A 71,059-nucleotide genomic window follows, 5' to 3' on the forward strand; every position below is an offset into this window, starting at 1 on the left:
CTACCTGCCATTTTGGCCGCGATCCCGATATTATTATTTCTCCATATTCACAGGAGCAGCTTGCTTGGCTGCAGCACAGACATGATGACTGGACAGTCCTGCTGTCTATTTATCAGGGAACATTTGATACTCATTTACCAGGAGATAAATTATTACAGTTCCTCCATGTTACCCCCTTTGTCTTCCCAAAGGTTACACATCTGAAACCTATACCCAATACCTTAACTGTTTTCATAGATGGATCTAAGAATGGAAAGGCCTCCTTTGTTGTTAAAGATCAAGCTTTTTCTGTCAATACCCCATATGCTTCTGCCCAATTAGTAGAACTTTATAGTGCTTTAGAAATATTTAAATTAATAAATCAATCATTTAACCTTTTCTCTGACAGCCATTATCTAGTCAGAGCTCTCCAAGTCTTGGAGACTGTCTCTACTATACAACCCTCAACACCTACCTTTAAACTATTTTCAGAAATACAAAAACACCTAAGAGCCCAGCCAAACCCATTCTTTGTGGGCCATATCAGGGCTCACTCGAATCTTCCCGGTCCTTTAACCAAAGGTAATGATTTGGCTGACAAAGCCACTAGGCTGACAATGACTGCTTCTCTTAGTGATTCCTTACAAGAAGCACAGATGGCACATTCACCCCATCACCTTAATGCTCAAACATTGCGGCCTAAGTACAAAATTACTAGAGAACAAGCCAGACAAATTGTCAAAAATTGTAAAAACTGCCTGACCCTACTTCCTGAGCCACACATTGTGGTTAATCCCAGGGTCCTTATCCCAGGAGAAATATGGCAAATGGATGTCACCCATGACCCATCTTTTGGAAAACTAAAATTTGTACATGTTACCATTGATACCTTTAGTGGGTTCATATGTGCCTCTGCACACACAGGAGAGGCCACAAAAGATGTTATTGCTCATATGCTCTACACATTTTCTGTTATGGGACAGCCCAAAATGCTAAAAACAGATAATGGGCCTGACTATGTTAGTCATAAATTTAAACAATTTTGCTCCCAATTTCAAATAAAACATATTACAGGCATACCTTATAACCCTCAGGGACAAGGAATTGTGGAAAGAGCACATCAAACCCTTAAGAATACACAGTTAAAGCTTACTGCCCAAGAAACTCTTTATTCCCTTAAAGGCAGCGCAAAATTTTTATTATCCCATGCCCTTTTTGTTTTAAATTTCTTAACTTTGGATAATCAAGGGCGTTCAGCCGCCGATCGCTTATGGTACCCCTCAACCAAGATGGATCATGCTCATGTTCTCTGGAAGGACCCCCTAACTGGACAGTGGCAGGGTCCTGACCCTGTGATAGTCTGGGGAAAAGGGTCCGCCTGTATTTATAATTCTAAAGAGGGGGGAGCCAGATGGCTCCCTGAAAGATTAATAAAGCTTTACAATAAATTCCAAACAAATTCCAAGATTGATAAAGCCTTCTAACAAATTCCAGGGTGGTGCCTGAGAAAAATGCATGTTTTCTTTTTCAGAGCAATGAAGCTCTACTGGATTCTACTGAAACTTCTCTTTCTAACTGTGCTGACATCCGGAACGTCAAGCCCCTATCAGATTTGGAATTACACCTGGGTAATTATAAATGAGGCCGGAGATACTGCCTTTACCACCTCCCACACTGGCCCTAACCCCACCTGGCCACAATTAACTCCAGATTTATGTAAACTAGCTGCAGGAGGAAATTCTTACTGGGGCCTCGAAGACAAATACTTACCCCTAATTGAAGCCCCTCATGGGTCTAGTTTTAATGAAAGATATGTCGGTTGTGACACTGTCCATCGACGCACCAACATTAGGGAAACTGACTTTTATGTCTGCCCCGGATTCCACAGAGATCGCTCCCTAAACTATAAGTGTGGATACAGGGATCAATTCTACTGTGCCTCCTGGGGGTGTGAAACCACAGGAGATGCATACTGGAAACCCACCTCCTCTTGGGATTATATCACAGTAAAAAAGGGGTGGCACAATTCTAACAGAAACAGTACCCTAACCCAGGAATGCCGGAACACTGAGCCTTCCAAGGGCTGGTGCAACCCTCTTACAATAACCTTTACTGATGCTGGGAAAAAGATCAACCCAGAAAACTGGCATAGGGGGTTTGAGTGGGGTCTCCGGATGTATGTTGCCAATAGAGACCCCGGAGTAACCTTCAAAATCAGATTATTTAAAACCATCCCCAACTTACATAAGGCCTCCATTGGGCCTAACCCTCAATTGCATAGCCAGGGTTCCTCGACACCCAGGGTGGTGACTCAGCCCCCCTTTAATACCTCTAGTCCTCCAACTACCCTTTTTCAGCCCACCATACCTGTTGGGCCTATGTCCCCCACGAGCCTGATTTTATCTGTTCTTAACGCCTCAGCTCTTGCCTTGGTATATCATGAACAGGAGACAAATACCTCTATTTATGAGGAATGCTGGATGTGTTTTTCAGCTAACCCTCCTTTCTATGAGGGTATAGCCACTTTTGGCAATATCACATATACTAATGACACTGGTAGTCTCTCTTGGAACAACATAGAACTCACTATCACAGAAGTCTCAGGGATAGGAAGCTGCCTCCTCGGGAAGAACAGGCTCCCCCCTAAACAATTATTAAAATATGTAATCATACCATAATCGTTGACAATAAAAATACATATTTACAAGCCCCCAAGTATACTTATCTAGCATGTTCCACTGGTCTAACCACATATGTTATAACATCTCAATTTTTACAGACTAAAGATTACTGTGTGCTGGTTCAATTATTTCCCAGACTCAGCATACATGAGCCAGAGACTTTTCTTAAATCCTGGGAAAAGGGCTCGGATATGCCTCACAAGGTAAAAAGAGAACCAGTAACTGCCATCACTCTCTCGGTTCTCCTAGGACTAGGGGCCGCGGGTGCAGGCACTGGCATCGCTTCCCTCATTACTTCCCATCAATACTATAACCAGCTTAGTGAAGCCATAGATAAGGATATTGCTGAATTAAGAGATGGATTAGCTAACTTAAAAGACTCAGTTGCCTCGTTGTCGGAAGTAGTCTTACAGAATAGAAGAGGCCTAGACTTAATCTTCCTACAACAAGGACGACTTTGTGCAGCCTTAAAAGAGGAATGCTGTGTTTATGTAGGTAAGACTGGACTTGTAGAAGACAGTCTAAAAAAGGTGAGAGATAGCCTAGAAAAACGAAGGAGAGAGAGAGAGCAACAAGAGTCTTGGTATAAAAACTGGTTTTCTACATCCCCATGGCTCTCTACCCTGTTGCCTTCAATTTTGGGACCCCTTGTGGGCCTACTTTTGTTGATTTCCTTTGGTCCTTGGGCCTTTCATCGACTTACACACTTTATTAAATCACAAATAGATTCTGCTTTGCCTAGAAATTCTGTTTCAGTACATTATCATTGCTTGGAGACTGGAGCAGCTGAGGAGAACCAGAGAGACAACGAACAAGATGAGGTGCCCACTACTTATTGGGAGAGGCTCAACTTCCACAATCTCTTAAATTAATGCCATCTGGCCCCTACTCTTTCGCCCCTGGGCTCAAATAAGAGGAATGAGAAGATGACCCAATGTAGCTATCCTCAGCGACGGGCAACTTCCTCTGACCCTTGACCAATCTAAGACATGGTGCCTTGGGGGCGACAAGGTGATCCTATGACAGATAAGGCTGGGGTTCGAGAGGTCGATCCTAAGACAGAGGTGGCTACACCCCGTTTAAACGTACGGGCTGGTCAAATGCTCCTCTGCCCAGTTTCTCCCCCAATAAACACACACGTATAGCCCAGAGCGCTGTGTTACAGCATAAGTTCATTCCTAGCCATTGGGGTGCAGTCCTAACTGCAAGAGTGGCTTGCCATGGCTGAGCTGGGCACTCTGTGAGGCATGTCTGATCTCTCTCAGACCACTACTTCCACCTAATGGTCTTTTTTAAAAGAATAACGGGGGAGATATAGAGAGCCGTATTGGATTTGGGCCTAGCCGCTTTTTGACTGCATGGCTCAAAGTGGCTAGGTGACTCTGGGCTGTTTGGCCACAGATATTCACCCCTAAAATGACTGCCATAAGTCTTAAGATTGTTGGACAGAGGCCTCTCCCATGAATTTATGGCACAGGAAGATAACATTCAAGGGATGCCTCAGCTCGAGCAAATACCAGTTATCTCCTGAGTCAACACCCGGTGTCTACCGCCTGACCTCATCATCTACCGCCTGACCTCTTTCCCTCCAGCTATCACTGCCTATATCCTCATTTCCCCCTCCTCTGTGTTTCACAAAGGACACTCCCCCTACCTGAAAGCCTTAAAAGCTGTAACGTTCATCCCAATAAACGAGACCTTGACAACAGAACTTTTGCTTGGTCTCCTTCTTTTCACCCTCATTTGGCCCACAGGTAGAAAGCCTCTTCGGGACCCTGAATAACTGGGTCCCCGCTGGCGGGGACACTGCAGCCTGGGAGCCCACTGCCTTCTTTGTTGCCTAAGGAATGGCCTATTATAGTGATTGACTTAAAAGATTGTTTTTTCACGATTCCTCTACATGAAGGCACTAAGCAAAGGTTTGCCTTTTCAGTACCTGCCTTAAATAGAGGTTGCCCAATAAAAAGATATCAATGGAAAGTCCTGCCTCAAGGAATGTTAAATAGCCCTACCTTGTGTCAATATTTTGTATAGCAGCCATTGGAGATGATTTGCAAACAATTTCCCCAATCTATTATTTATCATTACATGGATGACATTCTATTGTCTGATTCAGATATAAATATCCTGGAAAGAATGTTTGATGAAGTGAAAAAAACCTTACCTTGCTGGGGATTACAAATCGCCCCTGAGAAAATGCAAAGAAGGGATTCTATTAATTATCTAGAGTATAAAATAAGTCTACAAAGGATTAGGCCACAAATGATGCAAATCAAAAGAAACCAATTAAGGACACTTAATGATTTTCAGAAACTACTGGGAGATATTAACTGGTTGAGGCTTATGATTGACTTGACCACTCAAGAGCTGAGCAATTTACTTCAAACCTTACAAGGTGATAAAGATTTAAATAGACTAAGGAAACTATCAGCTGAGGCTGAGAAAGAGCTAGCTTTGGTAGAAAGGAAATTGCAGGACACACATCTAGATCATATTGATCCAAAGATGGCCTGCATATTAGTCATCTTACCCTCTACTCATTCCCCTACAGGAATCCTCATGCAGAGGGAAGATTATATCTTAGAATGGATATTTTTAGCACATAAACAGAGTAAGAAACTGAAAACCTACATTGAGAAGGTCTCTGAATTGATACTAAAAGGTAAAATGAGACTTCGACAATTAGTTGGAATGGATCCGGCTGAAATTGTGGTACCTTTTACTAATGCAGAAATTGCCTCTTTATGGGTACAAGATGACCATTGGCAAAGAGCATGCAGTAACTTCTTGTGAGAGATTAACAACAGAAACCCTAAAAGCAAGCGACTTCAGTTCATAAAATGAACTAACTGGATCCTCCCTCATATAATAAAGGAAACTCCAATATCTGGAGCCCCTACATTTTACACTGATGCCAGTAAGTCAGGAAAAGCAGGATATAAATCAGAAGATGTAAGTAAGGTGACTGAGAGTCCCAATAAGTCAGTTCAAAAATCTGAATTCCATGTGATACTCATGGTGCTATCAGATTGTCAAGAGTCTCTTAATATAGTAACTGACTCTCAATATGCAGAAATGGTTGTTTTACACATAGAGACTGCTGAACTTATTCAGGATTATTCTGATTTGACTTCACTATTTATTCAGCTACAACAAAAGATCAGAAATAGGAGCTATCCACTATATATAACACACATAAGATCCCATACAGGTCTGCCAGGCCCTCTGGCGCAAGGTAATAATGAAATTGACCAGCTACTGATAGGAAGCGTACTAGAGGCTTCAGAATTCCATAGAAACCACTGTGTTAACAGTAAAGGTTTAAAGAAAGAATTCTCTATCACTGGCAACAAGCCAAGGAGATTGTGAGGCAATGTCCTACTTGCTCGTTATATAGCCAAACTCCACTGCCTACAGGAACTAACCCTAAGGGCACCCAAAGAAATGAAATTTGGCAGATGGATGTTTTCCATTTTACAGAGTTTGGTAAACTGAAATATGTACACCATACTATAGATACATATTCAGGATTTCAATGGGCAACTGCCTTAGCTTCAGAAAAGGCCGATTCTTTAATTACACATTTGTTAGAAGTTATGGCCATAATGGGAATACCCATACAAATTAAAATGGACAATGGTCCAGCATATATCTCTAACAAGATGAAGCGCTTCTTTGAATATTAAAATATAACACATGTTACAGGCATACCACACAATCCTACAGGACAAGTGATTGTGGAGAGATCTAATCAAAGTCTAAAGGAGATGCTTACCAGGCAAAAGGGGGCAACAAAATACCCCCAAAGATAGGTTACATAGTGCTTTATTAACCTTAAATTTCTTAAATGCTAATGAACAGAACAGCACAGCTGCTGAAAGACATTGGATCGTGGAAAAGACTACTGAACTAAAACAGCCTGTTTATATTAAGGATATTCTGATGTCAGAATGGAAAATGGGAAATGTGTTACGCTGGGGAAGGGGTTATGTCTACGTTTCTACAGGAGGAGAAAAGCTGTGGGTTCCTTCCAAGCTGATAAAGATCAGACATGACACAGGGAGACCTCCTGAAGTCCTTGGCAACACAGAAGAAAAGGGAGACTAAGACAATCAACAAATAGGTGATGTATATGTGGGGATGTTTATGTCTCGGTGTATGCACTGGCTGAGACTAAAATGTCTATAAACAGCCAGTAACAGTTTGAGTATGAATTTCTCATAACTTGTTATTACATGCATCCTGTAAAATGGCATGTATAGAAAATTATATTAGTTTGATTATATGATCAAACTAACCTGAAGAAAGGCAGTCACCTTCCTTTGTTGATCTTTATTAACTAAGCTGTGCACCCAGCTCACTCCATGTGAAGGCTTTTACAGAACTATATGATGCTTGTAAGTTGTGTGTGCTGCAGGATGAAAGAAGAGAAAGACAGCCCTGAAATGATCCACACTCTGGGATGCTGAGACTCTGAGACCTTCCATTCCAGCTTCGTGTTTGATTCTCCCTCAGCTACATTGAAACTGCTTCTTTTAAAGTCTTGCTTCCAGAACTTTTCCAGAATGGCCAGCTTACTTATCCAGCCCTTCAGACTGTCATAGTCAAGAGGTCAGCTAAGTGATGAACTTTCTCAGCACAGAGTGACTGGCAGGCAAATGCCGGCTAGCTCTACTTTGACAGAGCCAACTTTTCCTAATTCCCCTTGGGCCCCAGAAGGGAATTCTTCACCCCAATTCAGCTGGAAGTAGACAAGGAAGATCATCGTCCCCGTTCCTTATGTTGGGGTGGATGGTTCTGGTTATTCTAAGAGCTGTGGATATGTTTTCTTTAAGGGATACTATACAAATGTAGCTTTGGGCAGGGGGAACTAGAGAATTTAAACTCAGGGATTGCTACCTTTCCTTTCCTCTTCTCTAGCCTTTCTTCTTAGGTAAAGAGAAAAAAAAAGGAGGGGGGGATACAGTAATACATAGAAGTTAGAGAAATAGACAAATAGGGATAGGTTAGCAAACTTACTCTTAAATAAAATTTTACAGCTATATCTTACATTGATAGAAATGTTTGTAATTAATACAAAGTTGAAGTTGCAATCTTTTCATTGGTTTAGAATGCATTTTATACAAATGCGAGGTTTTCATTGGTATACTTTCTTATTGATTAATAATTGAGATTAATATTGCTACTTTAACATAAGCATTGTGCCTCCACTATACATCTAATAATACAAGTCTTAGACCCAGTCCTATAACTGCTATTAGACATTATTTTTAGTTGATTAACCAGTATGAGCTAAAGGCCAGATAGTGAAGTCATGGTTCTGAGTCAGTTTAGATGGGTTTTGGAGCTACTTCAATTAGAGAGGGCCAACGGTAGTCTATGCTCAACAGTTCAGAAATGCCTATGCAGATAAGAAATCTTCAAAGGCGTCAGAAGTCCACAGAATAACCCGTTTATGGACATTTCTTCATTTAGATCATTTGACTAGAGACCTGTCTGCCCCTGACAGGACCCCTTAGACTCTAAGAAGAAATTGAGCATCAATGGAGTTGCTCAAATCGTGGTGACACAGCCACTGAGTGAAATTGCTTCAATTCATCTACAGATAAAATACTGTCCAGAAAATGACAAATTATGCAGAATAGTGGACTGATAATCTCTGCCAAGACAGGGTGATCAGCCCTTCAAAAATCTGCATTACAAAGGTCTGTCAGATGATCCTGGGCCAGGAGGCTGAAGACTGATACTCCAACATATAAGGAATAGGGGGACTGTCCAGGTAATCAGCAGTCTCTATAAATTGACTAAGCTTGGAAGCCATGTTTTGTGCTTCTCATATTTTCAGGTAATATTAATCGTTCTTGGATTTCTGATGTGGTTGAAGACTGGTGGTCTCATAGACAACCCAAGCTGTTTAGCATTGAGAAAGATAATAAATCTGTTAGGGTGGTTTTTCAGGTGGCATAGGATCTAAAATCAGGATATAGTCAGGTATAGTCTTTTAGGATAGATGACATGGTTAATGAACAAAATTGATGGACTGGGTGATGAGTGTATTGTTGGTTTTATAAATCGTAGAATGGTAATAAAATAAATAATAATAATAATAATAATAATAATAATAATAATAATTATATATATATATATATATATATGTGGAAAAGGCTTTTTAACTGGACAAAAAAGGGGAAATGTTGTGGTTTGCCCTGGAGTTCTATTTTGATGCTAATTCCACTGCCCCAAGGAAGGTTGCCCAGTCAGTACTCAGGATTCAGGTGACCTTATCAGAAACTCTCATTTAATTTGTAAAATAAAGGCAAGAGTGCGTGATTTGGGCAGGAGGAAGGGAAGTTGGAAGGGAGGAAGAGGAGAGGAGGAGCTGGAGACCTGGCAGAGAAAAGGTGCAAGTGATGAGGGAGTTGAGAGCTGGGAATAGGACAGTGTCGTGGTGGAGCTGCCCAATCCAGGCGCCAGCTTGTATTCATATTAATTGAGTTGCATTTTCTTTGTGCAGGTCCATTCGAGTTGGAGAGGTTACTGCAACACTCCATTCCACTTCTTACACACAGAGGTTAAATCTCCAATGAAAGTATCAGTTTCTCCTATTTCTACCTTTATTTTTTCATAATTTTCCCCAAAATATTGCTACATTGTGTCCTTTCGATACAGGTAAAAGCTTATGCATGCTTTCTTCCTTTAGTAATGGCCCTTGGGTCAGTATAACATAACTCCCTTCTCTTGTTTACAGATCCATAGTTAACATTGATTCGGTTATTAACTTATTTGCAAACATAACACTTCTGTGAACCATGTCCCCTTTATTTTATCCATGAAATAGTTCCATGGACAGCACGCTGCTTCTGATGACTGTCTGTCCCAGATGTCATATTTTAGCGTTGTAGGCAGTGGCACCATTTTGGGTCCTGAAGTTATTTAGAAATCCTGAGGTCCCATCACTTCAGTCTCCCCTGGAGAGAAGAAAACAGGATTAGACAGAAGCTCCTAGGAAGTGGGGACAATCTGGATTTAGGCCTGGCTTAAACCATGCCCTCACAGTTCCTTTTCTTACTAAATGTCTTCTGAACTGTGGGTATTTCAATCCACATCATTCAATACAGATAAACGTATCTGCGTGCTTTCTTCCTTCCTGATATCCCATGACATCAGAAGTGTAATGAAGTTGAAGGAGAATGGGGTGTGCATATTCATTTGAGTCTCCCTGAATTCCAAATAGAGGGCTATCTAGCTCCAAGAGAAAGCATAGTTAGAGAATTCTTAGGGTTAAATTGTTTTAAGAAGTGACTGATGCATATGTTTTGTTAGGGATCTAGTGTACTGGCATTCAGTGCCCAGGTTGGATTTTCCAGGTTCTCAGCCAGTTATTCAGGGAGTTGAAATAAAGGCACACAGAGATTGCAAAAGTAGCAGAAAGATGTTGAAAACGAAACCAAAGAATAGGCTAGAAAGCATTGCAAGTGAGTTAAGGGCCACAGAGTCAAGTTCCTTGAGGGCTTGGACTACTGCTTGGCACTTGCTTTTAATAAGATTTTGTGAGAAGATGGTATATGGTTACTTAGTTTTGCAATTGCTAGTGGCTAAGGCAGAAACTCATAACTGGACAAAGTACCACATCTGGGTGACTGTGAAATCTCATTGGGATCATTTATAATCGATTCCCTCTATCCAAGGAACAAGAAACATTGTGGACGGGGTACAGAAAGAATGTCAGAGGCGTTGGATGCTGTGAATGCCAACTTCTGAGTACATTAACTCATAGATGCTATGGTTCCTATGCAGATCTTTACAAGATCAAGTCAGTAAAAATTCCAACATGGATATGTGAAGGGCCTCTTTGGCCCCACCATTAGTGGATGAGTTATTGGCTCTTGGTGGCTATAGAAGGACAAAAGAAGGGAAGGAGGGAGGGAGGGAGGGAGGGAGGGAGGGAGGGAGGGAGGGAGGGAGGGAGGGAGGGAGGGAGGGAGGACTGCTCTCCTGTGGGGTCATGGCTGCTGGTAGATTGCCCATGCCACAGTGAATGACCTTTCTACTCTTGGCTATGGATAGAATTAACTAACATACTTCTAATGCCTGTCTTGACTGCCTTACAATGATGGACTGTAACTGATTTGGCAAATAAATTCTTTCTTGCTCAGCTGCTTTTTGTTGGTATATTTTATCACAGCAACAGAATATAATTAGGGCAGAAATTGGTGTTAAGGTACAGAGAGCCATTACTGTGATAAACCTGACCATGTTGTTTTTCCCAGTAATGTGGAAGAGATTCAAACATCAGGCTAGAGAAACCACCGAATGTTGAACATTTGGCAAAACAGGCCATTCCCATGGGAGCTTGGAGGATAAGAACTCTGACAGAAATGTGGACAGTGGAAGCCCAGCTCGTGATATTTCAGACGCAACAAAGACTTCATGGTGAATTAACACAGGGGCCAGTTGTGTGGTGTTTTATCCAAAAATGTGGCTTATTTTCTACCTGTGTTTTGAGATGCTAAATGAGGTTGAATTAAGAGAAATGTTCATGTCAAGAGTGCATTCCGACTGGGCTGAGAAGTGCTGTCAGGTCTGGCATGACCTTGGTAAGGGTGTAATGACATAGCTCCTGCCCCTGGGACAAGACCAACAGGGCATGTATCTCCACAAGTGTCAATGGCTGCTGTGGGCATAGACTTGTCTGCATAATACTGTACATAGTTTTATATTCCTCCTTCAAGGAATGTCCTTCCTGTTAGTACTAATGGTTCCATGATAATCAGGGAAAGCACAAGTCTGGGAGGCGAAGGTGTGGCTACTGTCTCGGTAAAGCAATAAACTCTGGGTAAGGACTGAAGGACAGTCCTCGAGGAAAAGAACTCTAAAAACATGAGTTTGAAAATGTATAATTTCTCAACTATGCAAAATATAAGGATATATGTTGAAGCCATTTAAGACTGCTATCCTATTATATACTCACTCAACCTGTTTGTATAACCTGCCTTTAAGAGAACAGGGTAATAATCAACTTTACTTGCCTAAGATGTCCTATGTGACCAACTTTTGCAACCTAAGCTAAGACATAGCTGCAATCTTAACCCTTCCATGCTCTGACCCAGGACAATGCATGTGTATCATTTACTTAAAGCAGCAAACACAGAGGTTGGAAGGAACCCTCTAAAATCTATCTCAGAGGTTGAAAGCATCCATTTGTGGCTATCAATTGATAAACAGTGGTGTTCATTGTCTGGGTCAGTTGGGATCAGTTGAAGCCAGTGACTTAATTACATGTGAAACTCAGTTAAAGTTTCTGTAAAGTATCCTTTTTCCTTCCCCCCTGTGATGCTTTCTATACTGTTTAATCAATACAGAGAAAAGTCCTTTATTACAAATAGACACTCAGTCATACAACAGACAGACTGGTTCACACAGACATATCAGAGACAGACACAAGGGCAGATTAACATGACAGCCTTCAGGCAGGCACAGAGAGAAAACAGAAGACACAGGGCATGAAGTAGAAAATTCAAATCTGGGCTCATTTTGGGTTAATGACTCCAAGGAAGGGAAGTGCTTTAATTCCTTCCCTTACAGCTACAGCAATGCATTATCAGTGACTGAGAGTTAATCACTAATATTTTTAATCCATGAACCAGGACCATAGAACATATGCTATAGAAAGCTAGCAATATGAAGTGAGCCTAGGTCTAGAAGAGATGCTGTTGTGCTGCAGGGAGCAGAGCTGGAGGGAGCCTTAGCTAGTGACTGCGGGTTTTGAGGACTTGGTGTTGGCCCTGATGATTTTGGCTTGATCTGATTGTTCCTTGTGATGCTCCAATTCTCCCCTGTTGCAGTAGGAATTTTTGCTCTGTGCCATTGTATATTTCTGGAAGTATGAAACTTGATTTTTATTTTATAGGAGCTCACGGTTGATAGACTTTGAACTTTTTAAATAGTTGTAAAGTTTATAAACTCTGGGGCTTTAAAAGTTAGACTGTATTTTATCAGATCATAACAGGAGACTTAAAGATGAGGGGTAGAAGGTTATGGCTTAAAGTGATGGGTTTATGTGTCAGGTTGATAGGCGTGAGGGTTAGTTTTAACTATCAACAATACAACCTAGAATCACCCAAGGGATTACCTAGATTAGGTTTGTCTGGTGCCATTTATGTAGGAAATTAATTGTCTTGATTACATTAATTTTGTGTGCTAAGAGTCATCATAACAGTGACTGGTACCATATCATTCCCCGGGTTTAGATCCTGACCTGTATAAGAGACAAACACATAGGTACACATCCTCTCTGCTCTTGACTATATGATGTTGGTTGTGAATGACTACTTCAATTGTGCGGCAGAAGTGACTGTATTCCTGGCCAGGACAGCCAGCCCTGTGCTCCTTTGTCTTGATAGACTTGCTAGATAGATAGATAGATTCTTGATAGAATGTCCTGGAAGATCCAAATGGCAGCCCTTCCACAGGTCAGCCTCTGCCTATGCACACCAGGTTATTATCTGGGAGAGAGGAAGTAGTGTGAGGGTCTGAGTTTCCCAACATGAGAATGGGGTGAGGTTTAATCTTACCCTCTGCTTTCTCCATCCCGAAATGGCTATTTGGTAAAACATCCATTCTTGACCAATGACAACTTGCACTGTCCTGGGATAGTTTTCAAACAGATCTGATTATTATTTGCACTTTCAATTTCATCTCTACATTAAACCAATGTTAGTCATGTAAACCTAAATCCACGAGCACAAGCCTACATTTCTTGAGGCCTTTCAGAGTGACAGGCGCACTCAAATCGGCAAGGCCACTTATTTGCCCCTCCTCACCAACTCCAGACAACCATCAAATCTCCAGTTATGACCAGATTGCTGAGCTTTCCAAACAAACCAAGATGAACAAGTGGGGAGCTGAGTCCTGATTCACCCTAACAAGACTGGATTTTGTCCTGCCCCGTCTTTTCGGGCAGCACCTCCAGTGCGGCTGCGCTTTCCGGTGCTTCCTGAGTGAAGGCCTCAAGGTTATCCAGGGCTTGAGCCTCTTCCACTTCATGATTTCCAGTCTTTGTCTCCAGCTCTGATTTCCCTGGTACCTGAGGAAACAGTGAATGAGATTTGTGACCAGTTCTAGGTCTCTTCGTTTATCAGGGAAGAGCTAGGCCATCATCCTGACAGTTGGCTGTAAAATCTTTAGGGCAGTGGTGCCACTCATATCTCTGGGATGTTTTTCAGGGATGTCCAGAGAGAGAGAAGAGGTCATTGAGGGAATGGATACAGTGTTGCTCCAGGAGCGTGCTGGCTGTGTCACCTTTATTCCCGTGGACACCAGGTCAGTCTGTTTGGGAAGCACAGCTCTGACATTGCTGTGTGTGATACTGCAGGTGTGGCAGGTGACCCCTCCCATGGAGGAGAATTGATGCAGGAGGACTGACAGAGCACAGCTGGCTTTGCAGGGAACAAGGTGAACAGGGTGCTCAGAGAAAAGTCTGGAAAAGAGGAAGAGCCAGGAATAGAGATTAGGTGGGATAATGGGGGAAAGTGTGGATCAGAGGGGGAAGAAACAGAAAGGACGGATTGGGCTGGGGAGAAGGCTGAAATCTAAAGCTGACAGGATTCGGGTAACAGGTGGAAGGAGCACAGGGAGAAAGAGTGAGAGTGGGAAATTAGGTCTCATAAGGAAAATGCTGGGAAGCTATTTTGTCATCTTTTCAGAACACACTCCAAAGCTTTCTCTTCAGTAAAAGCAGAGAGGGGAGACCTGCTGTGCTAGTCACTTCCCAGGTACCTCCTGTCCCATCGTGACTAAGACACTAAAACACCACGCTGCCTGCCTCTTGGTCCAGTGTATCAGCCTCACTAACCTGGAAAGAGTCCCCCATGTCGAGTCTAAGGGTGATCAAAGGAGGTGGCAGGTAAATAAAAGAAATGGAGTTGTAACATTAGCCTATGTTTATGTGATAACCATGGATGTCTCCCTTCAGATAGCAGAAGCAACTTATTGGGTCCTGGGGAAGCTTTCCTGAAGCAGGAACTAGGAAAAGAGTCAGTGCCTTGTGAGCTTATCTTCCAAAGGCCTCTCAGCTCATTTACAGCCCCAGTGACATGTGTCAACCACAGAAGAGATATCAACAGGAAGAATGCACAGACCTGGACAAGAGAGCAGTTTCCTCCATAGGCACACCAGCCTGTGATTTTAAACATAAACACATCTTTATTCAAAGCAGTTTTCACAAAGACAACGAATGAGTGTGTCTTACTGTTTTGTCCCCAGAGACCACTTCAGTCTTGTAGCTTGTGAATTTGATTAAATATGCTGTATAATTTTCGGTCATCATCCGTTGTATCTGTGCTGTTGACTGCTGCTTGTTCCTATGATGTGTTGCTGTTGTCTCAACACAGCTTGTTTCCCAGATGTGTTTCACAGGAAACATATTTTCTTTCTTATCAATTACGACTTCACTGTAAACTTTTTGCTGACTGCCTTGGATTTATAATCCAGATATAACCTCACATAGCACTATACTCCTCTTGAGAAAAAAACAATACATTGCAACTATAAAATGTCCATTCTACTTGAAAGTTATTGTATAATTAACTCATGAGACAGTAATACTTCTCTCTCTCCCTCTCTCTCTCTCTCTCTCTCTCTCTCTCTCTCTCTCTCTCTCTCTCTGTGTGTGTGTGTGTGTGTGTGTGTGTGTGTAGTGCTCTAATTGAATACAGACTCCTTCGTTGCCTGTCTTTTCCTTTTCTCTCTTGTGACATATTCTAAGCATCTACTGATGTCCTCACAGTTGCCAACACTTGTCATGACATCCCTGACCACTGTGCAAAGATATACTCCACAGTTATCTCCCTTTCATGCCAAGAAAACTGAGTCATAAAGTGGCTTAAGAATAGACTCCTAAATGAGACTTTTCCTAAGCTGAATTCAGAATCCTGATTCTGGCCAGGCTGGTTCCTGGTCCACTTAGCTGTCACCTGTAGTGTTGCTGAGCTTCCTGGTGCCAAGCCCCACTCACCAAGGATGTGAGGTCCCATCTGCTTTCTCTAATTTCAGGCTCTGAGTCTAGAGAATTCTTGCTCATTCCCCAAAGGATATGCTGAAACATATTCAGAAAAGGCTTTCTGGTGACTGTAGAAGCAGCTACTCAGGGCTCCCACATAGCTAAAACCTCTAGACTGTTTCTCAGTTGCAGCCAGATTCAGGGAAGAGAGAAATCAGGAGAGATGAGATCCAGGCTATCAGCTGGCTCCATCATCCCCTTCCACTGTGTTCACCATGCTGGACTGCTGAGAAAACAGCTTTGGCATTCCTCAAGGATTTCTTGTTTGAGGTTTTTTACTTACCCAGTCTGGCTGAAGGTAGCTAGCTTCTGGATGGGAAAGAGGATCTAGGCAACTATCCAGTGGTGCTCTTGTAGAAGAGGTAGTCATGAGGGTAGACAGGTAGGAAGGGGTAGTGAAATAAGCGGAGTGCTTAGAGGAAAGTTTGTTTACACAGGAGGAGCTGGGCATAGCAATCATTAAGGTGGGGAAGTAGGAAGTGTTCTTCAGAGCAGGGAAAGAGGTAGGGTAGAAAACAGAAAGAGGATTGAAACGAGTGACAGGCTGAGGTAGGGGAGTCTGAGATGGGAAGAAATGAACGCTGTTTGATTGGACAGAGGGCGGGGAAGAAGCCTGAGGGAGAACAGGGTTCCGAAGACTTCCCAAAATCCTTGGACGCTTCCTTCTCATCATCTCAGACCCTGCAGAGCCCTTTACTAATGGCAGTTAGTGACTGAGCTTGTACAGACCGAATGTGGCAGTTATGTCGCAGGTCAGCTCTCACCTCATTCCATGACAGAATGCCCATTGTGAAGTGCACACACCCTCTCTCTGCTCCATGACCCCAGCCTCCCCCCCACCAAGAGAAATGGAATCTAGGTGTAACAGTGACCATGGCAAATGGCACTGAGCACCTGAGCTGTCACATGAGTCTCTGCCATTGGATAAAGCTTTCATTGCATTGGTGGAGAGAGGTCAGACACATGAGCTATGTCCATGTGCCTGGGTCCTGGGGCAACAGCCCTAAAACAGGAAGTGGGGAGTGTGTACAAGTCAGGTTAGAAGCCTTTTTAAAGGATTTTCCTATCATGTAGTTGGACAAATAGAATGATTAGAGTTTGCTTTTTGTTTGTTTGTTTGGGGTTGTCTGTTTGTTTGTTTGTTTGTTTGTTTTGGGGGCCTTTTTGTTTTGCCCCTTTTTAAAGCATACCTCTCTGCCTCATGTCTGTGGATCAGGTGGAAGCTTTTAGTCACTGCTCTTAGCACTGCTGCTCCATCATGCCCGCCTGCCTACCGCCATGCTACCCACCATGATGGTCATGGTCTCCATCTCTGGAACGGTAAGCCCATTAAACTCTTTCTCTGTAAATTGCCTTAGTTATGGTGTCTCTCCCTAGTAACTAAAACAAAGGTAGTATCAGGAAGTCCTGGCATTGCAGAGACAGGCTTGACCATGATGGTTTTGAGAACAATGGGAAGGCTTTGGAAGTTTACACTAGGAAAGAGGTTACACACTGTCATTAGGGTTTCATAGACCATCCTATGAAGCTCTCAGAAGATACTATTGCTGAGAGCACCACAGACTGTGGAGCCCCAACTCAAGAGCTTTCAGGGGGACACAACATTCCCAACTGGGCTAGAGACCATTCTTGGGATATTTTATCAAGGAATGTGGCTGCTATCAGCCCTTGTCCTGAGATTCTGCCTGAGAATGAACTGAAAGGCTTTGGACTCAATTCTTTGGTAGAGGAGATTCCAAGACATTCTAATAGTGACTGTGGCACAAGGTTATTAGTGATTACTCTTATACAGATCTTCAGTGAGAAACAATGGGACAAGAAAAAAGTACAACATATATAGTGTGAGGAGAAGAGCACCAGCAAATTATTTTTTTATTCTTCTCTCTTATACGACATCACCCCTACAATTTCTCCTCCCTCCTCCCCTCTCAGTCCTTCCCCCGCAACTCCCTCCTCCATCCAGTCCTCCTCTTTTTCCCTTCAGAGCATGGCAGGCCTCTCAGGGATAGCAACCATGTATCAAGTTGTAATAATACTAGGATACCTACCTTCATATTAAGGATGGATGAGGCAACTCAGTAAAAGAAACTGGTCCCAAAAGCAGGAAAGAGAGTAAGAGACAGCCCCAGTCCCATTGTTAGAAGTCCTACAGGAAGACCAAGTTACACAATTGTAACATGTGTGAAGGGTCTAGCACCCTGTCAGTCCATGTCAGCTCCCTGGTTCGCAGTTCAGACTCCGTGAGGCCCTATGGACCAGGCTAGTTGATTTTGTGGAGAGTTTTTTTGGTTGTTTTTTTTTCATTTGTTTGTTTTGGTATTCTTGACACATCTATCTCCTCCAATCCTTCCTCCCCCTCTTCTGCAGGATCCCCCAAGTTCCACTCAATATTTGGCTGTAAATCTCTGCCTTTGTTTCTATCAGTGGCTGAATGAACTCCTCTGATGACAATTGGCTAGGCACCAATCTATGAGTATAGCAGAATATCATTTTTTAATTTTTATTGTATATTTCTTTACTTACATTTCAAAGGTTATTCCCCTTCCCAGTTTCCTGTCCATAAGCCCCCATTTCCTCTCCTCCCTCTCCCCCATACGGGTATTCCCACTATACATCCTCCTTATTGCCCTCCCACATATTCCCCTGAACTGGGGATCCAACCTTGGCAAGACCAAGGGCTTTCCCTTCCACTGGTGCCCCAACAAGGCTATTCTCTGCTACATATGCAGTTGGAGCCCTGGGTCAGTCCATGTATAGTCTTTCAGTAGTTGTTTAGTCCCTGGAAGCTCTGGTTGGTTGGCATTGTTGTTTTTATGGGGTTTCAAGCTCCTTCAACTCTTTCAATACTTCCTCTAATTCCCCTTAAGGGAGTTCTATTCTCAATTTGGTGGTTTGCTGCTAGCATTGACCTCTGTATTGGACACGCTCTAGATGTGTCTCTCAGGAGAGATCTATATCCAGTTGCTTTCCCCATGCATTTTTTAGCTTCATCAATCTTAGCTAGTTTTGGTGGCTGTATATATATATATATATATATATATATATATATATATATATATATATATATATATATATATATATGGGCCACATGTGTGTCAGGCTCTGAATGGCCATTCCTTGAATCGCTACTCTAAACTTTGCTTCCATATCCCCTCCTAGGAATATTTCCCCCCTTTTAAGAAGGAATGGAAACATCTGCATTTTGGTCATCCTTCTTGAGCTTCCTGTGGTCTGTAGATTGCATCTTGGGTAATTTGAGCTTTTTGGCTAATATCTGCTTATCAATGAGTGCATACCAAGTGTGTTTTTCAGTGATTGAGTAACCTCACACAGGATGATATTTTCTAGTTCATTCCGTTTACCTATGAATTTCATGAAGTCATTGTTTTTGAGAGCTGAGTAGTACTCCATTGTGTAGATATACCACATTTTTTGAATCCATTCCTCTGTTGAAGGGCATCTGGGTTCTTTCCAGCTTATGGCTATTATAAATAAGGCTGCTATGAACATAGTGGAGCATGTGTCTTTGTTATATGTTGGAGAGGGGTTGGGGATTTAGCTCAGTGGTAGAGCGCTTGCCTAGGAAGCGCAAGGCCCTGGGTTCAGTCCCCAGCTCTGAAAAAAAAAAAAAGAACCAAAAAATGTTATATGTTGGAGGATCTTTTGGGTATATGCCCAAGAGAGGTATAGCTGGGTCCTCAGGTAGTGTAATGTCCAATTTTCTGAGGAACCTCCAGACTCATTACCAGAATGGTTGTATCAGTTTGCAATCCCACCAACAATGGAGGAGTGTTCCTCTTTCTCCATATCCTCACCAGCATCTGCTGTCACCTGAGTTTTTATCTTAGCCATTCTGACTGGTGTGAGGTGGAATCTCAGAGTTGTTTTGATTTGCATTTCCCTGATGACTAAGGATGTTGAACATTTCTTTAGCTGCTTTTTGGCCATTCGATAATCCTCAGCTGAGAATGTTTTGTTTTGCTCTGTACCCCATTTTTAATAGGGTTATTTGGTTTTCTGGAGTCTAACTTCTTGAGTTCTTTGTATATTTTGGATATTAGCCCTCTACCAGATATAGGATTGGTAAAGATCTTTTCCCAATCTGTTGGTTGCCGTTTTGTCCTAATGACAGTGTCTTTTGCTTTACAAAAGCTTTGCAGTTTTATGAGATCCCATTTGTCGATTCTTTTTTTTCCCCATCTTTACTAACTTGGGTATTTCTTATTTACATTTCTTTTTTTTTTTCAATTTGCCAAGCTGTGACTGTTTATTAACCGACCAGATTATAAACATACCACGTGCAATACCTTAGTCCATCCGTCTAATAAGCCTGTTTATCTGGTCTCCCTGTTGCCAGCATCTCCACCTTCTACAAAGTGAGTTGTCTTTTTCTTCATTCCACCTCGTGGAGAAGATAGTTTTAAGGGCCACAGGAAGTTATTTGCTTCCTTGAAGTGTTTCCCAACTGTATAGATCTCATGAATTAGATCCTCCATGCAGATGATGCCAAATTTACCAAGAGATCGAGCCATCAAGGAGTTATCTGTCAAGGCAATGCGCTTTTTACGGATTTTGCCATAGCCTCGCTTGTAGATGAGCTCATTGACTGACTTCAGGTTGGGGTACCCCCATGCAATGTACGGCTCCACGATCCTCAGCATTTTCACTGAAGCCTTGCTGAGCTTCACAAAGGTGCCATTGAGGATCTGCCGGAGACGAAGCAGCTGCAACACCTCGCGCACCTTTGGGCTTACTCCACTGATACCTCGGATTCTGATGACAAAGGCCAATGTTGGTTCTGCGGACACATAGACGTTCCCAGCTTTCCTCGCCATCCTAGCCATGCGAATCTCAGTCAGGTACATCTGCCTGCACTCCTTGTGATAGTGCTTTGCCTTCTCACAGATGAGCTTCCTCCTGGCCTTTCGCAGTGTCTTCAGGGCAAACTTCTTCCTCAGGCGCCTCACCTTCAACTCTGAGAAATTCCTTCGCTTTTTCTTAAGGGTTTCTGGCACAGCAGGAACCTTTTTCTTCTTAAGGGTTCCTGGCACAGCAGCAACCTTCTTTTCCTTCTCTGGTACAGCCTCCATGGTTCCAGTCAGAAAAAGAGAGGCTCTTGTTTACATTTCCATTGTTATTCCCTTTCCCGGTTTCCAGGCCAACATCCCTCTAACCCCTCCCCCTCCCCTTCTATATGGGTGTTCCCCTCCCCACCCTCCCCCCATTACTGCCCTCCCCCCAACAATCACATTCACTCGGGGTTCAGTCTTGACAGGACCAAGGGCTTTCCCTTCCACTGGTGCCCTTACTAGGCTATTCATTGCTACCTATGAGGTTGGAGCCCGGGATCAGTCCATGAATAGTCTTTGGGTAGTGGCTTAGACCCTGGAAGCTCTGGTTGGTTGGCATTGTTGTTCATATGGGATCTCGAGCCCCTTCAAGCTCTTCCAGTCCTTTCTCTAATTCCTTCAACAGGAGTCCTGTTCTCAGTTCAGTGGTTTAACCCCATTTTTTAATAGGGTTATTTGTATCCCTGCAGCCTAACTTCTTGAGGTCTTTGTATATTTTGGATATGAGCCCTCTATCAGTTGTAGGATTGGTAAAGATCTTTTCCCAATCTGTTGGTTGCCGTTTTGTCCTAACAACAGTGTCTTTGCCTTACAGAAGCTTTGCAGTTTTATGAGATCCCATTTGTCCATTCTTGATTTTAGAGCATAGGCCATTGGTGTTATGTTCAGGAAGTTTTCTCCAGTGCCCATGTGTTCGAGATTCTTCCCCACTTTTTCTTCTATTAGTTTGAGTGTATCTGGTTTGATGTGGAGGTCCTTGATCCACTTGGACTTAAGCTTTGTACAGGGTGATAAGCATGGATCGATCTGCATTCCTCTACATGCTGACCTCCAGTTGAACCAGCACCATTTGTTGAAAATGCTATCTTTCTTCCATTAGATGGTTTTAGCTCCTTTGTCAAAGATCAAGTGGCTATAGGTGTGTGGGTTCATTTCTGGGTCTTCAGTTCTGTTCCACTGATCTATCTGCCTGTCTCTGTACCAATACCATACAGTTTTTATGAATATTGATCTGTAATACTGCTTGAAGTCAGGGATGGTGATTCCCCCAGAAGTTCTTTTATTGTTGAGTATAGTTTTCGCTATCCTGGGTTTTTTTTTTTTTTTTTTTTTGTTATTCCAAATGAGTTTGAAAATTACTCTTTCTATCTCTATAAAGAATTGAGTAGGAATTTTGATGGGGATTGCATTCAATCTGTAGATTGCTTTTGGCAAAATGGCCACCTTGACTATATTAGTCCTGCCAATCCATGAGCATGGAAGATCTTTCCATCTTCTGAGATCTTTCTCAATTTCTTTCTTCAGAGATTTGAAGTTCTTGTCATACAGATCTTTCACTTGCTTGGTTAAAGTCACACCAAGATATTTTATGTTATTTGGGACTACTGTGAAGGGTGTCATTTCCTTAATTTCTTTCTCAGCCTGTGTATTCTTTGAGTGGAGGAAGGCTACTGATTTGTTTGAGTTAATTTTATACCAGCCACTTTGCTGAAGTTGTTTATCAGGTTAATTAGTTCTCTGGTGGAACTTTTGAGACCGCTTAAGTACACTATCATATCATCTGCAAATAGTGATATTTTGATTTCTTCCCTTCCAATTTGTATCCCTTTGACATCCTTTCACTGTCTGATTGCTCTGGCTAGGACTATATTGAATAAGTAGGGAGAGAGTGGGCAACCTTGTCTAGTCTCTGATTTTAGTGGGATTGCTTCAAGTTTCCCTCCATTTAGTTTGATGTTAGCTACTGGTTTGCTGTATATTGTTTTTACTATGTTTAGGTATGGGCCTTGAATTCCTGATCTTTCCAGGACTTTTATCATGAAGGGGTGTTGAATTTTGTCAAATGCTTTCTCAGCATCTAATGAAATGATCATGTGGTTTTGTTCTTTCAGTTTGTTTATATAATGGATCACGTTGATGGTTTTCCGTATATTAAACCATCCCTGCATGCCTGGGATGAAGCCTATTTGATCATGGTGGATGATTGTTTTGTTGTGCTCTTGGATTTGGTTTGCAAGTATTTTATTGAGTATTTTTGCGACAATATTCATAAGGGAAATTGGTCTGAAGTTCTCTTTCTTTGTTGGATCTTTGTGTGGTTTTGGTATAAGAGTAATTGTGGCTTCATAGAAGGAATTTGGTAGTGCTCTGTTTGTTTCAATTTTGTGGAATAGTTTGGACAGTATTGGTAAGAGATCTTCTATGAAGGTCTGATTGAATTCTGCACTGAACCCATCTGGACCTGGGCTCTTTTTGGTTGGGAGACTTTTAATAACTGCTTCTATTTCTTTAGGAGTTACGGGGTTGTTTAATTGGTTTATCTGTTCCTGATTTAACTTCAGTACCTGGTATCTGTCTAGGAAGTTGTCCATTTCCTGTTGAAATCTCCTACTATTATCGTGTGAGGTGCAATGTGTGCTTTGAGCTTTAGTAAGGCTTCTTTTATGTATGTAGGTGCCCTTGCATTTGGAGAATAGATATTTAGGATTGAGAGTTCATCTTGGTGGATTTTTCCTTTGATGAATGAAGTCTCCTTTCTTAACTTTTTAAATGACTCTTGGTTGAAAGTCAATTTAATTTGATATTAGAATGGCTACTCCAGCTTGTTTCTTTGGGTCATTTGCTTAGAAAATTGTTTTCTAGCAATTTACTCTGAGGTAGTGTCTGTCTTTGTCTCTGAGGTGTGTTTCCTGCATGCAGCAAAATGCTGGGTCCTCTTTACGTTTCCAGTCTGTTAGTCTATGTCTTTTTATTGGGGAATTGAGTCTGTTGATGTTGAGAGATATTAAGGAATAGTGATTGTCGCTTCCTGTCATTTTCATTGTTAGAGGTGGAATTATGTTTGTTTGTATCTCCTTTAGTTTCATTGCAAGGAAATTATATTCTTGCTTTCTGTATGGTGTAGTTTCTCTCCTTGTGTTGGAGTTTTCCATCTATTATCCTTTGTAGGGCTGGATATGTAGAAAGATATTGTGTAAATTTGGTTTTGTCATGGAATATCTTGGTTTCTCCATCTATGTTAATTGAGAGTTTTGCAGGATACAGTAACCTGGGTTGGCATTTGTGTTCTCTTAGGGTCTGTATGACATCTGTCCACGATCTTCTGGCTTTCATAGTCTCTGGTGAGAAGTCTGGTGTAATTCTTATAGGTCTGCCTTTATATGTCACTTGACCTTTTCCCCTTATTGCTTTTAATATTCTTTCTTTGTTTTGTACATTTGCTGTTTTAACTGTTATGTGATGGGAGGAATTTCTCTTCTGGTTCAATCTATTTGAAGTTCTGTAGGCTTCTTGTATGTTTATGGGCACCTCTTTCTTTAGGTTAGGGAAGTTTTCTTGTATGATTTTGTTGAAGATATTTACTGGTCCTTTGAGCTGGGAGTCTTCACTCTCTTCTATACCTATTATCCTTAGGTTTGATCTTCTCATTGAGTCATGGATTTCCTGTATGTTTTGGACCAGTAGCTTTTTCCATTTAACATTATCTTTGACAGTTGTGTCGATGATTTCTATGGAATCTTCTGCTCCTGAGATTCTCTCTTATATCTCTTGTATTCTGTTGGTGATGCTTGTATCTACAGCTCCTTGTCTCTTCCTTTGGTTTTCTATCTCCAGGGTTGTCTCCCTTTGTGCTTTCTTTATTGTTTCTATTTTCATTTTCAATTCCTTCACCTGTTTCCTTGTAATTCTTTCAATGATTTTTGTGTTTCCTTTCTATAGGCTTCTACTTGCTTACTTGTGCTTTCCTGCATTTCTCTAAGGGAGTTCTTTATGTCGTTCTTAAAGTACTCCATCAGTATCAAAATATGTGATTTCAAATCTAAGTCTTGCTTTTCTGGTGTGTTTAGTTATCCAGTATTTTCTTTGGTGGGAGAACTGGGCTCTAATGATGCCAAGTCGTCTTGGTTTCTGTTGATTAGGTTCAAGCTCTTGCCTCTAGCCATTGGATTGTCTCTAGTGTTTGCTTGTCTTGCTGTTTCTGGGAGTGACTTGGCCCTGCTACAGGCCTCTGTGTCAGCACTCCTGTAGAACTGTTTTCCTGTTTTCTTTCCTGAGAACAGGTGCTCTGCTCTCAGCTGTGGTGGTGCTCCTGGAGACTGTCTTCCAGTTCTAGGCGTGGGCAGGAATCAAAGGGTCCTGTCCCTGATTGCTTGTGTAGGTCTTTGCACCCAGCAGGCACAGTTGGCACTATACGATTCCCTCTTGGGTCTGGACTGTGGACAAAGGGTATTCTCCTCTGACTTCTCAGGAGTATCCACACTTCTGAGGTTCTAGCTCTCTCTCCCCCATGGGATTTGGGTGCAGGGAGCTATTTGGATAAGTTTGGTCCTGGGCGCAGACCAGAACCTCGGGTACCAGCAGCTGTCTGTTCCTATATCCCTCTGTCCAGAGGCACTGTGCAGTTTCCCCTCAGACCAAGAATGTGGGCCGAGGTGTGCAGAGTTGGCAGTCTGTCCTGTGGCCTCGGGATATCTGCACTCCTGGGTGGTCCACTCTCTTCCCCACAGGATTTGGGTGCAGGGAACTGAGAGATGGTATCAGTTAACTTCTGGGCACAGAATATCATTAGAAATAATTTTATTCTCTTTTTTATTGTTGTTCTATTCCAGGTCTCTGGCCTATCCACCCTGATTTGTGAGCTTCCAGGCAATGTCATTGGTTGGCCACTCCCAGAATTTCTACACCATCTTCACCCCAGCACATTTTATAGGCAGGATGAATTGTATATCAAAGGTTTTGTGGCTAGTTGGTGTCCCAGTCCCTCTACCAAAGACTTGCCTGGTTATAGGAGATGGCTGGATCACATTCTGTATCCCCCATTACTAGGAGTCTTAGCTAGAGTCATCCTTTTAGATTTCTGGGAGTTTCCACTGCACTAGATTCCTCAACCCCTAAATGGCCCAATTCTGTTGTGTCTCCCAGTACTCTTCCAACACCCAACCCTATCTATACTCAGTTTATCCATGATATCGATTCTGTGGTCCCTTAGCGTCTACAAGACACCTGTCCAGGCCTTTCTGGCTTTTAGTCCATGTTGAGAATTCAGATGTTATTCTAATAGGTCTGCCTTTATATGTTACTTGGCCTTTTCTTTCTTGCAGATTTTAACATTCTTTCTTTGCTTTGATATATATATATATATATATATATATATATATATATATATATATATATATATTCTGGTCCAATATATTTGGTGTTCTGTAAATTTGTACTTTTGTAGGCATCTCCTTTAGATTAGGAAATTTTTCCCCTATGATTTTTTTCTTTGAAAACATTTTCTGGCCCTTTGAGCTGGAGCCTACTTCTATCCCTACTATTAATAGTTTTGGTCTTTTCATAATGCCTCAGATTTCCTGAATGCTTTGTGTCCTGGAACTTTTTAGATTTAACACTTTCTTTGACCAATGTATCCATTTCTTCTATCGTATCCTCTACACTAAGACTCTCCCTCCTCCCTTGTATTCTGTTGGTGGTGCTTGCAGCTTTAGTTCTTGTTCACACATCTAGGTTTCCCATCTTTAGGATTCCCTCAGTTTGTGTTCTCTTTATTGCTCATATTTGAATTTTCAGGGTTTTACTCATTTCCTTCATCTGTTTGGTTTTTTTCCCTTGGCTATCTCTAAGGCATCTGTTCATTTCTCCCCATGGCTTCTTTGTGTTTTCTTGAATTTCTTTAAGAGATTTATTCATTTCCTCTTTAAGGACTGCTACCATCTCTTTAAAGTTGGCTTTAAGTTTGTGTGTTTCAACTCTCTGGGACTATTCCAGGGTTGCTGTATTAGGATAGTGGGCTCTGGTGGTGTCATAGTGCCCTGGCGTATAGGCATCTGGGTTTAGGATGGATATAGGTCTAGGTGCCAATTTCTGTGTTTGATTTTCTGATAGGTGTTTTGTTCCTTACTTTCTGTGTCTCCTTTGATCTTCTGGTCTCTGTGGTCTGTATCTCTGGCAGCCAGTGTGACCTCTAATCTAGCAAGGAGTTTCAACCAGTATTGGGGGGGGCAGCACTTCTAATAGCTAGCATGGGCTTTGGACCAGCAGGTGATCTCTGTTCCTCTGAATGGTGTGGCCTGTACCTGATAAGCAAATGTCTACCTGTAGAAGCATGACAGCAGGGGTGGGCAGGCAGTAGGTGGGGGTTGGGTTAGTAGCTTAGACCTTTCACCTCTGAACCATGGGTGTGGGAGTATTCCAAGGGCTCTTACCTCTTCTGACTGATGTGCTCTGCACCAGAGTAGCAAGTATTTGCCTAAGGTGGTGGTAGGGGTGCGGTGATGCGGGGATGGCAGAGAGGTAAGGGATGTCTGTGGGGTAGGTCTGTGGGATCTGAACCAAAGGCATAAGAAGGTTCTGAGGACAGGTGGGGCTCTTACCTGATCTCGCTGGGGTGGTCTGCAGCTGCACCAGGAAATTGAGTGTTAAAGCCTTTGCTGAAAGAAATGAGGAGAAATGAAATAGTGCTGTGTTCAGGGTCGGTTTTCATCCAGTTGATCCTGCAACTTGTGAAATGAAAAGGTCTAAGGAATTATCTGTTCCTAGGAAGCAAGAACAAATCAAAGCTTTTGCAATGTGATTGAAGGGGACCAGGTTCCTACCAAGTAGAGAAGAGAAGTTGACAGAACTGGCAACTTGGTTATCTCTTTAGAGTCATGAAACGTACAGAAATAAAGAGGTGGTAGAAACTTCCATTTTTAAGGATAGCCACTGAGTCCTACCATGTGGCAGGGGAGTCCTTGCATTGAGACCCTGAGGGACCATTTTGTGAAACCATGACCATGGGGCTTGGACTGGGTTGGAGAACCTAAGAAGTTGGAGATGCCAGAGCTGAGAGATAATCTGCCAAAGAGCACTGCCCACGGGGAGTGGAGTCTGCACGAGGGAGTCATGTGTTGCAATCATCAAACCTGGGAGCACGGAGCCATCCAAGCCCTTTCACCTCAGGCATGGAGTTACAGGATTTGAAATGCTGGTTTTCAGCCTTGATTTGGCCCAGTGTTTCCTCACTATATGCCTTTTCCTCCCTTTTAAATAGTAATCTATATTCTGTACCATTGTGTGCTGGAAGTTGCTCTTTGATTTTATATGGGGTTATAGTTAAGATAATGTCTTGAGTCTCAGAACAGACTTTGGACTTCACTGTTGACACGGGATGAATATGGGAACTTTAGAAGTTGGTGTAAATACATTTTGCATTAAGATATGGTCACATGCCTATAGGGGGACAGGGATGAAATGTGATGGTCTGAATGAGAATGGCCTCCATCACTTCATATGTTTGAGTATTATTTCCCAGGTGGTGTAACTGGGGAGGATTAGGAGTTCTGTCATTTTTGGAGGTAGTGTGTGGCTGGGAAGCAGGCTTTGAAGTTTCAAAAGTCCCGTGCCATTCCATAGCTCGCTCACTCTGCCTGGTGCTTGTGGATCAGGTGGGAGCTCTCAGCTTGTACTCCAGTGTCATGCCTTTGCCACACTCTCTGCCATGATGTTCATAGACTCTAATCCTCTGGAACTGTGAGCCCCGTTAAACCACTTATATTAAATATGTAGATACATAAGGACCATACTTTATTTTACATCTTAGAATATAATTCAGATATTAACCCTGTAATAAAATGATTTGATAGAGTTTTAACAATTAAAGGGGGATTGTCTGGTGAGAAAGCACCTCCTCATAGAACAACATGTTTTTAAACAGTCACTTTTTTTTCTAAATGGGTTAATGCAGCACATTTATTCATGGCTAGCATGTCTACTTCCTATTGTACTAATGACCAATGGAATTAAAAAAAATGTTCAGGCGGTGGTGACTCACGCCTTTTAATTCCTGTACTTGAGAGGCAGAGGAAGGTGGAACTCTGAGTTCAAGACCAAGCTGGTCTACCAAGTAAGTTCCAGGACAGCAAGGACCACACAGAGAAACCCTGTCTCAGAAAGGAAAAAGAAAAGGAAAAGAAAGGTCACCTTCCACAATCACTGCCTCATAAGGGAGGACATAACTAAGTCATCAAAGAGGGTATTGTGTCCACTTTAACAAGCAAGAGCACTGCCCTCCCAGAATGGAATTACCATAGGCAGGCTTTATATTTAGACTGGGATCTCCTAGACAACATGTAGGTGGGAGCTGGTGTTCAACTTTGGCTATCTGTCTTTTCATTGGTGATTTTAAGGATTGCCATATAAGGTAATCATTGGCACTAGTTGGAACAGTATCCAATACCCCTTACTCCTTCCTGATTGTTGCTCTTTGTTACTGTCTTATCAATCATTCCTAACACCTTGGTCTTAATTGGATATTTTATGTCAATTGACTTTTCTCCATTACTAGCTTGTGCTTATTATTTCCTGTTTGTAAAACTTCTTACAATGGCTTTCTTAGATTGTATAGAATCCATAAAACTAGCATATGTTCAAGTTCACTCAATACTGTTTGGCCTGTCACTCAACACTATCATTTGTGATGATTTGTGATAATGACAGCTACTACTAAATGAAGATTCCACTTCAATACTGTATTTTCTAGATTGGTGAATTTAGTCACTGAATCTTTATTTGCAGAGTTGCTAGAGTTTTAATATTTCTAATATATTGTTATTTTATATTTGCCTAATTTCCTTTTCCTTCTCCTCCCTCTATCCTTCCCTCTCTTCCTCTCTCTCTCTCTCTCTCTCTCTCTCTCTCTCTCACACACACACACACACACACACACACACACACACACAGAGAGAGAGAGAGAGAGAGAGAGAGAGTATTGAGTGCATGTAGATGTCAGAAGACAATTTGCCTCTCTGTTCTCACTTTCTACCATGTGAATTCTAGAGATCAAACTCAAGTCATCATAAACTAAGTACATTATTTCTATATCTACAGCATTAACTTACACTGATAAGCCACTGTTAGTGAGTGGGACTTTTTTTCCCAAATTTTTCTCTCTATCATGAGAAGGCAGGGCAAGACAAGCTGGCAGCCATTTGCAAGTCAAGTGAGAGCCCTCTGCAGACACTTTACCTGCTTGAACTTTGAGTTTTGTATGCTGTGTATTTACCCTGGTATTATTTCAAATGCTGATTTCTCTATCCCACTATCTAGTTTCTATCCTTGCATGGCTTTGTTATGTTTTGTCTTAGAAACTCCTGTCTCAAGTTTGTATGGATAAAAAAAGGGGGAAGTGGCCCCTGATGTGAAAGCTCTACCACAAGGGTGGGACCCAGTGAAGGACGCTGCTGGAAGTGGAACACTCAGGAAAAGTGAAAATGTTGGCAGAGTGAGTAACTTTCAGGGGGAAAAGACATAGGAAAATGTAGATAAGGGAGTTTGGGAAAATGTAAGGCAGCTCAGGAAATGTGAGGGATCTCAGAAACACAAAAGTAAAAATAGAGAAAAAGAGAAAAGAAAAAAATAGAAAATGAAAGTGGCCATGTGATTTTTGTACTACTGCTTGAGTAGGGCAACAGCGATTACATAGTTTTTTAGATTTTTCTAGAGAAGGCTTGTCCTTGGTTTCCTGAGGAAGCTACAATAAATTCAGCAACCTGGAAGAAGGTTGGGGAAAGACTTCAAAATCATTATGATGTACATGGACTAGGTAAAGTGCCTGTAAGAAGTGAGTTTTAGGGAAGCAACCCTAGACACTTAAACTAAGAAGAGAAAAAAATGAAACTAAGCCAAGGTGGAAGTGCACCTGGCTGATTAGGGGGCTGGGGGGGGAGGGCTCTGCGGTAGGCTGGGGGGGGCATGCCCTCTGCAGGGATGCTGCGAGGAGAATGACACTTGCACCTGGAGGAGCCAGGACTGAGCAGGATGCCACTTCCTCAGCAGCTGGTGACCAGAGCTCACTCTCGCCCCTCCCTTCTCCGGTGGCTGCACAACACAGAGGACCACTGCAGACATAGGTGAGTTATGATCCAACCCAGCAGGTTAGGGTCTAAGAAAAAGTATTGGAGATTGATAAATGCAAGTGATAAAGGCTAGAGAATGTAAACGAACTTGGATGATGATGATTTAGAAATAAGAAATGCTACAGATGAAGGATGTTTAAGGTTGGTAAGTGCAGTTTATACATGCTGGCACTGTCTAAGAAGATGTTTTAAGAATATAAATGCAAGTTATAGAGATGTAAGAAATAATTGAAACTGGGACATGTTTCATAGTCCTCCAACATGCTAATCTTATTTCAAAGTTCAAATTTTTAACATTGATCAATGGAGTTCTGATACCTTAATGGGACATTGACAATTGATAATTCAGTCACAAGCTTAAGATGTTAATGTCCCTTTGGTTGTCTTCTGAATATAGACTTAAATGTGCTTCTCATCATGCTAAAAACACCTCTGTTCAATCTGTGTACTGAGCCCTCCGGATTGAAGAAATTGTGCCTTTTAACCTAAACCTATATCTTTCACTAGATCTCAAAGGCATGTGTCTTCTTCTGTTGTCTAACAAACACCTGTCAACTACTTTTTCTCATATTAATGCACATTCTTTTGTAAACTGAAGTTCACATAAGCTTCAAGAAATCAAGAGTCCTAAGACATGGACCTGTCTGTCACAGATCAAATGGACTTCAGATAAGTACACTGCCTGTTCTGATCTAATCCAGCAGGTGGCCCCAAATAGAAAGTATATACATTGAATGTGATTTATATATGTTAATATTTACATGTTGTATACCTAATACATATCATATGCATTAAATATTAACTATATACTTTAAATGAAAATTATATACATTAAATATAAACCATATATGTTAAAATATGAGTTAAATCTATAACATATAATTTAAAATCTATATAAAATACATAATAAATAATAATACATAATAAAAAATACATAATAAATAAATAATACATAAATAAATAATACATAATAAAATACAAAATAAATAAATAAATAATAAAAATCTATATAAAATAAATTTTTCATGTTGACAAGGACAGGAAATTGAATTATGGAGATCTAAAAAATTCAGTTACGTAAAAAACTAATAATGGGAGGGGTAGTTATGTACTACTTCACCACAAAATTTAATTTTGAATTTTTTGACCTTGTATGCCAAGGGACACTTTGCTGCTAAGTATCTATGGCACCCATACTTATGCCCAGATGAAATAGAAGGATCTCTTACTGGCATATGGCATGGTCCCAATCAGGTATTAATATGAGGAAGAGGGGATGTTTGTGTTTTTCCACAGGATGCTGAAGGAGCATGGTGGCTGCAAGAGCAATTGGTGAGACACCCTGATGCTGGGACAGAGAATGAAGCTGATTGTGATCTTACTGAGTGCCCTGACAATGGTGATGGGGAAGCTGTCTTGGGCATATGTTCCTGACCCGCCTTTGCTATACATATTCTTCTGTATGGCCAAAGTCAGAAGAATTTGTGACCTTGAATAATACTCGGCTGTTAGGATTTCCTTGGTCTAAGAGTAAAATCTATTTCAAATTATTGAATTACACCGCTGTAGGTCAGGGTCTGCCTATTTGTTTTACTGGAAATAGTACCAATGCTAGATGCTTTCCTGTGGACCCTCAGACTTGGAAGAAGACTATCTTTAAGACTATAGTACAAAGCACTGTAATGGGGGTGCCTGTATCTCAGACTGGACAGGCTGCCTTGCCTTAGGCTTTAGATCTTACAGGACAGAAAACACAGAGACTGTGGAACCTGCCTTCAAAGAATCAATCAAATGGGAAGTTGTTATAATGACTCTCCCCTTTCTTTTAATGTGACTGGTTATCCCTACTCAATAATGGACTGGTCTGGACATTAATCCAATATAGGACAAGGAAATGACAGTGGGCATTTGGAGGCCTGGTTCTGGACATTTTCAGACTCATATTTGGAAATTGGAATTGTTTTGTCTTTTGTCCAATTGTGTTTCTGCACTGTATGATGGTCAGTCTGTAATGGTAGTACATAACCAGCTTTTATTATGATTCCTGTCAATTTATCTGAACCCTGGTATTCTGAAAAATGCCTACAAATATTGGAAGAATTAGATCACACTCTGGCAAGGAGCAAACATATGGTTGGGCCGATCATTGTTGGTGTTGTTGCTCTCATGACTCTTATAGCCAGTGCTACTACTTCTGCATTGGCTTTATCCCAAGAGGTACAAACAGCTAGTTTTGTTAATCATCCTGCAGACAATGTAACCAATGCTGTGGGCAAACAAGAGGATTTAGATAAGATAGCTAGAACAAAAGATAAACGCATTATATGATATAGTGCAGATCATGGGAGGTGAAGTAAAATGAATGAAAGTCAGAAGCCATTTGGCATGGCATGCTTGATATCTCTGGATTTGTAGAACTCCAAAAATGTATAACAAGAGTCAGCATAACTGGACCAGAGTTAAAAGGCACCTTCAGGGTACTTGGCATAATACTAATACTTCTCTAGGTTTATTTGCCCTGCATAAGGAGGTTGTAAGTTTAAGAAGTGTAAAGCCTTTCTCTTTCAATGCTGTAGAATTGCAAATGATATTCTGAAAAAGTTATAGGAAGTTTTTCCTTCATGGTCCTCATTTATATCTCTTTTATTAGGCACAGCAGGACTTGGCTTTGTGATCTTTTTTTATAGCATGCCTATTGTCTGTTCTTTGGAGAAGAGTCATCAGAACTTTTATAGATATCAAAACAGTTACATAAATTTAAGCTCCAACATCTTCCCTAGCAGTAGTTGGTAGTTGATTATGGGTAAAATCATCTTGAAAACCTTCTCAACCTAAGACAGGCCATGAATACAAGATTATTCGAGTGCCAATGATGGGTAGGAGCTGTGTTTTCAGGTGGTAACCTAAGACAGACGCAACTTTCTGCTCCATAACTGACAAAGTGCTTCTTATAGATAAATAAGTCTGCTGACATGTCTGGGTTTAGTTAAGACATGTGTTATATCCTGCCAAGCTCCTCTGCTTATGCAAGCATTATTGAGAGACTGTCCAAACCTGAAGGAAATGGCCTTAAACTAACATACTGTGTACCATAAACTCACCATGTAAGCATTCATGCCCATTGTTTAACTTCCTAGAATTGATCATGCTTTCTATCCATTGTCTTTAAAGGATACTAAGAAAATACACTCATTGCTGCCATGGTGTTGACCAGCATTACTCCCATATCTGTCTTTTGCATCTTCTTTCTGCCTTTTCTATAATCATCCTTACTCCCCTAGTTGTGACTCCCTTGTTGACTGACTGGCTCTCTCCAGCATGTAAACATTGCTCTTCATTCATTCTCTGCCTTGCCAATAAAAGCCAAGAAGCCAATAAAAACCTTTAGAAAGAATAAGGTAGGACTTCTAATTCTACTCCACTCCGGTGGGTGGGCTAGAGGTTGAAGTGTTAAACATCCATAATTAATGTAGGTTTTGAAAAATCTAAGCCTACAGGGGACTAGCAAAGGCAGAGAAACAGACAAGAAGGAAGGAAGGAAGGAAGGAAGGAAGGAAGGAAGGAAGGAAGGAAGGAGGGAAGGAAGGAAGGAAGGAAGGGAGGAAGGAAAACAGGAGCCAGAAGGAAAAGTCAAGAAAGCATCAGGAGAAGAGCTGGAACAAAAATGTGCAAAAACATGCAAGTATTGTGAGGATATTGTCTGGGAGGAAGCCTGACTAGCTTGGAGGTTTAGAATGGATTAATAACTGTTCAGTATTTGGTTCAAGGCAATTTTAATAAATCTTAATCTCTCTTGTGGTTATTGGACACTGAAATAGAAATTTCTAGTTTTGTCTCAGTTGTGCCTTGTGATATTTTTTTCTGGAAGCTGTATTATGAAAGGATATGTTGCTGAGAACAGACATTTTACTGGAAGCTGTCTGGTGAACGGGCATGTGATGTTTTGCTGAAGCAGACACTTGGGTGGATGTGTGATATTTGGAATGAGTATAAATATAACCCAACAGACCTTGGAGGGTGCTCTTGCATTGGCTCACTTTGCAACTTTTTTAAAGATTTATTTATTTTATGTATGCCAGTACATTGTTACTGTCTTCAGACACACCAAAAGAGGAAATGCCATTACAGATTTTGAGCCACCATGTTGTTGTTAGGATTTGAACTCAGAACTTCTGGAAGCCCAGGCAGTGACTTTTAACTACTGAGCCATCACTCCAGCCCCACAACTCTTCAATGATCTTTGCTTGTTGTGACTTTGTAGAAAGAAACATAGCAAAAAAAACTTCTGGAGGTACTCCAGGTGCTTCTTGCTGCTTCTGCAGACTTGAGCCAATTAGTGAAGTCTTGTGGTTTCTTCTGGATCAAGCTGCTGCCACTGATTGTATCTGGTGTTTTACTGGTGGACTGGAGTCTTGTGGTTTCTTCTGGATCAAGCTGCTGCTACTGATTGTATCTGGTGTTTTACTGGTGGACTGGACTGTTGACAATGAAGATTGGAATCACCACAAAGATCTACTTCTAAACAGGTCCACAATCCCTGTTTCCTATTAAACTTTAATTTACCCTACCTCTGGTGGGTGGTGGGCTAGAGGTTGAATTGTTAAAGATCCACAATTAAAGTAGGTTTTGAAAAATCTAAGCCTATGGGGGACTAGCAAAGGTGAAGAAATACAGCTGCTGGATTAATTTACTACATACATTTATAATAAAAAATCATTTTGCAGGAAGACAATGGTGAGGTTATACCTAAGATATGTAGGCCTTAGCACATGGAAATACCTTGCAATCTTAGAGCTATAGTACCACCAGACAAGATGCAGTATGGCTGAAAGGCCTCTTCCAGCTTCTTCTAAGGCAGCGATTCTCCATTTGTGGGTCATGACATTAGAAAACACATATTTTCAATCTTAGGAACTGAGACACTGCTCAATAACAAAATTAGCTATGAAGTAGCAACAAAAATAAATTTATGTTTGGGAATTCCTAAGATTATTGGAAATATGTGTTTTCCAATAGTCATTCCCCACAGACATTGAAACTGTTGGGCTGCTTGTAGACTTTGAGAGTAGATGTGGATGGTCACACATATCTGGAGATTTCAAAAGGCTCCCTCCACTCTATTGAGAATACCTCTTACAAATGGAGAAAGTCAGGAAAATGTGCCAGGAATAGCGTCTGGTAAAAAGTTATGGAGAGAGGCAAGGAGGAGAGACTGAGAAGAGAGTAGGGAAAGGAGAGAAAGGAAAACTCAGGAGAGTGAGTGATTTGAAAAGAGCAGTTGAAGGTTAGACAAAAGTAAAGAAGCATTCAGATACATTTTGAAGAAGGAAATGGTGGTTTTCAAATACAGAAGGAGAAAAACCTACAATCAGGTAAGTACAGGATAGCATTTCTCAGGGAGGGATGGCTGGTTTCAAGGTCTCTGTCATTTTTTAGGTGACTCTAAGATACAGACTGTCTAGAATCCTATTCCCATTCAGTAAAGACTGAGATATTCCGAATTGTAAGTGGGCTTTTGAAATCTCAAAGCACACCCCTAATGACAAACCTCCTCTGACAAGGCCATGCCTCTTAATCTTTTCACTAATTGAGAAACCTAATATTCAAATATTGGTTTACTGAGTCTGTGAGGGCCATTCTCATTCATACTACTACAGTATTACTGGGTCTAATTCTAGAGAACTATGATTAAAACAGGAACGTGTTTAAAACTAATTACAGTAATTAAAACTAGTTACAGTAATTAAAACTAATTAGAGTAAGGTGTTTATAATTGCATAACATGAGCAAAATTGACAGCATCCATTTAGGCAAAACACTTAATAAACAAAACTCAGTGCAAAATGGTTTTTATTGATTCTGAGTAACACAAATGTGATTCAAAGACTCGTTTGAACCAGGGCCTGAGTTGTGGCAGATCTTGTACACCAGGGTGATGGTGGATGGCAACCTTGGTTACTAGGAACTTGTTTGGCAGGGCTGCTGTTCTGAGTTGTGATGAAGAGAAGAGATCTCTGATGACTGCTTAGTAATATTGGGTTGTATGTTTTCTTTCATACGGCTAGTGGTAGATTTTAAGTGATCTTACTACACAGCAAAAAAGGATAGGTATATAAAATACTTATGTTGGCTAAGGCAATTGAGTTGTCTTTTTAAACCTCTATTTTCATATTATGTGTACGGATGTTCTGGCTGCATATATATCTATGACTGAGCAGGTCAGAAGAGGGTATTGGATGTCCCAGGACTGAAATTACAGGTGGTTATGAGCCACCCAGTGAATACTGGGTTGAACCTGGGTCTTCTGGAAGAACAACAAATGCTCTCAATAACTGAGCCTTCTTTCTAGCCCATTGAGCTATTTCTTGAGACATACACATTTCAAAATATTGTATGTAACAAAATATTCGATTTTTGTCAAATAAGATTTAAGTATTGTGTAGAGCATTTGTCACATAGGATAAAGAGTCTTGGTTCCAATCCCCAGGCCCCATGTTAAAATCAGGCAAAGCTGTCCTCATCTATATAAGCTCAGGGCTGGGAATAGGGTAGAGGTCAAGACAGAAGGATTCCTAGATCGTCGTGGCAAGGCAGTGTAGATAAGTTGGTGAGTTCCAGGTTCAATGAAAGATTTTATCTCAAAAAATAAGAACAATTTCGTAAGACATCAGACATTAACACTTGTCCTCTATACACATGTGCACACATGTAGGCACATGCAAACTCATACATTACCCACAGAAGCTAATACACAATAGGTGAGCACCCATACGGAAAATGACAAGATGTTCCAGAAACACCAGAACAGTGCACACCAAGCTGCTGTAGGGCTTCTAGAGAAATAAAAGAATTTACTTCTTATTTTACTTGAGAACATTACAGGACATGGAGAGTACGATTTGGACATTCTTCAGTTTTCAGTACAACAAACCCCTTGATTTTCATCCCAATGGCTATGTAAATACCTTTGTCAGCTTGTGGACATGGAGTTGTAGAAACAATAGTATATGCCATCTTAATAATTATCGTGATGCTCGTCACCAATAAACAACTTTAAGACCTATGTCAATGCACTGAAAACCTTGTGTGCTGCCAGTTGCTGACATATTAGCAAACCTGACCGATCTTTAGTACACTGCAGCATAAATGTTCAACTTTCATATGATAAAAGGGTTTCATTCTTTCGGGGAATTTGGTAGTGCAGCCTTTGCCTCTGTCCATTAGAACACTTGGTGGTGCTGTTTGAAAACCGTTTGGAAACCTTAACAGGTGAATCCTACATGAAAAGGGGGAATCTGGAGGGGGTCCTTGAAACTTTATGGTTCTGTGCCTCTAGCTGTTTACTCTCTGCTCTCCACGTGAGTGTGCTAGGCCTGCTGCAGAGCCTCAGATCATGCTAACACTCCCTTCCTGCTAGATGTGTCTTAACCTGCTGCCAGGTCTTGCATACAATGACCCCCTTAAATAAATGAGACCCTAAAAGGGACAGAGAATAAATGCTCTTCCTTAAAGTGCTTAAGATGTCAAGGACAAGGAGGGGGAAAATCACAGATGCAGGGTACCCAGATTCTAGCAGGCACAGCCTTTGGTCAGCTCATCCTAGGTTAGGGAAGTTGTTGGTTTCTAGGAATGAGAGACTCAGATGTTAGTTACCAGGGAAAATGTCATGGGGAAATATTGGTTGTCAAGGATTGGGTAGGGGAAGGTGCCAGAGATTCACTGTGGGTACATATTGGTGGCCATATATTACACAGCTTGAAGTAAATAAACTTATTTCATTCATGTTAACATAGTGTTTCTCATGCACTTATTTGGAATAAGCTATTGCTTTTCCAGACCATGCATCTTTTGGATAGTCCATAAAAGGTCTCTACCCCGATGCTGCTTAAGACAGCCATCTTCCATCTCCATATTTCAGCTTCATGGTTGGGGATTTAATGGAGTTTCTCACCTACAGACAGCTGCCAAATGGAGTACGAGAGTCACGTGGGGACTTCTGACTTTAAGAATTGCTTTAAAAAAACTAAAGTTTTAATTTAAGTTTTCTTCATAGTTTCAATATATATACATATCTCTCCACCTTTTTATCACTAACAAGCAGTTTTGGTAAGCTTAGTTTTCTTTTGTGTGTGTCTGGTGTGTGGTATATGTCTGTAGTTAGCTAGATATGAGGCTGCAGTCACCTTTGTACAAAGTTATGAAGGCCAGAGGTCCACATCAGGTATCTTTAATCACCCAGCCCCTTTTATGAGAGACAGTAGCTCACTGAACCTGGAGTTCACCACTGCTACTAAAATGATGAGCCAGTGAACTCCTGGGTCCCCCTGCCTGCCCTAGTGCGGGGGTTACAGATTTACAGATGCATGCCTAGGTACCTGGCCTTTCCCATGGGAGCAGGAACAGTGCTCTCTCCTCACTCATAAACGGCAAGCGCAGCACCCACTGTTACATATTTATATAACTACTTACTACTTTGCCTTACATTGCATTGTTGAGTTTGCTCGTGCTGATATCTTAGAGAGAGAAACATGCCAAAGAACTTCTTGTAGCTTCCATGACCTTGTGCCAGTAGGTAAGCCTCATAGTTTCTTCTGGATTGAACTGCCCTTGCTGGTTCATGTGTGGTGCCTGCTAAGAGGACTGGACTGTAGCTGCTGATTCATAATTGGTGTTTGCCACTGGACTCAACTGCTGATATCCTGACAATGAAGATGGGACTCACCCCCAGATAACTACTTCTAAACAGGTCTACTTCCCCTGTATCCTATTAACTTTTCCACTACCTCTGGTATGTGGTGGGCTAGAGGGGGTGTTTGATGCTTATTAAAGTAGGTCAAGAAAATTTTATGACTATACTCATCTGCTTCCATTTTCGTCTTTTTCATAATTTCCCCTCAAAAAGTCTGTCACTTTTTTCATGCAGATAACACATGTATATTCCTTTCCCTCAGTGAGTACTAACCCCTTTGTCAGGATAAAATACATCCTTTCTTCCTCCTAACTTCCCTTGTTTGGGAATCAGTTCTGTCTGAAATCAATAAATCTGTAGTCATTGGTTTATTTGCAAGTGAATCATTTATTTCTGTGAATGGTGACCGCTTTGTTTATATTTAATACATAAGATGGCTGCATGGAAGTATGCTGCATCTCTAATAATCATCTTGTCCTGGGTGTCATATTTTAGTTTTGTAGACAGAGATGGCACTTTGGGTCTTGGAGTTACTTGAGAATCTTGTAGTCTTAGCATTTCAGGTTCCTCTAGTGAGGGGGAAAAAAGAAACATATGATTAGACCATTGCCTATCTGGACCTGGAAAGGTCTGGATTTGAATTATTTGGACTAGGACTTAAATAGTGCTCTGGCATGTCTTTTCCTTGCTAAATATTGTTTCTGAGTTGAAGATATTGTCACATGAGCTCAAAAGTGTAATAAGAGAATGTGCTGTGAAAACCCCAGGCTCCTGCCTTCTGCTACTCCAGTAGAAAGCTGGGTGCAAAGAGAAGCTTACTCACAGAACTCAAGGGGAAAGTCATTTTCAGAGGTTAGTGGTGACTGGTACCTTTGTCCTAGTGAGGTCCTGGTTGGTTACTGTTGGTTCAGGTCTAGGCCAGGAATTTCTAGCGATTAAAGTAAAGGTTCACTCAGTTTACAGAAGTATCTGGGAAACTTTATTTAAACAAAGCTATACAATAAATCAGAATAGAGGGCCAAGGACCACAAAGTGAATATACAGTCTTGGTTACTGTCTAACGCGTGTGTTTATGGAGCTGAAGAGAAAAAGCTGTTTGGCTATTCAGAGGTCTAGTGAGTGTGGCTCTTATTTCGATTGACAGATTGATATAATTGTTTTTCTACTATGTATTTTTCTTCCTAGAACATGTTATTAATTTTCAATTGTCACTATGACAATTGAAAACAAATGGAAGGACAGACATATATTCATCAAAAGTTACAAGTTGACATGAAGCAAATGTCCCTCTTGAAAGTGGCCTCCAGTTTCCCTATATTGAAGAGTGTAAGGTCCTCCCAGGCAGTGAAACCCACATGGGGTCAATCAGGTCTCATCTGGCCACAAGCACATATTTCTGAAATCGTAGCTTAATTAATGCCTGAGTCCAGGTCTCCTGATACTTGCTAAAAGTACCAAGTGTCATTGTCCCCAGTTTCATAATGACGGACAAGCATGTGGAATTAGTTGACAATTGGCAACTTGAACAAGTGCAGACTCAAATTCCCAGAAGAGTGCTGAGCCACCCACTGCATGGCTTCCCAGCCAAACCAAGGGAACCAAAAGGGAAACTGAGTCCAGATTCATACCCTAGTAAGACTGGATCCCTGCCCTGTCTGTTTAGGCAACACCTCCATTGTGGCTGTGCTTGTCAATACTTACTGAATAAAGGCACAAAGCTTAAACAGGTCTTGGCTCCCTTTAACTTTATGACTCCCAGTCTTTGTTTCTGGCTCTGATTTCCCTGGTACCTGAGGAAACAGTGAATGAGATTTGTGACCAGTTGTAGGTCTCTTTGTTTATCAGGGAAGAGCTAGGTCATCATCCTGACAGTTGGCTGTAAAAATCTTTAGGATAATGGTGCCACTCATATCTCTGGGATGTTTTTCAGGTATGTCCAGAAAGAGAGAGAGAGAGAGAGAGAGAGAGAGAGAGAGAGAGAGAGAGAGAAGAGGTCATTGAGGAAATGGATACAGTGTTGCTCCAGGAGCGTGCTGGCTGTGTCACCCTTATTCCCGTGGACACCAGGTCAGTCTGTTTGGGAAGCACAACTCTGACATTGCTGTGTGTGATACTGCAGGTGTGGCAAGTGACCCCTCCCATGGAGGAGAATTGATGCATCAGGACCAACAGAGCACAGCTGGTTTTGCTCTGGGGATGAGAGAGTAGGGAACTATTGAACTAAAATGCTAAGACAAGTGGGGTCTAATAGTGAAGGGGAAAAGGTAAACAGGGTGCTCAGAGAAAAGTCTGGAAAGAGGAAGAGCCAGGAATAGAGATTAGGTGGGATAATGGGGGAAAGTGTGGATCAGAGTGAGAGGAAAAGAAAGGACAGATTGGGCTGGGGAGAAGGCTGAAGGTTAGAGCTGACAGGATTCAGGTAACACAGGTAGAAGGAGCACAGGGCAAAAGAATGGGAGTGGGAAATTAGGTCTCATAAGGAAAATGTTGGGAAACCACTTTGTCATCTTTTCAGAACACACTCCAAACCTTTCTCTTCAGTAAAGGAAGAGAGGAACTTTGTTTGCAGAGACCTGCTGTGGCAGTCACCTCCCAGGTACCTCATGTCCCATTAGGACTAAGACACTAAAACACCATGCTGCTTGCCTCTTGGTCCAGTGCATCAACCTCAGCAAACAGGCAAGAGGTGATTGACATGTCGAGTCTAAGGGTGATTGGGGAGGTGGCAAATAAAATAAGTGGAGCTGTGACATTAGCATGTGTTTGTGTGACAGCATGGACCGTCTCCTTTCAGATAATGAACACAAGACAAGGGACAGAGGCAACTTATATTGCAACCTAGGGGAGCTTTCCTGAATCAGGAGTTAGGAAGAGTCAGTGCCTCATGATCATATTTTCCATAGCACATTTACATCATTTACAGCACTGTGACTACATCTATAAGGACCCCAGAAGAATTTTCTACCAGGTAACAGATCCCACATTCTCCTAAGGACCAAAGAGGAAACAGAAAGCAAGCAATACATCACCCAACAAGACAGGACCAGATACAATCTTCCCAAAGCCTGACACCAACATAAAAACCCAACAACAGCTAGGACAGTATATCTCCACTAGAGTCAGAAGCCCTACTACAGTAGACTCTGAATATTGCAACATATCTGAAGCATAAGACAAAGCCTTTAAAATAGCTTTTATGAATGTGATAAGAAGCAAATGAATCCTTTAAAGACATCTATGAAACCACAAACAATGAGGGGAAATGAATGAAATATCCAAGACCTAATCACTGAAATAGAATCAATAAAGAAAACCCAAACAGGGAAATCTAGAATTAGAAAAAAATTCAAAACTCAGAAAGAAACCTTAGAGGCAAGACTTAACAACAGACTATAAAAGATGGAAGATAGAATCTCAGGCATTGAAGAGATGATAGAAGAAATGGATGCCTCATTAAAAGAAAAGTTTAAATCTAAAGCAATTCTGACACGAAACATTCAGGAAATTCTAAACACTATGGAAAGAGCAAATCTAAGAATAATAGTAGTAAGGGGAGTATAAGTAACACAGGTTAAAAGCATCAAAACTATTTTCAGCAAAACCATAAAAGGAAAGTTCCCCAAAGTAGGAGGAGCCCATCAAGGTACAAGAAACATACAGAATACCAAACACTGAACCCAAAAGCAAAGTTTCCTCACACATAATAATGAAAACACTGAATGTATAGAACAAACAAATATCAAAGGCTGTATAGGAAAAAAAACCAAGCAACATACAAAGACAGACCTATTCAATATCACCTAACTTCTCTATTGAGAGTGAAAAAGCCAGAAGATCCAAGAACGGTGTTCCAAAGACTCTAAGAGATCACCTATGTCAGACCAGACTACCATACATAGCAAAATTTTCAATCACCGTAGAGAGAAAAATTAAGACATCCCATAATAAAACAAAATTTAAGCAATATTTATCAACAAAGCCAGCCTAACAGAAGGTGTTGGAAGGAAAACGTTAACATAAAGAAGACACAGTAATAAATAATCCCATGCCAGCAAATCAAAGACACACAATACACAACAACAAAATAACAGGAACTAACAATGCTGGTCACTGCTATCTCTCAACATAATTAGTCTCAATTACACAATTAAAAGAATCAGGATTCATCCTTCTGCTGCATCCAAGAAACACACCTTAACATCAAAGATAGACATCACCTCAGGATAATAGGATAGAAAAAGATAGTCCAAACAAATAGACCTAAGAAGCAACCTGGTGCAGACATTTCTATCTAACAAAATAAAATTCAAAACAAAACTAATCAGAAGAGATAGGGAAGGACACTATATACACATCAAAGGAAAATTTCATCATGAGGGCATTTCAATTCTTAACATCTATGCAGCAAACACAAGGGCATCCAGTTTTGTAGACAAAACGCTACTACAGCTTAAGTCACATATTGATACTCATATACTGAGAGTGGGAGACTTCAGTAACCTACTGGTCATCCAGACAAAAACTAAACAAAAAATGCTAGCACTAAATGACATTACAAATCAAATGGGCTTAACAGATATTTACAGAACATTTTAACCAAACACAAAAGAATATATACCTACTTCTCAACACCTCATGTAATTTTCAACATATAAAACAAACTTAAAATAACTCTCGGCATTCTATCAGACCACCATGATTTAAAACTGGATATAAACATCAACAGAAATAACACAAAGCTTCAAACTCATGGAAACTAAAAAACTGACTACTGAATAAAAGCCAGGCCAGGTCAGAAATGAAAGACTTTTCCTAATTGAATGAAAATAAATATGCACATATCCTAACTTATGGGACACAGTGAAACTAGTTCTAAGAGGCAAGTTCATAGCACTAAGTGCCTACATTTAAAAACATGGAGAGATCTCATACTAATAACATAGCAGCATAAAACAAAAAGAAGAAATCATACTGAAAAGAAGTAGACTAGGAAATAAACTCAGGGCTGAAATAAATAAAAAAGAAGCAAACAGCAAAAGGTTTTATGAAACAGGGTTGGTTCTTTGAGAAAATAAGACTGATAAACCCTTATTCAAATTAACTAAAAGGATAATATTCAACAACAAACAAGGAGGAAATATAGAGAATCACAAGTACATACTTTAAAAACCTGCAATCCACCAAATTGGAGTATCTAAAAGAAATGTATATATACTGCTTGCCAAAATTAAATCAAGATCAGATAAGCAACTTAAACAAACCTATTAAAAGTCTTCCAAACCAAATAAATAAATAAATAAATAAATAAATAAATAAATAAATAAATACAAAAAAAAGGGGATCAGATGGTTTTAGCACAGAGTTCTACCATACTTTCAAAAAGACTCAATGGAGACTCTAAAAGCCAGAGAAGCCATGAGATGTAAACAGACGGAACATTGCCCAATTTTTATGAGGTCACGGTCACATTCAACCAAACTACCTAAAGACCCAACAAAGAAATTACAGACCAATTTCTTTTATGAACATAGATACAAAAATTCTCAATAAAATACTTGCAAACTGGATCCAAGAACACATAAAAAAGATCATCACGATCAAGTAAGTAGGTGCTAGCCCAGGCATGCTGGAATGGTCTCAACATGCATAAACTGAGAAATTAATCCATCGTACAAACTCACTGAATGCCAAAAATTGCTTTATCATCTTATTAGATGCAGAAAAGGCCTTTGATAAAATCCAACATCTCTTCATAATAAAAGTCCTCAAGAGATTAGAGATAGAAAGGACACACCTCAACAAAGAAAAGGGGGTTGGCAGCTTTCCCATAGCCAACACCAACTAAAAGCTATTCCACTAAAATCATGAACAAGACAAGATTGTCTACTCTCTCTATACATACTCGATACAGTCCTTAAAGTCTTAGCTAGAGCAGTGAGATAGTTGAAGAAAGGAAGAAGTCAAAGTTTCTTTATTTGAAGATATGATGGTATACAAAAAAGGTCCATGAAGACACTATTACAGCTGATAAATACTTTAAGTGAAGTAGCAGGATACAAAATTAACTAAAAAAACAAACAAACAAACAAAAAAACCAAACAGTACCCATCCTATATACAGATGATAAATGGACTGAGAAAGAAGTCTGGGAAACAATACCTTTTACAACAGCCACAAAAAAATACAAAATGTTTTGGGGTATCTCTAACTAAGCTAGTGAAAGACTTATGTGGTAAGAAAAAGTTTAAGACATTGAGGAAGCCACAAAAAATACAAAATATGTTGGGGTGTCTGTAACCAAGCTAGTGAAAGATTTATATGATTTAAAAAAAAATTTTAAGACAGCGAGAAAAGAAATTGAAGACAGTATTAGATGCTTCATGCTCATGGAGTGGTAGGATTAGCATAGTAAAAATGCCCATCCTACCAAAAGCAATGTGTAGACCCAGTGAAATCACTATCAGAATTCCAACAAAATTATTCACATGCCTTCAAAGGACAATTTTCAGCTTCAAGTGGAAACACAGAAAAGCAGGAGAGTTAAAACTATCCCAGATAAAAAAGAACTACTAGAGGTATCACCGTCCCAGTTTAAAGCTCTACTACAGAGCAAATGTAATAAAAAAGGTATTGGCACAAAAACAGACTTATTAGTAAATAAAATTGAATTAAAGAACCATATATAAATCCATGAAGAAGCTAGAAATATACATTATAAAAATACAGCATCTTCAATAAATGGTTCTGGTCAAACTGAAGTTACACGCATGTAGAAGAATCCAAATAGATCCATACTTATCAACCCACACAGAACTTAAGAGCAAATGGATCAAAGACCTCAACGTAAATCTAGATACACCTGAACCTGATCGAAATCAGAGAGTAGCCTTGAACTCATTGGCACAGGAAACAGCTATCTGAAAGAATGGGAGAAAGGAAGAAATATGGGGAGAGACAGCAAGAAACAAGGGTGATTTGAAAGATAGTATGGCAACCTAAAACAATAGAAGCTCCCAAAATACATACAGCTATGAAGGAGATCTAAATGAAATCACCAAATTATGGGGGATATGGAGCCCCAATTGACCATCTCTTGTCACCAAATGAAGCTTCCAGTCCCAGGATTGGATTACATCTAATTGAGTTGCTGGCTAGAAGGGTCCTACTGAATTCCCTCCAAAAACTCCCAGCCTATTTCAAAGGTTATAGGTTGCTCTCCATAAATTGATACCAAGTCCCCATTGCTGAAGACAACACTGTACAACTCATTGAACATGGAGAAGTCAACTGGCGCTACATATTCTTTACTCCTATGTGCTAGTGTCTTTGGTACAGTTAGGTACTCTGCACACTCCCTTGCGCAGGGGCCATGCTAATCTTCTCTGTATCGTTCCAATTTTAGTATATGTGCTGCCGAAGCGAGCACACTCTGCACACTCCCAAAGGAGAAACAGAAGCACTAACCCAGCCACAAACTCTTCAATCTACAGTGGTGTCCTGCCTTCAAGACATGCTAACGCAATGGTGCCACAAAGTTTGTGGGAGTAGCCAACCAGCATCTGATTTGACTGAAGATCCACTCCATGAATCCATGTCTGACACTGCTTGGGGAACAAAGAACTTGAGCATTGATAGTCCAGAAACATGAGGGGAAGTTAAGCACTACACTTCCTTAAAAAGTTAAAAAAAATAGTAATAAAATGACTTCTAATGACATTCTGCTATACTTATAACTCAGTGTCTTGCTCAGCCATCATCAGAGAAACTTCCTCCTGCAGTAGGTGGGAACAGATACAGAGACCAGCAGCCAGACATTATACGGAGAGGGAGAACACGCATTTTCCTAGAATACTCAACCCTAAGTGGGATGTCTCCACCAATGCACTTTCAGGACTCTGAGAACCTCATGAAAGAAGAGGCAAAAGAAGTAGTATAAGAGCCAGAGGAGGAGGAAGACAAAAAAAAAAAAAAAAAAAAAAAAAAAAAAAAAAAAAAAAAACCAAACAAACCCTAGTCCTTCTAAATCAATATGATTGATAGGCACATGAACTCATAGACTGAGGCAGCACTCACAAGCCTATCCTAGTCTGGAGGTGATGGGGCTCTAGAGATAAAAAGAAGTGGATGAGTTCCCCTATCTCCAACCCAGAAGCAATCTCCAGTTGATAACCACTTGAAAATAAAATTTTAATATCCTCCAAGGGTCTCCCTGGGCAAGCAAACTTTTAAGGGTAGGCCAGATAGCCAGTAGTAGATGTTCAACAGAAAATGAATTCAAAGGTATCTTTGGAGGATCCTTGTCTCGTCAAGTCTGGGCTCTTCCTATTTAAAAATGGCATCTTGTTTTTGTTTCTATTTAATTTTTACCCTACAGGTTTTCCCTCTCCCCTCTCCCCTCTCTCCCCTCTCTCCCCTCTCTCCCCTCTCTCCCCTCTCTCCCCTCTCTCCCCTCTCTCCCCTCTCTCCCCTCTCCCCCCTCTCCCCCCTCTCTCCCCTCTCCCCTCTCTGTGTCTTTCAGTTTAGTGTTTTTATGGGATTCCTGAGTTAAAGCTAGAGTCAGTCAGAGACAAGGTCAATGCAGAAACCGTGAGAGAAGAGAACCATCTGCAAGGATTTTTTTCATTGTGGTTTTAAACTTACCCTGACTGGCTGAAGGCCTCTACCTTTCAGATAGGAAACCAAAAGGAGGCCACTATCCTTTGGCACTCTTTCAGGAGAGGTAGTCATGAGGGTAGACAAATAGGAAGGGGAAGCAGAGAGAACAGGGTAGTTGGGGGGAGCTTTGGCAAGAGAGGAGGAGCTGGGCATAGCCATCATTAAGGTGGGGAAGTTGGAAGTGTTCCTCAGAGCAGGGAATGTGGTAGGGTAGAAGACAGAAAGAGGGTTGACATGAACAGCAAGATGAAGGTTGGCCGGCTGAGAAGGGATGAGAGGAACACTGGCAGGCAAAGTATACAGTGTGGAACCCTGTTGGGGAACAGGGTTGCGAAGACTTCCCAAAGCCCTTGGACGCTTCCTTCTCATCTTCTTAGACCCTGCAGAGCCCTTTACTAATGGCAGTTAGTGACTGAGCTTGGCCAGAACTGATGTGGCAGTTATGTCGCAGGTCAGCTCTCACCTCATTCCATGACAGAATGCTCATTGTGAGGTGCACACACCCTCTCTCTGCTCCATGACCCCAGCCTCCCCCTCTCTCTCCCCCAGAGAAACAGGCTCTAGGTGTAAGGGTGACTATAGTAAATGGCACTGAGCACCTGAGCTGTCACATGAGTCTCTGCCATTGGATAAAGCTTTCATTGCATTGGTGGAGAGAGGTCAGACACATGAGCTATGTCCATGTGCCTGGGTCCTGGGGCAGCAGCCCTAAAACAGGAATGGGGGAAATGTGTGGAAGTCAGGTTAGAAGCCTTTTTAAAGGATCTTCTTATCATGTAGTTGGACAAATAGAATGATTAAAGGGATTTGTATCCTTTCTAAAAGCCTCATGTCTGTGGATTAGATGGAAGCTCTTAGCCACTGCTCTTGGCTATTGCTCCAACATCATGCCTGCCTGCCTACTGCCATGCTACCCACCATGAAGTCATGGACTCAACCTCTGCAACTGTAAGCTCATTAAACTCTTTCTCTGTAAGTGGCCTTAGTCATGATGTCTCTCCCCAGAAACTAAGATAGGCACAGTATCAGGGAGTACAGGTATTACTGTGACAGGCCTGACCAGGATGGTTTTTGAACAATGGGAAGACTTTGAGACTTTAGATTAGAAAAAGAAAAGGTTAAACATTGTAGTTAGAACTTAATGGGACATCCTAGAGGGATATTGAAAAACACTATTACTGAGAGCACTATGAACTCTGGAGGCCCAGATCAAGAGTTTTCAGGGGGGAAACAACATTTGCAACTGGGCCAGTGACCATTCTTGGGATATTTTGACAAGGAATGTGATTGCTATTGGCCCTTGTCTTGAGATTCTGCCTGGGACTGAACTCTGAAGAGTTTTGAACTCATTCCTTTGGTAAAGGAGATTCTAAGACAGACTAATATTGACTGTGGCACATGGTTATTCGTGATTACTCTTAAGCAAGTCTACAGTGAAGAAACAAATGGGGCAAGAAAAAATACAAAACATATAGTTTGAGGAAAAAAGGAGCACCTGTAAGTTTAGTATTGGAGCTGAGACTTGTACCAAAGAGGTAAGGAGAAATGGAATAGAATATTGCCTTCAGGTTCATCCTCAAGGTAGGTCCCCATCCAGTTAATCCTGCAACTTGTGAAATGGCCTAAGGAGTTCTCTATTCCTAGCAAGCAACCATAAATCAAAGCTTTTGCAATGTGATTGAAGGGGGCCAGGAAATTCAAAGGGAACAACAGAAGTCGACAGCATTGGCAACCTGGTTCTGGCTTTAGAGTCATGAGAGATACAGAAATAAAGAGGTGGTAGAAACTTCCATTTTTAAGGATAGCCACTGAGGCCCACCATGTGGCTGGGTAATCCCTGCATTGAGGCCCTGAAGGGACCATTTTGTGAAACCATGACCATGGAGCTTGGACTGGGTTGGAGAACCTAAGAAGTCGGAGATGCCAGAGCTGAGAGATAATCTGCCAAAGAGCACTGCCCACAGGGAGTGGAGTCGGCACGAGGGAGTCGTGTGTTGCAATCATCAAACCTGGGAGCATAGAGCCATCCAAGCCCTTTCACCTCAGGCATAGAGTTACAGGATTTGGAGCTTTCCCTGCTGGTTTTTTACAGTAATTTTCAATGTATCTATTTTATAGCTAAAAATTCCTGAAGATTCTGGCATGGTTGCTCATGTCTTTTATCCTAGCACTTGGGAGGCACAGGCAGGCATATTTCTGTGTGCTCCAGGCCAGCCTGGTCTACGGGGTGAGAAATCTAGTCCCAAAATAATAAAACACCTGGACAAATATTAGTGACATAGAAACCAAGTAGAATATGTAGGTACAAATAAAATATAAATTAAGGAAAGGTCAAGTTGCAGTAATGGCTCAGTGGTTAGGAACACCAACTGCTTTTGCATAGGACCTGAGTTCAGTTAAAGCACCTACATCAAGTGACTCTCAACCACTTGTAACTTTAGTTCCAGGGAATCTGATGTCCTCTTTTAGTCTCTTCAGACACTAGACATTTACATGTATATGTGTATGCATGTGTGTACGAACGCGTGCATTTGGGTGCCTGAGGAGGCCAGAAGAAGGTGTGGGATATCCTGGAGCTGGAGTTACAGTTGATTGTAAGTTTCCTAATGTGTGTGGGTGCTGGGAGCTGGACTCTTGTCATCTGCAAGTACAGCACATGCTCTTTACCTGTGAGCCATCACCTCTCCATTCCCTAAACTTCTTACTAAGAAAAACTGGATCTGTGATGATGTTTTATGTTTATATCTAATGCAAAACGTGTGAATTGGAGATTATTCGTTTTATATGAGATTTCATATAAATTCTGGGTTTAATTTTTAAGGGAACTGTTTATAAGACAGAATTTACAGAGGATGTAAGGTTAGTGTGGATCTGATTTGCCTTTTCTGTCCGTTTTCAGATTTTTGACTACAGTGAAGAAGTTGGCCAAGATAATTGATTATGGTTTAAATGGTCCCTGATAGACTTCCTGTCTGAATACTTGTTTCCATACTGATAACACTGATTGGGAAGGTCATGGAACTTTTAAGGCAGTGAAGGCTCTCTGGAGGAAGTGAGTCACTGGGGCTGGCCTTTGGGCTCTAACCTCCTGTTCAGCCTCTGCTTCCCGGACACGCCTGTAAGCTCAAAGACTATACCTCCCATCTCCTACTCCAACCACCACTACCACTGCTCTGTCTTGTCACTAGCTGCTGGTTCCTCTGCCAGCCACCATGTGGTCTCAGCCATGAGGGAATAAGCCCCTAGAAAGATAATCCAGAATCAAGGTTATTTTCTGTAGGTCAGGCTTTTCACTACAGCAAAGAGAAAAGGATGTAATAAACTTTTCAACTAAGTACTTGCAAATCTATCAAACATACTTCAACGAAAAACAAAGTATTACTCAACAGGAAATACTTGAAAATGTCTCAGAAAAGTCAGGGGAGGTATTTTCAACTAGTCTGGGGTCATACTGGCTGAACTGATTTTTAAAATCCTTCTGGTTTACTTTCAGTAGATTTGTGGTACCATGTGGTAGCTGAACAGAAAAAAAAAAAACAGATGACAAAGCATCCCTAGTGAGTTAACTACTCTAATTATTACTAAGGTGAGCAATCCATTATACAAGAGCTTTGAACACATATGGTCCCATTTTTCATGTCCATTTCCAATTCTTTCTAGGGAAATGTCATTGATTCTATCTGTGTCAGAAGTTACCTAGAACTCATTTCTATGAAAATGAAAACTTAACCTAGTGAGTGTGAAATAATAAAAGGCTTTAGACATTTGTGATAGCTTTGTAATGGAGCTGTGATGTGATGGGCCTGTGATGTGATGGGCCTGTGATGTGATGGGCCTGTGATTGATGGGCCTGTGATGTGATAGGGTTGTAATGTGATGGAGCTGTGATGTGATGGGCCTGTGATGTGATGGGCCTGTGATGTGATGGGCCTGTGATGTGATGGAGCTGTGATGTGATGGACCTGTGATGTGATAGGGTTGTGATGTGATGGGCCTGTGATGTGATAGGGTTGTGATGTGATGGGCCTGTGATATGATGGGCCTGTGATGTGATGGGCCTGTGATGTGATGGGCCTGTGATGTGATGGGCCTATGATGTGATGGGCCTATGATGTGATGGGCCTGTGTTGTGATGGGCCTGTGATGTGATGGGACTGTGATGTGATGGGACTGTGATGTGATGGGCCTGTGATGTGATGGAGCTGTGATGTGATGGAGCTGTGATGTGAGGACCTGTGATGTGATGGGCCTGTGATGTGATGGGCCTGTGATGTGATGGGCCTGTGATGTGATGGGCCTGTGATGTGAGGACCTGTGATGTGATGGGCCTGTGATGTGATGGGCCTGTGATGTGATGGGCCTGTGATGTGATGGGCCTGTGATGTGATGGGCCTGTGATGTGAGGACCTGTGATGTGATGGGCCTGTGATGTGATGGGCCTGTGATGTGATGGGCCTGTGATTGATGGGCCTGTGATGTGATAGGGTTGTAATGTGATGGAGCTGTGATGTGATGGGCCTATGATGTGATGGGCCTATGATGTGATGGGCCTATGATGTGATGGGCCTGTGTTGTGATGGGCCTGTGATGTGATGGGACTGTGATGTGATGGGACTGTGATGTGATGGGCCTGTGATGTGATGGAGCTGTGATGTGATGGAGCTGTGATGTGAGGACCTGTGATGTGATGGGCCTGTGATGTGATGGGCCTGTGATGTGATAGGGTTGTGATGTGATGGAGCTGTGATGTGATGGGCTTGTGATATGATGGGCCTGTGATGTGATGGGCCTGTGATGTGATGGAGCTGTGATGTGATGGAGCTGTGATGTGAGGACCTGTGATGTGATGGGCCTGTGATGTGATGGGCCTGTGATGTGATAGGGTTGTGATGTGATGGAGCTGTGATGTGATGGGCTTGTGATATGATGGGCCTGTGATGTGATGGGCCTGTGATGTGATGGGCCTGTGATGTGATGGGCCTGTGATGTGATGGACCTGTGATGTGATGGAGCTGTGATGTGATGGGCCTGTGATGTGATGGACCTGTGATGTGATGGAGCTGTGATGTGATGGGGCTGTGATGTGATGGGCCTGTGATGTGATGGGCCTGTGATGTGATGGGCCTGTGATGTGATGGGCCTGTGATATGATGGGCCTGTGATGTGATGGGCCTGTGATGTGATGGGCCTGTGATGCGATGGAGCTGTGATGTGATGGACCTGTGATGTGATGGACCTGTGATGTGATGGGCCTGTGATGTGATGGGCCTGTGATATGATGGACCTGTGATGTGATAGGGTTGTGATGTGATGGGCCTGTGATGTGATGGACCTGTGATGTGATGGGCCTGTGATGTGATGGGACTGTGATGTGATGGGCCTGTGATGTGATGGGCCTGTGATGTGATGGGCCTGTGATGCGATGGAGCTGTGATGTGATGGGCCTGTGATGTGATGGGCCTGTGATGTGATGGGCCTGTGATGTGATGGACCTGTGATGTGATAGGGTTGTGATGTGATGGGCCTGTGATGTGATGGACCTGTGATGTGATAGGGTTGTGATGTGATGGGCCTGTGATGTGATGGACCTGTGATGTGATGGGCCTGTGATGTGATGGACCTGTGATGTGATGGAGCTGTGATGTGATGGGCCTGTGATGTGATGGACCTGTGATGTGATGGAGCTGTGATGTGATGGGCCTGTGATGTGATGGAGCTGTGATGTGATGGACCTGTGATGTGATAGGGTTGTGATGTGATGGGCCTGTGATGTGATAGGGTTGTGATGTGATGGGCCTGTGATGTGATGGAGCTGTGATGTGATGGGCCTGTGATGTGATGGAGCTGTGATGTGATGGGCCTGTGATGTGATGGGGCTGTGATGTGATGGGCCTGTGATGTGATGGGCCTGTGATGTGATGGACCTGTGATGTGATGGAGCTGTGATGTGATGGGCCTGTGATGTGATGGACCTGTGATGTGATAGGGCTGTGATGTGATGGACCTGTGATGTGATGGGCCTGTGATGTGATGGGACTGTGATGTGATGGGACTGTGATGTGATGGACCTGTGATGTGATGGGCCTGTGATGTGATGGAGCTGTGATCATTACCCAAGATGGTTCAGAGGTTGAGTCTCACTCTTAATCAGAGTTAAGTTACTGATTTCTCTACAAAAGTACTAAAGATAAGGCAAATTGTGTTCCTGTCCATCTGTCATCTCATAGTGTGCTGTTTTGTCAATTTGTGAGCTAAATCTAGTTCTATAGTGATTGCAATGAGTATCTGATAATGCTATGTATTTGACAAAAAGAGGAATTAAGATATTCATTGTCTTAATTTTCCACTGACATGACAAAATGCCTTCATTGAGGCAATTTATAAAGGATATCATTTATTGGGGGCTTGTTTTCAATTTCAGAGGGTTAGTCCATGACCATCATGGTGGGGGAACATGGCAGCAGGCAGGAAGGCATGATGCTGGAGCAGTAGCGGAGAATTCACATCCATGAGTCAGAGATCAACTGGACTAGGATGGTTTTTGAAACCTCAAAATCCATCCTCAGTGACCCACCTTTTCCAAGGGGGCCAAACCTCAAATCCTTCCCAAAGCGTTCCACCAACTGAAGACCAAGCTTTCAATATTTATTTGATCCTAATGGGGCCCACTCACTTTCAGCCACCAATCCACTAATATTCCTAAGCTTTGAAAGAGAAGGAAACAGTGCACTGCCAGATGAACTAAAAAAATTACAGGATAAACAAGAAGACACTTTGAAAATGGTAGAATGAAGACCAGGTATCTCTGTGTATGGGATACATTTAGGTATTATGTACATGTACGTAAAAAGTATTTGGTAAAAGAGGGAAGTTCATAGTTTGGCTACATTTAAAAAGAAACAAGGACTGATATCAGTAGCTTAATCTTGCACTTTCACATTCTGAAGAGGAGGAATTAAACAAAATATGAGCAGAATGAAGGCACTAATTCAGTCCAGATTAAAGACTAATGTGATGGAGAAGAAAATGGGATAAAGTAAGCAAGATGGAAAGTGAGCTTTTAAGAAGGTCAGGGGGCTGGAGAGATGGCTCAGTGGTTAAGAGCACTGAATGCTCTTCCAGAAGACCAGACTTCAATTCCCAGTAACCATATAGTGGTTCATAACCATCTATAATATAAGCTGGTGCCCTCTTCTCACTTGCAGGCATATATGCAGGCAGAACACTGTATAAATAAATAAATAAATAAATAAATAAATAAATAAATAAATAAATAAATAAATCTATCTTTAAAAAGGTTAGTAAGATTGTCCAACTTCCCATTAGAAGGATTGAGAACAAAACAGACACAAATTAATAAAATCACTTGCTGTAGATGTCAGCATGGATTTTATAGGAACGTAAAGGACCATGAACAACTTTATGAATGAATGCAAGTTGATGAGTTAGATGATTTAGATAAGTGACAGTAATTTTTTTTATTTTTATACCAGGACTCACTACGTAGTAATCATATGTACCTCTGGCTGTCCTAGAACTCACTTTCTGTGTAGACCAAGCTAGCCTCAAACTCTTAGAGAGTCACCTGCCTCTGCCTCCTGACCACTAAGATCCATACTCTGTATAATTTCTTTAAAAACACAGAATATCTGAACATCTGTCTGACAAATAGATTTGACATTTTAAAATCTCCTACATTAAGGTATCAGCCACAAATTGTGCTGTTACTGTATTCTACCCAGTATTTAAAGGAGAATGGGCACCAATTTTCCATAAGAAGTAGTAAGGAGCAAACATTTCCCAATACATTACATGAAGCCAGAAATACCCTGATGCTAAAACCAAATCAGGCTCTCATAGGATAATGAAAACACAAAACAGTATATTTTCTCCTCTTAATATACATGAAAAATGCCTCAAAAAAAAAACCCAGATGAAGCATCATATAAAAGGATTATATTCTATATAGAATTTGTTCTAAAAAACAATTCAAGATTTAATTAGCATCAGGATACAATTTAAACAATATATCAAATTCATAAAGTGCAGACCCATGTGTGTAGAATTCATGGAAAGTGTTTGACAAAGCCCAACCGCTTAATGACAGGAAGAAAAACACAACAAACTAGGAAGGGAAGGAAATGATCTCACTGTGATAAAACACATCACCAAACCCCATAGCTGATGCCATCCTTAATGGTAGAGCTCTGAGTGCTTTCTCCTTGTGATGGTCAGTTTTTTGTTTTGTTTTGGTTTTGGTTTTGGTTTTGGTTTTGGTTTTGGTTTTGGTTTTGGTTTTTCCCTTTAACTTATGCAAGCTCAGTCATCTGAAAAGAGAGGATATCAAATGGGGAAAAGGGATCTATCGGGTTGGCATGTAAGCATGTCTGTATAGCATTTACTTGGTTAAAGATCAATGTGGGAGGGGCCAGACCACTGTGGGCAGTGCAACCCCTGGGAAGCTGATCCTGGGGGGCATAAGACAGGGACTGAATGTGAGTTTGAGATCGTCAGTAAGCAGTGTTCCTCTCTGGTCTCTGCTTCAGCTCCTGCTTCTAGGTTCCTGTTTCTAGTTCCTGCCCTGACTTCCCTCTATTGTGGGACTGCCATATAGAACTATAAATGGAAATAAACTCTTTCCTCCTCAAGTTGCTTTTTGTCATGGTGTTTAATCATAGCAATGGGAAGCAAACTAAGATCAGAAACAAAGAGAAGGATGTTCACTTTCAACTGTATGCATATTTTCTGGGATGTTCTAGGCAAGGCAAAACAAGTTATGAGTTAAAAAGACTCCAACAGAGGATGTTAAACCATTTGTCTAGGTCACATGGGGATCACACAAACAATCCTAAGGCATAAGACTTCCTAGGCACAAGCAAAATCTTTTAGCAAGACTACAAGACGCAATAACTTGAACAATATTCAAAGATATCTATGCTTCAGAGATTACAGATATATCATGTTATGTGATAACTATTACTACATGTGATTAAAGGTCTTATGATAGAAAACTATTCTGGATTCTCAACTAAGTCTACCATAATCAAAATGGATTTAGTCAGGCATGATGACACATGTCTTTAATCCAACACTTAAGAAAAGGCAGAGGCAGAAGCAGGTGTATCTTGGAGTTTCAGGCCAGAGAGCTGCATGGTAAGACCCTGTCTGAAATAAATCAGTGAGCTTTATAAAGATAAATACACAAGACCACTGTAAGACAGGAGATATAAGGTTGCTTATGGTACAGTGCACTAAACAGCCCTCATGCAACCTTGCTTAAAATCTTAGTCTTAATTAAGGGCTGGAGAGATAGATGTTTCAGTGGTTAAGAGCACTTGCTGCTCTTGTAGGGTTCAATTCTCAGCACCCCATGGCATCTCACAACCATTCCTATTCCAGTACCCTTCTCTGATCCTCCCTGAGGGCACCAACATTGGGGAAATCTTTCTGGAAGAAATAAGCAGTCTGACCTCAATGAGGGTGGAAAAGAGGAGTTGTCGATAGTGAACAGAAATTCCTGAATAGACGTCATATTAGGTCTAGTTTGTATTCTCATTTTATACTCTAAAATCAAAAAGTGGGGTGTGCAAGCAAGCAAGATTTTGCAGAAGCAGGTGTAGCATCCAGTAGGCTGTTAGACAATGGCCCGTCTTGTCAGCTATTTTTTTGCAGGTCATTCTGTTCACTCTGTTCCAGGTACCAAGTGAAGTCAAGCTTGGCAAACAGGTAATACAAACAGTGCTTTAAGTACATCGCTAAAGAAGTCAATACCTAATAATGTCTTTTCCTACCTTCTTATACTTCAGGAGGAGAAAGTTGACTCTTAAGATTTGTCCTCTGACGTCCACACCCATCCCACAGCATGTACGTGTCTTCATTCATACACATAAACAGACCTTGTTTTTAAAGAAGTCATCTAATCATCTTGGATGAGCAAGAAAGAAGCAATATTGGTAGTCTATAATCAGTGGACATCTGCTGACCAGAAGAGGCCTTCCTTTGAGTGAGGTGGCTTTCCTCAGCTGAAGCAATCCAAAAAAGACAAATGGCTGTAACTATGGCAAGACAATGTATCATCCAGGGAGGTCTGTGGCCAATACCACCAGAGCCTCTCCCCAGCAAGTTCTGGGAACAGCTTCTTTAGGATACTAGTAGACCACTTTCCTTGGCAATAACCTATAAAGAAGGTTAGCGGAATGAGCTACTGCCCCTGCAGCTGCAGCTAGTCTTGAAGCTGCAACAGGCAACGATTCCTTGCTGTGCTGTGTCTCCCTTCCTGACCCTTGCTGGGGATGAGTACTTGTGAAAGTCCAAGTAACTTACACTGTGGAGTGCCTCAGAATCCCAGCACTGTATGATTTCCCTTCCTGCTTAACCACAGAACCTGCAGGTACTCAGAGCTGTACACATTTATTAGTGAGTGTGAAACATATCCTTCAATAGTGTAACAGGTCTGCTGACAATTATGCTAAGCAAGATCCTGTTGGTAAGACATCTGTCTGTGGGGAGCACATCCAGAATTAACTTTGGCTGACTTCTTGCTTGTGATTAATCATAAATGAGTCCGCCGACATCTATCTTTGTTTTTAGTTAAGATATGCTTTATATTCTGCTAAGTTCCCCCACTTACACATACATCCTTGAGAGACTGTACAAGCCTGAAGGAAATGGGCTTAGAGTGTACCAAAACTCACCATGTAAGCATTTGTGGTCACTGTTTAACTTCCTGGAATTGGGGAAGCTTTTTGTTATTTGCCTTTAAAAGACACTGAGAAAATATACTCGTTGCCGTCATGGTATTGGCCAGCAGCCCTACCATATTTGTCTCCTGCATCTTGCTTCTGCCTTTCCTATAGTCGTCCTCACTCCCCCCAGTCATGGTTCCCCCAGCACTGACTGACCAGTAGGCTCTGGCAGAGGCAGAACGGTGATGGATGTGATGATGTGACAGTTCACTATGGGGAATGCAGTGAAGGACACCATGGAAAAGGTGAGTGCTCTGGAAAAAGAAGAAAAAGAAAAAGGGAGCTCAGGAAAAGGGAGCTTGCTGCAGGGGGTAACTTTCAGGAGTAAAAGACAGGAAAACCTAGATAAGGGAGCTCAGAAAAAGTACGAAAGCTCAAAAAAGGTAAGGTAGTTCAGAAAAAGTAGAGGAGCTCGTAAAAAGTAAAAGTCAAAAAAGAAAATCAAAAGAAAAAAGAGAAAAGGAAAAGAAAAGGAAATGGCCATCTGCTTTTTGTATGTACGTTTAAAGCAAGGTTACAGTAATTACACAGTTCTTTCAGATTTTGTGGAGAAGGCTTGTCCTTGGTAAGGTAAGGTACAATAAATTTTGCAACCTGGAAGAGAGTTGAAGAAAGACTTCAAATTTATTATGCCGTGCATGTACTAGGAAAATCTATATAAATACTTTTAGACTTTGGACCTTGATTAAGGGTAGGAGAGAGAACACTTTGGCAAAGAAGAGAAAAAGTGAAAGTTGACTGTTCAGAAGTTGGTCTCAGTGTGCCACCTCTGTGGACACAGTGGAAAGAGGATCTAGGGAGGGGAATAGCATCACGTGGCTGCCAGAGCTCGCTCTTCTTCCCCTATCTTCTTGGGTGGCTCCCTCTCCTCCTCCAGAGGCAGCAACACCAGGACAGACAGCACCATGGGCTCTTGAGCTCTGGTATAGGTGGTTTATGATCCAATCCTGAAGGTTAAGGTCTAAGAAAAAAAAGTTTGTGGAAAATGTTTGAGATTGAATAATGCAAGTGATAAAGGTTAGAGGATGTAAAAGAACATAGATGATGATGATTTAAAAATAAAGCAAGTTAAAAATGTTAGAGGGTCTAAGAAGATGTTTTAATGTATATAAATGCAAGTTACAGAGATGTAAGAAATAATTAAAATAGGAAATGTTTCCTATTCCCCTCACACACTAATCTTATTTCAAAGTTCAGAATTTTAACATTGACCAATGGAGTTCTGATAAGCTAATGGAACACTGGCAGTTTACAATTCAATCACAGGCTCAAAATTTTAATTTCCCTTTGGTTGTCTTCTGAAAATGGACTTAAAGGAGCTTCTCTTCATGCTAAAAACACCTCTGTTCAATCACTATATCTAGCCCTCTGGATTAAGGAAAGAATGTTCTGTACCTTTTAACCCAGACCTATAGCATTCACTAGGTCTCAAAGGCATGAGTCTACTCCTGTTGTCTAACAGATCCGTGTTAACTATGTTTCTAAAATATGGATCTCAATACAGTGGTAAACACGAATGTACATCCTTTTGTGAACTAAAGGTTACATAAGCTTCAGGGAATCAAGAGTCCTGAGACTTGGACCCGTCTGCCACAGATCAAATGAACTCCAGATAAGCACGCCTGCTTGTGCTGATCCAATCCAGCAGGTGGTCTCAAATATAAATTATATAAACTAGCATATATCATACAAGCTAGAACTTACATACATTGAAACATGGACAGTAAATGTTTATTTTTTTCACATGTCATCAAAGGATGGCCCATCCTTAATAATTATATACATATTCACATATGCGTGCATATATATAAATTATTCCCATTAGATATAAATTATACATCAAATGTAAATTATATAAGTAAAATGTAAACTCTATACATTTAATATGATTTATATGCAATAATGTATTATATACAGTAAATGAATTAGAGGCATTAAATATGAATTATATATTAAAATATGAATTAAAACCAGTTAAATATATAAAATATGTTATAATCTATATAAAATATATAATTTTGCATGTCCTCAAGGACATGGAATTATGGAATGAGCCATGAGCTCTAAAAAATAAGTTAAAAAACAGAGGGGGAACCACTCTGGAAACCAGTCTGGAGGTTCCTCAGAAAATTGGACATTGCACTAACTGAGGACCCAGCTAAACTTCTCCTGGGCATATACCCAAATGTTATTTTAACATACAACAAAGAAACATGCTCCACCTTGTTCATAGCAGCCTTATTTAGAAAGAAGCTGGAAAGAACCCAGATGCCCTTCAACAGAGGAATGGATGCAGAAAATGTGGTACATTTACACAATGGAGTACTACTCAGCTATTAAAAACAATTAACTTCATGAAATTCATAGGCAAATGGACTGAACTAGAAAATATCATCCTGAGTGAGGTAACCCAATCACAGAAAAAAACACATGGTATGCACTCATTGATAAGTGGATATTAGCCCAAAAGCTCAAATTATCCAAGATACAATCTACAGACCACATGAAGCTCAAGAAGAAGGATGACCAAAGTGCTGATAATTCACTCCTTCTTAAAAGAGGAGCTGCCTTTCCTGTAATCACCCTTACTCCCCCAGTTCTCCCAGTTCCTGTATTGATTGACTGATAGGCTCTGGGATTGGTACTAAGCATGAAGGACTCTAAGTGTCTGGATAGTGATGTAGCTTCATTTTTAATGAAGACTCCCGTCACATTCCCTTTTGAAATGATTTCTGATTGAGAATGAAGACTCTTGAACCAGTGGACTGTAGATGTGATTAGAGTTCCCAAGTGGGCCCCGGGGTTGATGGAAAGGAGGGGTGTTCCCACTTGCATGCTTTTGTGCTCTCATTGCCCAGTATGGTCCTTTGGGGGATAGCAGTACAGCACCACACAATGGTCAACATTTAGGCCATCTCTGTCCCCCTATACAGGTAATCATTTCCAAGCTGGCTCTTCTGCCATTCTGTCAGCTGGTTGCTTTGTTGCTAAATAGGTCAATAGATTCCAAGTAATGTACCATCTGACCAATCCAGTAGCTTCTATTAGAAATCTGAGAAGAGCTAAGTCTCATTTGCTGTTAAGTGGGTTTCTTGTTCTGATGCAATGATAGGAGGAATCAAATTGGTGAACCAAACAGAACATAAATTGATGACATCGTTCAAGTTTAATGAAGTGAGTTCAATCCCTGGATCTCTTGGTTGAAAGAGAACCAGATCCTGAAAGCTTTCCTCTGACCTCTACACACACAATAGTAAAATTAAAAATTAAATATAGTTCTTTTGGCTGAGATCCTGAAGTAACAATCATAAAGATTATCCTATCCTATAAATGGCTTTTCTTTCCTGAGTGTAAAGAGTCCAATATGATCAATTTACCACCAACTGGCTGGTTGTTATTTTCAAGTGTTACCTCCCCACTTTATACTACACAGCCTCTTGGCAATGGTTTCTGCTGGTGGCAGATTGCACTTGTTAGATTAACATCAGCGAGTAAGAGTCCTACATCATGAAGTAGGTCCATGTGTGGCTAGCGTCCTGATAGCTATGCCATCTCTGTTCCTGAATCTGTTGTGCCAATGTAAAGATGGTTGATGGGAAAGCTGATTTACAGACCATTGAAATGGTTTAGCCAGTAAAGGGTCCTGCTGCCAAGTCTGATGACCTGAGTTTGATACCTGATATCCACAGAGTGGAAGGGAAAATCTGACTCCTACAAGCTCTCCTCTGACCTTCACACTTGTGCGAAGACATCTACCTGTCTGCACATTTGCATATACTCATACAAAGATGGGGGGTGGGAGGGAGAGAGGGAAGAGATTCAATAATTTGAGAGGCAATCTGGGGGACATGGGAGGAGCTAGAGGGCAGAAAGAGAAGGGGCACAAATAATTAGATACAATACATATGCTGAAATTCTTAAAAACGTTTAATTAAAAGAGGTAGAGCTGGCACTTAAGAGATGTTAACACAGATTTAAGCATAAGGTTAATAAAGAAGTGCTTGAGCAGAGGGAAGCGTCCTGTCAAGCATATGGGTGTCTGCTTCTCCAGAAGAGTGTGCAATTATCTTTGTCAGATGGGGCTCCGGGTCTGGGGGCCCAAGTTACAGGTTACTGTTTCCTAGAACAAAATAATACCGGACATAGGAACATGATGGAAATAGAGGTTCTATAACGAAAGAGAGAAGCTCTCCTCAGTATGGGGGGAGTCTAGAGAGGTGGGGCAGGACCAGTCCTCAAACATCTTCAGTTCCCAATGTCATGACCCTTGTAGGTTATTTAAACAACTTCAGCCTTCTCCCATGATAAGCTTCTGGGAGGAATTTCTAGGATTTTGGGCATCTTGCTTTCTTCATGTTAATCTTAATGCTTTTATTTTCTTTTTTAATTCCCACTGTATTTGAATTTGTTATAGTTGTATATAATGGATATTGGTGACTTCTGAAGTTGCACCTCCAAGGGCTCCTAATGAAGATTAAATGTGGCTACAGTGAAGTTCTGAGGTGAACTGGATAGAATATAGCTGACAGGTAAAAACAAAATCTAAGTCATAAGGATGTGTGGGGAAGTTGGATGTTTTCAGTGTTTACAGAAGTTAATATTTCATTGTGAATGAAATCTGCCTGCATCCACATTTGGGCACACATGCACTCCCACACATACATACAACACACACACACACACACACACACACACACACACACACACACACACACGGGCAGTGGGGAAGACAAAAAGGCAGAGACACACAGAGAGAAAGATTCTCATTTGAGATATCTACAAAATATCTGGGAAAGAAGGTGGTCTTCTAATGTCAGATACATTCAAGCCTTACAGTTCATTGGTATTTTAACATTCTTACTTGAAAATATTCCTATATGACAGGAATAATGTCTTTCTGTAGGCAACCTTCAGCACAAACATTAATTGTACTCTATTGGCAGCTGGCAAAAGGTATCAGAAAGACTCTGTGGTAAGGGACTCCTTTCTTCCCTATGTCCCCACAATTTTCCATTTCTATCCTCCCTCAAGTCTCCCAAATTTCCATTCTTCTGGTGGAGCTACTCCATTGGCTGATAGTGAGAATCTAGCCAGCTGTGAGTTACTGTAGTAAGACCATACAGATCTGATATGAAGAGTTCATAATGTGTGAGATCAGGTGACAATACTTAATCTTAGAGGAAATGCACAGTATTACATTTCCCTGCATGGTGAAATCCCTGTTTTGAGTATGTAGTGTTAGGGAAACTAGAGAAGTTGCAGCTGAGGCTACCTGAATAAACAATGACTGAAGATAATGAATCTGCAGGAAGAGTAGGTGGTGTCTGACGACAATTTTGAAAGATGAGAGGAGACCGATGAATATTATGGGAAATGTTAGAAAAAGAAACAGAGCCAGAGTCATTACATTAGTTAAAAAAAAAAACAAAAACAAAAACAGATTTTACTCAGGGACAAGTACAATAGGGAAAGAGACCTTAGAGTATAAAATAGGGCTCAATTACTATATTGCAACCATTTCTAAGTAAAATCTGTTTTTAATCTCTTCCTCCTTGTTTTTCAAGAAAGGAGATGGTGATTCCGAACATTTGAGATCAAGGCAAAAGAATGAAAAGTCCAGGGAGGTCTACAGCAATTTAAGGAAGAAAAAATGTAATCTACCGAAAGTACTCAAGAGAAACAAGAATTCTCTATGGGGGAAAGCCACGTTGTAGTCGGGGAAAATAAAGGCTGACGGTAGGGTTTTTGTAGGACCAAATCTGTTTAGTGGTAAACAGAAAACAAAGGATTTTGCATTTACCACTGGGGAAAAGGTGAGTCTGAACAAGGTTGCTTGGATGCTGGGTGCCAGGAAGTATAGACTTTGGTCTCTAGTGCCAAATGGGAGAGCCTAGGGCAGTAGGGGTTCCTACAACTCATTAAGTGTTCTTCTGATAAACGCATGAAGCACAAAGCAGTCGCTCCCTTCCGGACCTCCGTTTACCCGCATAGCACAAGCACAGCTCTGGGGCAGATAGTCAGCGTTCAGGAGCCTTGTCTCGGTCGGCTTAACGCAGGTGTCCAGGCCTTCCTCAGACCGTGCAGGGAGACACGTGCGCTGACAAACAGCGGCCTGGAGAGGGCGGGGTGAGAGGAAGGCCAAGCTCCGCTACCATCCTGGGACGCCTTCGCCTTCCCGCGCTCTCCGGAGACCCACGCGACCCGGCGCTGCATCGGCGGCCCGGCCTACAACAAAACCGGAGCAGGAGCCTGAGGAGACGGAGGGCGCGCGCAGCTCCGGTGCCACGTGACGCGACCCGCCCACGTGACCGGTGGCCCTGGCGCTAGCGCTCGCACCGGGGCTGTGGGGAAGGAGCCCATTAAGGCGGCGGCGCTGAGGGCTCAGGGCCTGGCCCGGAGGCCTGACAGGTAGAGCGCTGCAGGGCGGAGGTGCGGCGAGCCGGGGAGCCGGGCGGGGCCTTGCTTGGCCGCTGCGAAGTCCGCGCCCTCCCGAGGGCCGTGCGCACCAGGCGCGTTCGCGACCCTTCGGCGACGCGCACTCTGCACCCCCGGCGTTCTGTCCTGCGGGAACTTCACCCAGGTGTGCGGCGGCGAGCTGAGTAAATGGCGTTGCCCGCGGCCTGCCTCTGAGGAAACTCGCTGCCGGTCCCACTGGAGAGGAACACCAAGCACGCAGGTTAGCGGTGGGCAGCTGACGGCTGCAGAGCGTAGAAGCGGAGGGTTGCAGTTTGAAAAGACAATAAATGTTGCTTTTAAAAACATTCGTAGTCCCCCTTGCCTTTGCCCTGTTTCTACGAGGATTGAAGCTCGTGGTGGGCAAAAATCGGAGTTTCTGGGACTGGCGTGCTCTGTAGCGGGGGTAGCATCAAAAGCAAGAAATGCCGGCGGGCAGGAGATGATGCTTGGACCCTGACGGGAGTTTAGAGTCGTTTAAATTCTGGCTTCAGTTAAAATCACAACAGTATGTAGGTTCTCTTCATATGGGGCCTGGGTTTATTCCATTGTGTGAGCACCAGTGACTTTGCTAGTACTTCTGGGCGGGCTTTTTTTTTTTTTTCCCCCTTTCTTTCCCCCTCTTTGTGCCTATCGAAGAGGAAGTGATGTGTTCATCTTTGAAGTGTTTCTTGTGTGATTTTTAAGTCTTATGATCCAAAGGGTTAAGTTCCACGAATCTCAGAAAACATACAGAAAGCCAAAGCTGTGAAGCTTGTAGCTTAAAACTTGTCTTCTAAGGTTTTAAATGGAGGACCTGTGTGTTCCAGGAGCTGGGAAGTCTGGGATCTTTATCTGAGAATCATGCAATTGAATGGTTCTTTCTGTGTCTTGGTACTTAAAAAGAAGCATAAGAAACAGAGGTTGGGCCTTTTATGAATCTAGAGGCCAGACAAGACATTGAGATACACTTTCTTTCTTAATAAGATCTATAGTTAAAATTTTAAAACATTTTATTATCTTGCATGTTTCCAGTAATGTGATGAAAACTGCTGGACTACATTAAACTAGAATAGATTTCCTAACATATCAGTTAATAATTATCTACTATGTATTTGGCTCACAATGTGGACTCAGAATTTAAAGTTATCCAACATATCTAGGCCACAATATACAGTTTATAAGAAGTCTACAGAGTGAGTTCCTGGACAGTCAGAACTATACAGAGGAGCCCTGTCTTGATAACAAACAAAACATTTACAGGCAAATGAAGAAAACTTTAGAAAATATAAATAAATATTAAGAAAGAATGTATACGATCTGTAATTTTATTATCTAGAGAAAACGTTTTGTATTTTAGGGTGTGAGTTCTATTTACTTTGGAAATTTGAGAAGCTCCAGCGTTCACTTAGTAAAATTTCAGATTGTAAGAGAAAGCCACTAACAAGAGTTTGGGCATTGAAGCTACCAAAGTCTACCTGATTCTAGAGTTTAGATAGTGAATAGCAGTTCAAGTAACTGTCTACTTTTGTCTTTTGGTGGTAGTACATACACTTTATCATACTCATGTACTGGAGTTCATTCTGGAAGGTCTTTTCTGAATCCTCTGAAGGTGTTAGGAAAGTCTGTAGTTTGCAAACATGAACGTTTCAAGTGTCCAGCTGTTAACTGGAATAACTTTCTCATACATGAGAAAAAATAAATTGTGGGGACAGAGTCCCAGGATTGAGACCTGAGCACAAACTAGACATGTCAATATGTCTAGTAGCATGCTTTGATGACAAGCCTTTAAATCTTATAATCACAAAGAAATATACAGTGAAGATTGTGTAACTGGCTAAATACATAACTAACTTTCTTCCGTGTCTTTGATTATTACTGATGTGATTATGTTACTGGTTTTAAGTTAACACTTTGTGATGTTATCTAAATGATGAATGTGCTGTGTTCTCCCCCGGGTAGTTTGTCCTTTGATGAAGTTAGCATCATGCTTATAGTTTTTAGGACATGTTAGATTTTCCTTAAGCACCTATGGGAGAAGGAATCTTAAGCAAACTGTCATTTCTTATGTGTTTGTCACGTCAGAAATGGACAAACAAACGTTAGCTTTCCTAGGAATTCTCTGAGCAGCTTCTTGTTTACTTCAGACCACAGCTTAAAAACAACAGAAAGACCTCTTTCCTGGAGGAGGGAATTCTGAGGTCTGCATGTCCCTCCAGACTGTAGAATCTAGACCACGGTGTTCAACTTCTGGGCTCTGTCTTGCCGTTTTTTGTCTTGTTTGTTTCTTTGTTTTTAGGACAAGATCTCACTATGTAGCCTTGGCTGCCCTAGAACTGGCTATGTAGACCAGTTTAGCCTTGAACTCATACAGATCCTCTTGCCTAAAAGTATCCCTGGTCATAGTCCACATCACGGAATATGTTCTCTCCTGCTAATCCTATAGCCACTCGGGTGGTTTGTTTCCCAACCAGAGCACATGATTTCAGTATCATCTTTTAACATAATAATGAACTGTCAGAGTCTCTGTCCTAAAATTGCCAGAAACTTCTGGACAGTGAAATAAAAGTGGCCTCTTGGGTGACAGGGCTGAAGAAATGCTTCCAGGGCCATTACCGTAGGTCGTATTTCAAGTGAAATAATTTCTGTCTCTTGGGAGAGGACAGCTCTAGGACCTTCCACTCTCATCTTAAACAATGAATTTGATACATCAAGGTTGGGAAATTCTAGGACAGTAGTCAGGCTGTCTATAAATGAAGCTGGAAGACTGACCTCTATACAGGTGGCCTTAGTTAGCCATGTCTGATGAAGAGAGAATTCAGTGCTTGTCCCAGTTCAGAGCTTACTATCCCTTTTCCTTTCCCAGTTCTGTAAGTTGTGGTAGCAGTTGGGACAGTGATAGAATTAGTGACTCAGCAAATGCTTGAAACTGTATTGTATTTGTAGCCCTTCCAGCACTGAATGAGTGAAGAAGCTATGAAGGGTGTTCCTAGTCTAGAAGATCTGAAGCTGAGCTGTCTTAGAGACTAGTCTGGACCTGCAAGCTGTAATGCCAGGCTAATTGGGAGAGTGAGCAGCATCTCAGCATCCAGAAGCCCACCAGAGTGGGTATGGGAGGAGTTGCCACAGGTAGCAATTGGCTCCATGGTGAGCCAGAGGATTTCTTGATCTACTGTTGCAACATAATGGATGGTAGTTGTAAAGTTGTACTCTAAAACGTTTGCCCCAAACCCTAGAACCCCTTTATTTGAAAGTTTTCCTAGAATACAGATACAGTGAACTACAAAATAGAACAGATGACTACGAATGGGTTCTTAGAGCACATTCCCATCATCCTGGTGTGGAGAAGGCTGATATGAAAGGAAGAAAGTTAAGGATTACCAGCTCTGGAAAGAATGAGGTGGTTTTTATTAAGCAAATGTTTATACTTTATTATTACTAGAACCCTGAGCATTTGAGCGCTAGAATTCCATATGACAGCTTTTCTGTGATAAATAATTTTCATATAATTGTCATTTTGCAGACAGCACATGGTTGTGTCACATGGCCTGTGGAGTTGCATGCTGTCTCCCATCCTTTGTGTAGCCCAGTATGGTTTTTGCGTTTAAGGTTTCCACCTGGTATCAGACCCCTATCAGGCCTTTGACCTTCAGAGGGCCGAGGCCATGACTATATTGCTCTTTACAGTGTTCCTGGCATCATTGGTATCTATGGCAATTGCAGAGGAATTAAGTTAGCTACACTATGAATTTGTTTCACATTATTATTTGGCTTTGCGTGTGTGTATGTGGGAGGTGTCTTAGACTTTATCAATAGCTCCTGAACTTCAAAAAGAGCTGAGCTGTGAGGCAGCTCCGCTTCTTAAACCAAGGACTAAAATCAGATCCCATCCAGTTTATAAAAGACATGGCTGTAGGGATCTTCAAGGTATATATAAGTGGCTAGTTCAACACAGTTTGAAGTTTAGAAGTCCTGTGTGTATCTGACACAGTAGCGTCTAATAACATAAGTGTGGTTGTAGCACAGAGGCTGGGGATGTTCAACCTCTGGAGCCCTGGCCCTCACCACCTACCTGTTTCATGCTAGAGCTGCAGACTCCTTCCCGCTCCCCAGACCGCAGCAGACTGCTTAGAACATTGGCGCTGTCCAGCTTTGAAGAGTTGCTTTCTGTATTTTCTTTTCCTTTCAGGTCAGCAGAAGAGCTGTTCAGAGGGAGAAAATCCTGTGGGTGACATCATTCCCTGTGTTCCAAATACATTCTGGTTAGTCTGGGCGGGGAGCCCTGAGTCTATTAAAGACATAGACTTATAGGTCAGCTGTAAATTCTTAATATTTTATAATATCAAGACTATTATTTCATCAAAACAAACTTTCTTGTACTATTGACCTCCATTTCCTGACTTTTTAAACTCTGTAAACATTTTCAAGAATGGTTTTTGCCAAGTCAACAAAATACAAATTTCTGCATCTCATCTTAACCTTGGTTCCTGGGGGAAAGTAAAAGAAACAGGCTTCTAAGAGGCCTCAGAAGAGTCACTGCTTCTTCAGCCATCAGTTCTAAATTTGGAAGGTCTGCATGTGTATTCTCTGAATGTACCTTTGAGAGTATACAATAATCTTTCCACCATATGCCACAGGCTCTCTGAGAAATAGCACCGTAGCTGGGAAAAGCCATGCTGGAGAGTGGGTTATTGATCTGCAGTGCTAATGGGCAGAGACGATGCAAGGCCTTAGAATACAGATACAGTGAACAGTCTTAGTGGCTGAAAGATGTTCTGACTTCTGCCTCTGCCAGACATTTCTCTGTTCTTCCCATTGCTTATTATCTCCAGAAACCAAACGCATAACAAAAACCCAATGATTTGGGCTGAATGTGTTAATTCTGTTGGTGAGAAAGCATTTCCTAGAGCAGAGTATGATCCTGTTGGTCAGTGAACCTGTTGCTGGGAGGTGGAAATAGGTGGATCCTGCAGGCTTGCTCCACACAGTGTAGAAAGTCAGTGAATTCCAAGTTCAGTGAGAGACAATCTCAGAAAATAAGACAGAGGAAGATACCTGAGCTTGACCCCTGGCCTCCACTCGCACATATATTTATATACTTACTTAATTGCCTACCTTAATAAGTAGGTTAATATTTTTATAATTATATGATTACATACACAATAGCCCATGCTGATAGCAAATCTGTTGATACTCATGTTTCCTGTTTGGACCAGCCTAACTAATACTGCTCTATATATGATAAACAATGATATTGTTAGCCAGGCCTTCTTCCTGACTGATCATGTTAACGCTGGCTTTCATGTACTCAAGAATCCCCCACAGCACCTTCTTACATGTTGAATATGAATTACAGAGTTTTAGAGCTGGAACAGATTTTTGGGAAATCAAGGCTCAGAACAGATAAAAACATAGCACACTGACTAGCTAAAAGTAAATGTGGGCCTGAAGCACCGGACTCACTTAGGATGCTGTCCCTGCTGCTATGCCAAGATAGTACTGTGTCTTGTGTGTTGAAGGGCTGTGCCTGTAGAGCTGTCTAAGCAGGTTCTCACACCGACTCTCAAACTGTCAGCCTTCCAATAAATTGCCTTGTAAAGTAAAGCTTCACCTAATTTAGCCACATTCAAACTCAGCTCATAAAATTAACCCTCATTTACAAGGTGAGCTTGATCTTGAAGGAAATTACCAAGCCCTGAGGGCAGAGTTACTTGTCAGAGTAATTGTACCATTGAAAGTTGTATGGCTTTTAATATCACTGTGTTTTAAATCAATCTCTAACTCTACTTAACATACCTGCTCGCTCTCTCTCTCTCTCTCTCTCTCTCTCTCTCTCTCTCTCTGTGTGTG

The 71,059-nt window shown here is 41.5% G+C and overlaps 3 protein-coding genes, 2 long non-coding RNA genes and 2 pseudogenes across 16 annotated transcripts in view; 3 read left to right on the top strand and 4 right to left on the bottom strand.

Annotated features, from left to right (window-relative positions):
• Positions 1-9,458: 9,458 nt before the first annotated feature.
• Positions 9,459-16,492, bottom strand: 1700129C05Rikl (RIKEN cDNA 1700129C05 gene like). Of its 5 annotated transcripts, none has more exons than XM_039093871.2 (5): positions 16,004-16,481; positions 14,801-14,838; positions 13,581-13,746; positions 13,235-13,307; positions 9,459-9,628 (listed from the first exon to the last, which is right to left on the bottom strand). In XM_039093871.2, exons 1-5 carry the CDS (start codon positions 16,391-16,393, stop codon positions 9,594-9,596), a joined length of 702 nt encoding a protein of 233 aa, XP_038949799.1. In that variant the 5' UTR covers positions 16,394-16,481; the 3' UTR covers positions 9,459-9,593. The 5 variants fall into 5 exon arrangements, with proteins under 5 accessions (XP_038949799.1, XP_038949802.1, XP_038949800.1 ...); XM_039093874.2 differs by lacking the exon at positions 14,801-14,838 and adding an exon at positions 15,676-15,756 and having other exon boundaries at positions 13,627-13,746; positions 16,004-16,476; XM_039093872.2 differs by having other exon boundaries at positions 13,627-13,746; positions 16,004-16,450.
• A 27-nt stretch (positions 16,493-16,519) lies between these two features.
• LOC102551924 (uncharacterized) lies at positions 16,520-47,388 on the top strand. 3 transcript variants are annotated; one of them, XR_010058152.1, is made up of 6 exons: positions 16,520-16,757; positions 16,937-17,040; positions 29,918-30,054; positions 30,609-30,682; positions 41,308-41,444; positions 41,893-47,388. It is a non-coding gene; the product is annotated as an uncharacterized LOC102551924 (long non-coding RNA). The 3 variants fall into 3 exon arrangements; XR_005493984.2 differs by having other exon boundaries at positions 30,606-30,682; positions 31,985-47,388; XR_005493983.2 differs by having other exon boundaries at positions 31,985-47,388.
• Rpl7-ps31 (ribosomal protein L7, pseudogene 31) lies at positions 19,969-20,833 on the bottom strand (annotated as a pseudogene).
• On the bottom strand, positions 39,745-48,500 carry RGD1563302. 2 transcript variants are annotated; one of them, XM_006252122.5, is made up of 4 exons: positions 48,018-48,500; positions 41,079-41,167; positions 40,248-40,305; positions 39,745-39,946 (listed from the first exon to the last, which is right to left on the bottom strand). In XM_006252122.5, the coding sequence occupies exons 1-4, from the start codon at positions 48,399-48,401 to the stop codon at positions 39,929-39,931; spliced, it is 549 nt and encodes a 182-aa protein (XP_006252184.1). In that variant the 5' UTR covers positions 48,402-48,500; the 3' UTR covers positions 39,745-39,928. The 2 variants fall into 2 exon arrangements, with proteins under 2 accessions (XP_006252184.1, NP_001156371.1); NM_001162899.2 differs by lacking the exon at positions 40,248-40,305 and having other exon boundaries at positions 48,018-48,438.
• Positions 46,732-46,803, bottom strand: LOC120097312 (U6 spliceosomal RNA; annotated as a pseudogene).
• Positions 48,339-51,367, top strand: LOC120096998 (uncharacterized). Its single transcript, XR_005493986.2, has 2 exons — positions 48,339-48,980; positions 50,932-51,367. It is a non-coding gene; the product is annotated as an uncharacterized LOC120096998 (long non-coding RNA).
• Positions 51,368-60,489: 9,122 nt separating this feature from the next.
• Rcbtb1 (RCC1 and BTB domain containing protein 1) overlaps positions 60,490-71,059 on the top strand; it is a 47,468-nt gene continuing 36,898 nt past the window's right edge. For 3 of the 5 annotated variants that reach the window (XR_010057839.1, XM_039093498.2, XM_039093500.2), the window contains exon 1: positions 60,490-65,453. The gene's annotated coding sequence lies outside the window, so the exon portion shown is untranslated. 5 annotated transcript variants of the gene reach the window in all.

The sequence above is a fragment of the Rattus norvegicus genome, chromosome 15 (genome assembly GCF_036323735.1).
Source record: "Rattus norvegicus strain BN/NHsdMcwi chromosome 15, GRCr8, whole genome shotgun sequence".
Lineage (NCBI taxonomy): Eukaryota > Metazoa > Chordata > Mammalia > Rodentia > Muridae > Rattus > Rattus norvegicus.

Coding starts and splice junctions, on each gene's coding strand:
- 1700129C05Rikl (XM_039093871.2), bottom strand. CDS start 16,393: ATGATGAGAAGGAAGCGTCCAAGGATTTTGGGAAGTCTTCGGAACCCT. Junction 14,839..16,003: donor GCTACCTTCAGCCAGACTGG/GTAAGTAAAAAA, acceptor TTAAAATCACAG/GCTGGTGTGCCTATGGAGGA. Junction 13,747..14,800: donor GAAACTGCTCTCTTGTCCAG/GTCTGTGCATTC, acceptor CTGTTTCCTCAG/GTACCAGGGAAATCAGAGCT.
- RGD1563302 (XM_006252122.5), bottom strand. CDS start 48,401: ATGAGAAGGAAGCGTCCAAGGGCTTTGGGAAGTCTTCGCAACCCTGTT. Junction 41,168..48,017: donor GAGGCCTTCAGCCAGTCAGG/GTAAGTTTAAAA, acceptor CTGTTTCCTCAG/GTACCAGGGAAATCAGAGCC. Junction 40,306..41,078: donor AAGCTTTGTGCCTTTATTCA/GTAAGTATTGAC, acceptor TTTAATCGCTAG/AAATTCCTGGCCTAGACCTG.